The 64,909-nt window shown below is 54.2% G+C and overlaps 6 protein-coding genes across 9 annotated transcripts in view; 2 read left to right on the plus strand and 4 right to left on the minus strand.

Annotated features, from left to right (window-relative positions):
• JUP (junction plakoglobin) overlaps positions 1 to 1,068 on the minus strand; it is a 23,967-nt gene extending 22,899 nt beyond the window's left edge. For 2 of the 3 annotated variants that reach the window (XM_075561811.1, XM_075561809.1), the window contains exon 1: positions 916 to 1,068. The gene's annotated coding sequence lies outside the window, so the exon portion shown is untranslated. Of the gene's footprint in view, positions 1 to 367; positions 389 to 915 lie in introns of those variants that run through there. The other variant, XM_075561812.1, reaches the window with a different exon arrangement.
• A 12,273-nt stretch (positions 1,069 to 13,341) lies between these two features.
• Positions 13,342 to 19,778, minus strand: P3H4 (prolyl 3-hydroxylase family member 4 (inactive)). 2 transcript variants are annotated; one of them, XM_075561815.1, is made up of 8 exons: positions 18,990 to 19,778; positions 18,744 to 18,896; positions 18,456 to 18,627; positions 17,529 to 17,657; positions 15,454 to 15,626; positions 14,792 to 14,875; positions 13,988 to 14,132; positions 13,342 to 13,782 (listed from the first exon to the last, which is right to left on the minus strand). In XM_075561815.1, exons 1-8 carry the CDS (start codon positions 19,449 to 19,451, stop codon positions 13,760 to 13,762), a joined length of 1,341 nt encoding a protein of 446 aa, XP_075417930.1. In that variant the 5' UTR covers positions 19,452 to 19,778; the 3' UTR covers positions 13,342 to 13,759. The 2 variants fall into 2 exon arrangements, with proteins under 2 accessions (XP_075417930.1, XP_075417929.1); XM_075561814.1 differs by having other exon boundaries at positions 15,481 to 15,626; positions 18,990 to 19,776.
• A 724-nt stretch (positions 19,779 to 20,502) lies between these two features.
• On the plus strand, positions 20,503 to 29,232 carry FKBP10 (FKBP prolyl isomerase 10). The gene is made up of 10 exons (XM_075561813.1): positions 20,503 to 20,837; positions 23,635 to 23,780; positions 24,762 to 24,951; positions 25,046 to 25,191; positions 25,532 to 25,721; positions 26,072 to 26,217; positions 26,891 to 27,083; positions 27,481 to 27,623; positions 27,815 to 27,978; positions 28,257 to 29,232. Exons 1-10 carry the CDS (start codon positions 20,596 to 20,598, stop codon positions 28,440 to 28,442), a joined length of 1,746 nt encoding a protein of 581 aa, XP_075417928.1. The 5' UTR covers positions 20,503 to 20,595; the 3' UTR covers positions 28,443 to 29,232.
• Positions 29,233 to 32,050: 2,818 nt separating this feature from the next.
• Positions 32,051 to 38,915, minus strand: NT5C3B (5'-nucleotidase, cytosolic IIIB). The gene is made up of 9 exons (XM_075561817.1): positions 38,840 to 38,915; positions 38,487 to 38,585; positions 37,958 to 38,027; positions 37,818 to 37,864; positions 36,906 to 36,991; positions 36,075 to 36,164; positions 34,571 to 34,733; positions 33,550 to 33,750; positions 32,051 to 32,541 (listed from the first exon to the last, which is right to left on the minus strand). Exons 1-9 carry the CDS (start codon positions 38,849 to 38,851, stop codon positions 32,407 to 32,409), a joined length of 903 nt encoding a protein of 300 aa, XP_075417932.1. The 5' UTR covers positions 38,852 to 38,915; the 3' UTR covers positions 32,051 to 32,406.
• Positions 38,916 to 39,725: 810 nt separating this feature from the next.
• On the plus strand, positions 39,726 to 45,489 carry KLHL10 (kelch like family member 10). The gene is made up of 5 exons (XM_075561818.1): positions 39,726 to 39,919; positions 42,766 to 43,255; positions 43,813 to 44,430; positions 44,777 to 44,926; positions 45,115 to 45,489. Exons 1-5 carry the CDS (start codon positions 39,726 to 39,728, stop codon positions 45,487 to 45,489), a joined length of 1,827 nt encoding a protein of 608 aa, XP_075417933.1.
• A 197-nt stretch (positions 45,490 to 45,686) lies between these two features.
• Positions 45,687 to 55,872, minus strand: KLHL11 (kelch like family member 11). The gene is made up of 2 exons (XM_075561816.1): positions 55,279 to 55,872; positions 45,687 to 50,546 (listed from the first exon to the last, which is right to left on the minus strand). The coding sequence occupies exons 1-2, from the start codon at positions 55,821 to 55,823 to the stop codon at positions 48,965 to 48,967; spliced, it is 2,127 nt and encodes a 708-aa protein (XP_075417931.1). The 5' UTR covers positions 55,824 to 55,872; the 3' UTR covers positions 45,687 to 48,964.
• Between the last annotated feature and the right edge of the window lie 9,037 nt (positions 55,873 to 64,909).

Raw genomic sequence — 64,909 nt, forward strand, 5'->3', positions numbered from 1 at the left:
CCCAGACAACAGTTCCTTCTGGAATACTTCCTGCTAGAAAGTTTCGATTGGGGTGATTTCCTCCATACTAAGAGGGCAGAGAAGAGCAGTCCTGCTCTCCCGTGTCACAGCGACTGAAAACTGGGTCAGGAACTTCTGCTCATGCAGACCCCTCCGCCGCCCAGAGCCCCAGCAGAGCCCCCAGCCCGTGCAGTCGTCAGCTGGGCACGGAGCCTGGCTGGCCCTGCTTCAGCCTTTCCGTGCCCCATCCCACCTCCGTTGAGGAAAAGCCACAGTCCCAGGTATCCACGGAAGCACAGGGTGAGGACCCAGGTACAGTGCAACCAGGTGCCAGAAGCGGCGAGCAGGGCCTCCTCCGCAAGCTCACCTGCTCTGCAGGTGGGGGCAGCTTTGCTGGGAAAATGCGCACAGCCCCCACAGTCGGGCAAGCAGGGTGCAGACAATAGGGCCGCACCCAGGCCTGGGGGAGTAGGGAGGGAGGGAGGGAAATCAAGGATGACGCGTGGGGTGGGGTGAGAGTGGCCCCAAACAGACCAGCGGCGGCAAGTTTCCCAAACGGTAAATTCCTAACAGCAGAGTGAGCCCAGGGACAAGCCAAAGTCTCCCCCTGCCAGCTTGGGAAGAGAGTCTGGGACCGGGCGTCGCGTGGGGTCCGAGGTCCCCGAGGAAGGCGCGACCCCGGCGGCACCTGTCCTGAATCCTCCTACCCCTTTTGGGAGTCCCGGCTCCGGAAGCCCCCAACTCTGCCCGGCCGGAATCTCGGTCGCCGCGCCCAGGACCCCAGCGCGCCCTCTGCCGCCAGTGCAGGGTGCCTCCCTGCCGCCCGCCCTCACCTGCCCTGAGACGGCGGGGACCCTCCGGCTGTGGGCCTCCCCTTCCCTCGCCTCTGCCACCCCTGTCCCCGATCGTCCGCACCTGCTCGTGAGCCTGGCCGGGGGTTCGGGGTCAGGCCGGGGTCGGGTCCGGCGCGGCGCGGGCAGCGAACTAAGCTCGGCGCGCTCGGGCGGCGGCTGCTCCGGACGCTGGCCAAGGCAGCAACTCAGTAACCGAACAAAAGGCGAAGGGACCTGACAGCCAAGCCACGCCTCTCTGCCCCTCGAAGCTCCGCCCTCCAGGGAGACGCCCACCCGCTACTGCGAGCTCACTGGCTGCTTCGCGTGACAGTCCGATCCAGGGGCGGAGCCTCGCGCCCGGGCCTCCGCCACGGCCACCTCTGTTGATCGGCTCGCTATTGGCCCCAGGGACTGCCAGTCGCCTCTGGGGACGGACTCCAACTTGAGGTGCCATCCTAACTCTGTACCTATTGGCTGATAGAGGCTTACTTCTTCTTGATTGGACATCAGGCTGTCAGTAAGACTGGAGAACGAACCAATGGGAGCGATAGGGTGTGTCTTGCCCCACCCTAGCTCTGAGCAGGTAAGACTCTTGACTCTCCCTTCCCCCCTACCTGTCCAACAGGTGAGTCAGGGGGCACCAGGATTTTCAAGATGCCTTTACTGGCCAGCGAAGAGCGTCAGGCATGGAGTTTATTTGTGCTTATTCATCCTTGCCCCAGAGTAGTAAAAACATATTTTTATAGTATTCCGTAGGGCATTTTGCTATGTGGGATTTTTACCCCCCCTCCTACACATGGATTGCTCGTGGGTTTTAGAAATAGTAGAACTGGGACTGGGCTTTCACTCTGTCACTTGGTGGCATGGTCTTAGGCAAGCGACCTCACCTTTCAGCCTGCTCCTCCTCCCCTGTGAAACAGGTACATGAATTATATCTGTCTTCCTTGGGTATGGGGGATTAAAGGAAGTAAGGGTTGTGAAAGGGCCGGGGTAACTGCTAAATATTAGGATTTAAATGAGTGCAATGGGGTTTTGTTTTTGTTTTTCTTTTCACAATAATTTAGGAAATTTCTAGGACAGCAAAACTATCCTCATTGTAAAGGGAAAGAAGCTGAGATCCAGAAAGGTCACAGAATTAGAAAGTCTCACACCCTAAACTAGAACCTCTTCTAATGACCAAGCGTGCGGGAAGAGACGTGATCAATCCCACTGGAGAGATCCTCAGGAGCCATTGGGGTGGAGCAGAGATAGAAGAATTGGTGTCAGGAGGCTTTGGATGAAATTGGGCAGCAGATGGAGAAAAGACTAATCCCTGGTCCGGAAGAACTGGCCATGGGCTCCCGCTCCGGCAGGAAGTGCTGGTCATGTCAGATAGAATGTCCGTCCAGCAGGCAGGTTAAGAAGACCGCAACGTCTTTCTTTTTCTTTTTTTAATACAGTTTTAATGGCATAAAACTCACATATAATACAATCTAATAGTTCGATCCCATCTGGGGAGTTGTCCAATTGAGGTGTTTATTTTTTACTCTAATTTTTGAAATCGTGACTCGGGTGAAAGTTTACAGAGCAGATTCGTTTTCCCATTCAACGATTTACACATACTCTGTGACATTGATTGCAACCCGCCTCACTTGTTCCTGTCCTACTTCCTCTTTGAATTTCCTATTTCCCTTAGTCCTTTGTTCCTCTTCCTGCCTGCTTGCCTCCTGAGTGGGATCCCCGGGCAAAAATGCTGCCCTTCTGCTCCTGTAATGTCTGCTTGTTCTAATGAGCCAGTGCCTCCCTGATGGCACTGTCCCCCTGAGAGGGTTGTCCATCCTTTGGCTGAAAGTTAAGCCACAGGGATGAGGCCAGCTCTAGTTTAAGGGGCATCTAAGGGCCATATGGGATCCAGGGATTCCACCAGTCTCTTGCAGAGTGGTAACGCCAGGGTATTTCCTCTCCTGGGTGAGAGGCACCACATCATGGGCCTACAGTGAGCCTCAGGTGGCGTAAGAAATCAGCATGGCCCCTGCCTTCAGAGGTTTGCAGAGAGGTCATTTGAAACGACCATCTAATCCAGACTGTAGGTGTGTTGGGGGCAGTGGTTGCTCAGGAAAGGACCCCCAGAAAAACTTGGTAGCCCCAAAGTTAGCACACACTAACGATGAGGCCAAGCAGAGGCACCCCATCAACATCTCTGACCACTTTCCTCAACAGAGAAGAGAATTCTGGGTAAGCATCTTCCCTTCAGGAACTTGTTCCATCCAGGAAGTCTGCCTGGAGGGGGTCAGGGAGACATCCACTTTCCTGCGCACATGCCCTTTGCCTTCATGCCTGGACCCCTTTTTCCAGCCATTCTCCTTATCCCTACCTTGCCCCCCACCCCCATCCTACCCACCTGCTCACCACTCTATCACGCAGTACAGTGGCCAGTGCATAGCGCAGGGGAGTGGATATCATCTCCTCCTGTTCCTACCTCTACTCTCTCTCTCTCTCTCTCTCTCTCTCTCTCTCTCTCTCTCTCTCTCTCTCTCTCTCTCTCTCTCTCTCTCTCTCTCTCTCTCTCTCTCTCTCTCTCTTCCCTCCTACCCACCCCCACCCCAGACCTAAGCCTGGCTTAACTCCCTCCTCTTTTCCCTGACTTCAGCATATAAGCGGGGCAGGGCTGGCTGGCTACAGAGGGGTGGAGGGGCAGAAAGGCAGCTTTGGGATAAAGCTGTGTGTGTGTGTATGTGTGTGTGTTGTGTCTTCTCAGCATTGCTCCCTGCATGTCTCACCCTTAAACATGCTTCAACATGCCAGCCATAGGCTATGGCTGGGTGGAGCCCCCAGCAGCAGCAGCAGCAGCAGACAAAGGTGTGCCCCCTCTCGGGACAGCACTTTGATGAATGCCCCTTTTCTGCTCACAGAGTCGCTGTGAGCCAGGATCGGATCCACTGGACTGCCATGGGTAATGGGTTTGTACATGCCAGGCCCCTGGACAGAGAAAAGCACGCTTAGTCAATCATCTGTCTTTGCAGGGGGTTGCTCTCCTGGGGGGAGGGGGTGTACAGGTATAGAGAAGGGGACCACGGTGACCACAAGCTTCTCAGGACAATTGGGTGAAGTTATATCCAGAGTCCTGCCTCCAAGTCTGTAAAGGCAGGACTTTCTCTGACAAACTCGCTGAAAGAAAGTTCTCCCCCCTCCCCCCACCCGCTTAGTAAATGCCCTTGTCTCCTTATTCTAAGAGTGGGAAGTTCCTTTTACTGTCTAGCCTAATTTATATCCCTCCAGTTAAGAAGCATTGCTCTCGTCCAAAGTTCATCAGACCACCAAGAACACACCATGCAGCTTGCTGTGGGGTAAGAGGTCAAAAACAGCCAAGGTGGCCCAGGGACTGAAGTACCTGGCCAAGAGGGAGGGAGGGAGCTGGTGGGGGGAGGGGAGGCACGTCTCTCAGGAAAGGTGCACAACAGCCAACCTCCACCATCCCAGCTGCCAGGCAGTCCTTCCTGGCTTATCTCATTTCCCCTCATCCTCCTGGAGGCCTCTGGGCCATATAAGGAGGTAAGGAGGCCGCAGAGGCTCTGTTCTCTGTTCAAGCACAGCCCCCTCCCTGCGGGGCCCCTTGCCCAGACAGAAGCAGATTAGGGGTGTAGATCTGCACAGTTCTCTCTTTCTCTCTCCCCTTCTCTCTTCTGTATAAAGGGAGGCCTGGGGTGAACAGAGGGGTGTCAAGCTTCAGGCTGGCGGCTCTGACCCCGTTGGGGTGGCGTTGAGCTCCCCGTGACCGATTGGAGCTCTGCTGTACCGGATCTTTCTTGTCTGAAACCAGCTTGTCATAAAAGAGCGCAAGTCCGCTTCAGTTGGGTTTTTCCTCCTGCTGCAACACTCCAGTGTTTGGATCAAAGAGGGGGGGCGGGGAGGCCGGGGAGGGAACCGGGAGGGTTTCTGAGGCTGTGACCCTTCGCTCTTCCTTTTAAAATTGTAACTTTATCTCATTTTTGTTTTTATTTATTTATGGATATCTTATGTTTCCCCTTTTGTTGTGGAATAGACGACTTCCAAAGAAGGACATATTACATGTCGTTGCCCCGACCAGCCCATCAAATCGAATCAGTAACAGTGTCCCATTAACCACCAACCCCTCCCAGCCCCCCAGAGGTGGTTCTTTTCCTGCTACTTCTTTTCTCACCCCCCTTCCCTCCCTCCTTTCTTCTCCCTTCTCTGTCCGCGCCCCCCTCCCACCCCCGGCCTTTTCTTTGTCTTTAAAGTAAGACCAATTTTCTTCTTTCTTTTCGCGTATCCTAATGGCGTCATTCAATATTTGTCCTTACGAGGTTGGCTAACTGCGGAGCACAGGGTCCTTCCTCTAAGGTTGCCCCGGTCTTGAGGGGTCCCACGGGCTGCCGTGCTTGTTCAGGTAGCCTCAGAGGCATTGTGGGAATGGAGCCGCGTTTGTCTGTCTGAGCCTCTGCAGTCAGAGTCCTGACGGTTCTCACCTTTTCTGCTGTGACAGAGACTGCTGTGGGGCACATGGGTGGGCATCTGGCCCTCCCTCTCTTCTGTACTCCGTCCCTGTCCCTCTGGTGTGCGCCCCACCGAGAGATCTTAGGCTCATAAGGTCTTATTTGACTTTGTATTTGCTCCAGATTTCCACGGTGCCTGCACAATTCCACCATCCTGCCGGCCGCGGAGGAGTGTTCTGATCTCTCCACAGCCTTTCCGGCACTTGGGATTTTCTGTGAGCTTTTTAAGAAATGTTTGCCAAGAGTGTCAGTGGTGAGGTGGCACCTCATTGGTTTTTTTGTCTTTCTCGGATGGCTCGTGAACTTGATGTTGGCTGCCTGCATGTCATCTTTAGTCAATTGCCTGTTAGTGCCTTTTGTCTACCTTTCGACCGAGTTATTTGTATTTTTCTTATTAAGCTGTTGTAGTTTTCTATAGATTTTTGAAAGCAGTCCTTTTATGGTACATCACTGCAAGATTCTCCTCCTCCCCCCAAGCTGCCGGATCTCTTTGAACTCTGAAGATGAAATCTCATGATGTGCACAAGGGTTGTGTTCTCTGAAGGCCCAGCCCTGTATTTCTCTTCTTGAGTGTGACTGTTTCTCATTATGTTTGATAGTGCGTTTATGCCTTGTATGAGGGCCCTTATATTTGTCCCTATTTTTTCATTGATGGGTTTTCTGGTTGTGTGTTTTGTATTTAGGTCTCTGATCCATCTTGAGTTCGTTCTGGTGAATGGTGTGAGGGGTGGGTCTTATTTCATTCTTTTTCATGTGGAGATCCAATTTCCCAGCACCATTTATGGAAAAGGCTCTCTTCCTCACTTTGGGGATTTTAGTTCTTTATCGAAGATCAGATGTCTGTCGGTACTCACTTGTATTTCTGGGTTCTCAGTTCTAATCCATCAGTCTTCGTGTCTATGGTTGTACCTGTACCAGACTGCTTTAATTACGATGACTACCTAATAGGTTTTAAAGTCTGGAAGCGAATGGCCTTGCTTTGTAGTTATTTATTGTATTTATTATTTTTTGTATTTATTTTTTAATGGTGTTTGTTCATCCTGGGTCATAAGTTTTCCATGGCATCTTTCAATGGTTAAAATTTCTTCAACAGAAGATTGCCAGGCCTTTCTTCTGAAGTACGTCTCAATGAACTGGAACAGCCGGCCTTTCCGTTCACAGGGGCACACAGTCAGCCCCCAGGGACTCCTCGGGCTGGTAACGGCACCCCTTCATCACATGGAATTAACCTCCCCTGTCTTTCCCACAGAAGAAGAAGTGAGCAGGTCCCTGGGCCACAGATGTTGACTCAAAAGTAGTACAAAAAGCCAGAGCCAGGAGTAGACCCACCCTCAGTCCAGGAAGAGGGCGCCGCCTGTCCTGCTCCTGCTTTCACCGCAGGGCAAAGGGCCAGGCCCACCCAGCACTCACACCTCTCCCGCTGACCACAAGGTGTGTGTCCCAGACCTCTGGCATTCTTTCCCAGACTGACTCTCGGGACCTCAGGGTCTGTGGCCTCCTCACCTGGCCCTTCCTCTGAGAGCGACAGCAACATCATAGCAGGTTTGGCCACACTCAAGCCAGAGAGGTGATGAGGACAGTAGTCAGTCTGGAGGGGGAGTTGGACAGAGCAGGCATGTGTCAGCTGAACTGTTTACCTTCAGCATCTGCAGGAGGCCCCCCTGGGGAGGGGACAAAGGGAAGGAGAGGTGGGCTGGGGGGCAGGGGGAGCAGTTCTCCTGGGGGCTGCCACATTCTGAGAAAGGAGCATGAATATTCTCCACAGCCAATCTGACCTTTGCAGTCCTTGGGGGTGGGGGTGGGAGGAGGCCCAGCTGCGCAGACCCGGCCCATTTAGCACAGCTGCTTGCTTGACTCAGAGCAGGAATGTTTGGACGGATGGTATCTGCTTGTCCTCTAGCTCCTGCCCACTGGCTTCCTCATGGTCACCCTTTCAGGGCCAGCCGAGAGGACGCACCCCCGACACCCTAACTCTCCTCTCTGGAGTGGGTCAAGGCAGTTCCTGGAGCCAGAAACAGGAAAGGACAGTGTAAGACTGGCGGGGGGAAGCGGGATGCTGCCTTGCTGATGCCCTTTGTCCAGGGAAGGTGCTTGGAGGCCAGAGGCTGCCCACGCCTGGTTCTGTGGGCAGGTGCCCAGCCTGCCCAGGGAGGGCCCTTAATTGCAGAGAGAGTTCCAGCAACACTTCCCTGCAGAGAGTGTGGGTGGGGATGGAACGTCCAAGGGGAACAGGGAGACATGCAAACAGAGATAGATGGGCCAGAAATAGCACAGTGAGGGGCCAGTGTGTATGGTGGGGGGTGGGGTGACTGCAGGAGGTCTCAGCAGAGGTCTGTCCCCAGTTGCTCCCATCCCTACGGCCCACCTCGGGTGCCAAGTATAACCCCAGGACTTTAGGGGTCCAGCTGGGCTGACTGCAAGCTCTTGGTTGAGTTCTGATGGTAGGTGTCCCTGACTCTCTGGAGAAAGTGGGGGCTGGGTAAGACTTCACCACCTGAGTCATCTCCTTTCCTGCTCCTGGCCTGGGCGCCTCCACTTACTGGCTGATGCAGCTGGGGCCCCAGCCCTCTCTGGCAGCCTGCCTGCCTCTCCCTCTTCCAGCAAGCCAGGAGAGATGCCTGTGCTAACAGGTGTCCTCCGCATTCCCCTGTCACACATGCCACAGGGACACGGACAGGGGCTTCTCTCCACCTGCGGAGAACGCTTGGGAAAAAGAGATAGTCTACTCAGAGACCCCCTTCTCTGGCTAAGTGGGAAACGAAGGCCTGAGTCAGGGCCGGGCACACCCAGGCTTACTCATATTCCAGGCTGGGGAGCCTTGGGCCTGTGATCCAGGTCTACCAGTCCACCCCTCCCTTGCAACCCCAACCTGCTAGGGGGTGGTGGGCAAAGCGACGAGGTCCAGTTGTGCACAAAGTAGGCAGGAGATGGGAAGTCTAGACCCGCCCCCACCCCAAGGAAACCTCACCGCCATCACGCCGACTGGAACCCTAACTCACAGAGACCCTGTGCGATCTAACTGCCCCTCTGGATTTCCACGACTGTGACTCTTTACAGGAATAGAAAGCCCCATCAATCCTCCACTAAGTGGCTGGTGGCTTGGAGCGGCTGATCTTTGCGTTAGCAACCCACCTCGTAACCACCAGGCCTCAGGGACCCTCTCAGGAAACACTAATAACTCAGCCTCACTTCCTTTGTGCCAATGTGGGAATGGCACCACCAGAACCACAGTAATCAATTATGCAAAGAGACCTCCTCCCTGCCCACCTGCCTAGACTTAGAGGCTGGATCCCAACCGCCACCCCCCCCCCCTCCGACCCTCTCCAGGCCTGGTACAGGAGTCCCATCTTCCCCAGCCCCATCCCGCCATCGCCTGGGAATCGAGAGTTGAGGTCCTTGAATATTTCATCAGCACCTCCTGTTGAAGCAGCGGGCAACTTCCAGCCCATGGATAATTGATGGAGGAGTGCGGGCGAGGCGCAGGGTCCGGGCTGTCGGTAAGGGGTGTCGGAGAGGAGGCGGCCCCCTCCGAAGTGGGGATGAAGTGAGAGGATGCTTCAGCTCCGGAGGCCAGGGACGTTTCCCTGTTGGCAGTTACTAGTGCATTTTTTTAAATGGGTTATCACCATAATTATTCGAAAGGTCAAAGTCATTCGATAAGCATTTTCTGACTTCAGCCTACTCCAGTCTGTGTGTGTGTGCGTGTGTGTAAACCTCCTTTGGGAGAACATAAAAGCGTTTACATGGGACAGCTTTTAGCGCTGAGAAGCCCCAGAGTTCAAAGGGTGCTCTGCTCCCCACAGGCCCACTGGGCCAGGGAACAGAGCCTCCTCCTTCTGGGAGGCCACCAGGATTCAGCCAAATGGGCAGCAGGCTTGGCTATCCTGACTTTCCTTAAGAACAGAAAGTGGGGACTTTTCGCCTCAAAGGAAGCAGGAAAGGGTAGTCCAGAGCAGGACTGTCGTCCACCTGCTGCTTGGTGGGTGACCTTCCTTCGTGAGTCCAAACACTGAGTCAAAGGGTCGGGTCCCTGTGTGTGGGAAGGCAGGCTAACAAGTCGGTACACCTGCCCCCTTACCTCAGTTTCCCCCCCTGAGTCATGGTGCGAGAGGCACTCCTACCCTACAGGCTGTTGAGGGGACAGAAGAGCTGCTGTCCAGGGACCTGGCGCCACCTGGGACCCAGGCGGCTGGTGATTATGCGGTGATCTGGCCACAGGTCACATGGCATTCAGAGCCTGGGCCACCCCTGCCCCCAGCATGCTGTGACCTAATCCCTGTGCCATCTCACAGCTTGATGAGGGGAAGAGAGCAGGGCAGGGCTGTGCCAGTGAGTTTAGGGTGAGCCCTGGCCTTAGGGCAGGGGCCCAACCCCGCCTCAGTTTCCCCATCGGTGAAATTGGGGCCATCTGGCAGGGCTGCCCTTGGAGAAGTGACAAGGGCAGGCTGGGTGCAGGGCTAGCATGGCATGGGGAAGCAGTAGGGGCGCAGGCTCGGGGCTTGCTAGGATGTGGCCAGTCAGGCCAAGCTGCTGGCCACTCCAACATGAAGGCCCACTCAGTCCCCGGGGAAGACTCAATTCTCTCTGAGTCAAGGAGCCTACCCCACAGCAAAAACCTCAAGAACTCCTTCCCAGACCCAAGCGGAGAATGCCTGCCTTTGGGATTCAGTGGGACTTGGGGGAGTCTGTGGGACTTTCCCTTATCTTGGCTACCAGCTCTCAGGATCCAGGGAGGGACTGGATGAAGTGACCCCAGCCAGCCTGTCTCAGACTTCCTAACTTCCGGTCCAATCTCAGGGAATGAACAATGGCTGGGGGGGTCGGATTCTGGCATCCAGCCTGGCGGTGGGGGGGCACATGCCCCACCCACATCACCCCCTCTTCCTTCCTTCCTTCCAACTTCTGGCCTCCCAGGTGGGGGTGGCGCTGGGGGCTTTGTCTCTGTATAAGCCCTCCTCTTCCTCCCTGGGGCCTGGCTGACAGACAGTGTAGACAAGAGCCTGGAGGACAGGGCCTTCTGTCCCTGCAGAAGCAGCAGCAAAGAGGGAGGGCAGGACTCACACCCAGCTCGGCCACTAAGCACCTTGGGGCCCCTGGCCAAGTTGCTTCTCCTTGCTCAGACTCGCCTGTAATGAGGGAACAGACCAGACGGCTGGGCTACATGGCTATTAGGCCGGTATCAAGACCGGGTAGAGCACCTGGCCCGAGGATGGTACTCAATCCACTCTTTTTTTAAAATCATTTTATTGGGGGTTCGTACAGCTCTTACTATACCCCATCCATCCATTGTGTCAGGCACATTTGTACATATGTTGCCATCATCATTCTCAAAACATTTACTTTCTGCTTGAACCCTTGGTATCAGCTCCTCGTTTATTTTTTTTCCTCCCTTCCCCACCCTCCCTCATGAACCCTTGATAACTCTTTTTTTTTTTCATGTCTTACACTGACTAATGTCACCCTTCACTGATCCTTCACCCACTTTTCTGGCTTTTTAAGCCCAAATAGACTTATTTTGTATAATGGTTAGATAGTTAAAGTTTTTGTGCCAACCTGGCCGATAAACACATGTGGGGGTAATTGAAGGGTGGAGGGATAAATGGCTCGGTGAGCCTCGTCTTTCTAGTTCTCGGGTCTCTTGCTTTTGATGGTCGGACCAGGGTGCAGCTGCCTTAGCCAGTTCCCTGCTTCAGCTGACAAGGCTCACTTCCTGCAAGACATCCCCGAGGAGAAGTCAGATGAACTTACTCAGATGCAGCCCTGGGTGCTGGAGCAGCTGTGTGGAGACCCCTGCCAGCACTAAGATGCTTACACGCTAACTGATTTGGCTTTCCTTCCGCAGTCGGCGTCATTGCGTGTGTTTTGTGAGATGGAGGAGGACTTTGTGGATTGGTGTCGGACATATGGGTTAATGTTAGACTTATGGGTTTGGACAGCACTGGCTTTGGGTGCTTTCTGAATGCACTTGCCCTTTATATAAAACTCTCTCCTATATACATATGACTTTCTGTGGATTTGTTTCTCTAATGTATCCAGACTAACACACGGGGTATACTCACAGCTCTGTGGGGTCCACATGGCACTCGGCTTAGGTCTTGGGAGGGGGCGAGGGTCAGGCAAGTGAACAAGAGAAGGATTTGGGCTGATCATGTCAGATGGAGGAGGCAGAACATGCGGGGAGGCTCCACCCTGCTGTCTGTGAAGGAGCCAGTGTGGTGGTGGTGGGGTTGTGGCCTGCTGTGACCAGCTTAGTCCCCATGTGCTCCCAGGAGACAGAGGGGGGGGTGCTTTGGGGCCAGGACCCTGCTGTGGAGCCACTCTGAGAGGCTGCCCTTGCTGCCTCGGGCCCATCCCTAGTGCCCTCTGGCCACCTCTAACCTTCTGTCCGGCCTACAGAGGCTGGTGCTGAGGAGGTACTGGGTGGCTGAGGTGGAGGACCAGATCAGGAGGTGGAACCAGAGAGGCAGATGGGGAGCAGGGGCTGAGACTGGGCTGGGACAGGTTGCGAGAACTGGGCCTGAGGGCCCCACAGGGCCCACGCCGGGGCTCGGTCTCACCGGTTTCGGGGAGCCGGCTGGGCAGTGGAGAGACGCTGGCATCAGGGAGGGGCTGGCGGCTCCCTGGGAGGCACTGAGGAAGGCTCACCTGGTTGGGAGGGGCCGCTCAAAGGCGCCTGGAGAGGCGGCCCCTCCCTCTCCCCACACAGACTTCAGCTGAATGACAGAGTAACCCCTACAGAAACGCCGCCCCAAAGGGGCGCACACACTCTCACACAATACCCAGGCGTCTGCACTGAGGTACACATCCAGAGGGCCTGCTTCCCTGTGTGTTTGCATTGGCTACACACACACACACACACACACACACACACACACACACACACACTCAGACCCACACCTAGCCGTCCAGATTCCAAAGTTTGTGCTCACACCAGGCACACGCTCCAGCACATCCCTGCACCCCACCCTCTGCGGGGCCAACTTGGGCGGTGGCCCCTCCCAGAAACGGGGGAGGGCCTCCCAGAAGCTGACAACACAGCAGCTTGAAAGGGGCAGGGTGGGGCAGCGCCTCCCCAGCTGCTGGGAGACGCTCTGCTCCCAAACCTTGCTCTGTCCCTGGCCTACCAGCCTCTGGGAACCCAGAGAGTGTGAGGTCACCTGCACCCCCAGCCTTGACCCAGCCTGACTCAGGGACTCCTAGCCTTCAACCTGCCCAAAGGGCCAAGGCGGGCCTTAGGGTGGGGTTGGGAGTCCTGGACAGAGGTGGGCAGGGCTCAGGCCGACACAGCCAGCCTTCTGGTGGGAGGAGGGATGAGGCTGTAGCCAGTGAGAACTGCCACCTTTCAGGAAGAGGAAGTGCTCCAGGCTTCAGGGATAAATGGCAGGGGTGTACAGCAAGCTGTGGGAGGTGGCGGGTCTGCCAGTGTGACTGGGCCCAGAGGAGCCTCTGGGTCCCTCATCTGTCTCTCAAGTATAGTCAAGCCAAGGAGAAGGGGTGCTGGTCAGTCAGGACCCCACCCTCCTCTGGACTCTGGAAGAGAAGGATCCGACCACAGCCCATTGCTCTCCAAGAGGCCCTGAGTAATTAGACCCTCTCCCCAAGGTTCCTCTGGCCACTGGACTGTGGCAGGAGGGGGGTGGATCTTGGGAACCCAGTGTCAACGCCCTGGAAGGAGATGGCCTTGGCTCACCCCCCATGTCCCCTAGGGAAGCCTGCTGACCAGGGGAAAATACAGCCCAGCCCAGCCCAGCTTAAAATTCTGGATTCACCAGTTCCTTGAACCGGGTCCACACGCCCCCTAGCGGGGGCATCTGATATTATAAGCGGCCTGCTTCCCCTCACCATTCACCCCGAGTGCAGAGGGCCGCAGGAAATGGTGGCCCCCCCACCCGAGAGTCGGTCATCAAGGAAAACGCCGTGGCGAGGGGTTGGGGGTGTTGGGGGCACACACACACGTACGCGCATGCACACACACGTCCACAACTCTGCCTGGAGACTGGACCCACACAGTGCACTTCAGTCACAAACACCTATTTATTGAGCACCCCTGCCTAGTACGCCAGGAACCTCTGGATCCCTGGTCCGGTGCTCTTCCGAGACCCCCGAGGCCCAAGGATGTCTCTGCAATTTGGACTGAGATGCCAACCAGGTGTTAGAACCTTCTCCTCCAAGTGACTCCTGGGTGGGGAGAGGGGGGCCAGCCAGAGGCAGGTGGCCCTACTAGCCCCCCTGCCAGCCTGCAGCACCACCACCCTACTGGAAGCCGATGGGGCCTGGAGGCCGTCCACACGGGAGGAGAGGAGCAGTGGGCTCTGTCCAGTCTAAGGGTTTAATAAATAGTTCCCGCTGCGGCCCAGTCTTGGCAGGGGTTGGGTGGCACCGTTGGACTCAGGCATTCCCATCTCCGAGCAGTGTACTGGTGGCCTGGCCCGCTCAGGCCGGCTCGGGCTCCAGCTCTGGAAAGGAGAAAGAGCGTAGTTGGGATGCGTCTCTAACCACGCCCACAGGTGTTGGGGCGCTGCCTTTGGGAGACTCCCCAGGATGCAGGATCCAGCTCCAGGACCCAAGGAGGGTCCGAGCACTGACTACACAGCAGCCTGAAGAGGGGAGCCCCAGTCCTGGCCAACCCCTGCGCCCTCCACCAGGACCCAGGTCACTCACCAGCCTCAGCCTCGTCACCCTTGGCATCTGGCTCCTGCCACCAGTCAGCATAGATGCCCTCCTCGTAGTCCCCCTCCCCCTCAAACTCGAAGTCAGATGGGGGGGGCTCAGCTTCCATGGGAGTTTCTGCCTCCTCCAGCTCCATCTAGAGGAACCCCCATGGGGGGAGAAACACAAGGAAGATTAGGAGATTGGATAGTTTGCCCAAACCACACCACCCCGCATTGAGGCATGGGCTCCGCCAGCAGAGACCAGATGAGCATGAATAGTGCCCAGCCTTTCGGTATAAACGCCCTGGAGAGAGAATGCTGTTCCGTGTACCGCATACTGCTGCTGTGCTCCCGATTCCCCAGTCCATCTGTCCCCCCAGGATGATGTCCTCCTCCTGCTGTCCTTTCTGCCTGGCCCACCAGACCCAAGCCCGGTGTCCGTCACAGAACAGACAACAAATGACAGTAGTCCCCACGGCCCTCACTCCCTGAGCACCCCTAAGGACTCGGCTCTTCCTGATCCGGCAAAGCCCCACCTCCACAGCAGGGGGAGGGGCACGAAGGACCCACCAGATGAAGAGACGAAGTTCGGAGAGGTACCTGACCTGCCGGGAGGCGCCGAGCCTGGGCACTGCCCCTTGCAGGCTCTGACCCCACATTTGAGGAGACCCTGACTGGCTGACCACCGAGCCGTAGTCCTCCTTCAGCCAGCCCTTCATTCGTTCACCAGCGTTCAGATTTGGGGCTCAGCTTGGGCACAGGTCAGAGGTGTCCTCCCCCCATGGCCCAGTCCTGGAGGACAGCGGCCACGCACCTCGTCATCCGACTGCAGGTACATGTGCGCAAACTCCAGCAGCTCCTGCAGCTCCGCTGTCTGGTTGTGGTAGCGCACGGCTTCCTGGAAGAGCAGAGCATGAGGGTGAGGCCGACCAGCGCAGGATGGGAGGGCGGGAGGGGTGGCCAGGGCCCCTGGAATCTGGGTCCCGTTCCCTATTCCAGCTCAAGGAGCAGGCAACAGGGTTCAGGCCACATGTTAGTCAGATCACTGCAGCTGCTGGGAGTGCTGGGGTGAGGATTTTGAGGCTCAGGGAGCAAGAGTGCCTCACTGCCTGTCATGGACACAGAGTGGGAACGGCGCCACATGGCCAGCCTAGCCTACCACTCCAGGGGGTTGTCTCGGTTGGTCCAGCTAGGGAGCCCCTGGGGAAGAAGTTCAAAAGGCCCGAGGTGGGAGTGATGAGGCGGGGTAGGTAGTGAAGCCCTCCCATGCCCCAGACACCGAGCCAGCAATGCAGTGGATAGAAACCCTCCTTTTACAGATGAGGCCACAGATCGCAAGTGGGCCAGTGCACTAAGAGGGCCGCGCAGCCGGTGGAGCAGAGATCTGAGCCCAGGACTGGCTCCAGCTACAGCCCACGCTCTGTCCTCTTCCTATCCGGCCTTCCAAGGACCGACAGTCTCCCTTCGGCCACTTGCCCGCACTGTCTCGGACCGCGGGCCCACCTCGCGTGGCTCGAAGTCCTGCTCCTGCAGTGCCCAGCGCGCCCGGTGGAAGCGGTAGTACACCAGGTTCTGCTGCATGACACTGTCCTCAGGGTCGAAGAGCATATAGCTGGCGGCGCTGCGGGCAGCCTGACGCACGTCGTTTACTGCAGGCAGGGCGGGGTGGGAGAGGAGTGTCCTTCATATTCAGGGACAAGTCCGCCAACCCCTCCTAACCCACCTCCCAGTCCAGTCCAGAGCTCCTCACCCCACCCAAGCATAAGGCCAATGCACGGATACCGGGACCTGCCTCGTGCCAGGTCCTGTGTAACTTATCTCAAACTCACTATTAGAGGCACGGCAGGCCTCTTGGTGCTGCAGGTTGCGCATTGGGCTAGTCGCTGTTAAGGTTGGAGGTTCAAACCCAACAGCCACTCCCAGGGAGAAGCTGAGTTTGGCTGCTCCCATAAAGATCTACATTCTTGAGAATGACGAGGGCAACGAATGTAGAAGGGTGCTTTACTCAATTGATGTATGTATGGATTGTGATAAGAGTTGTATGAGCCCCAATAAAATGATTTATAAAAAAAGAAAAAGATCTACATTCTTTACAAGGGGCCGTTATGATTTGGAATCAATTCGATGGCCCTTGTTTTCTGGGGGGTAGGGGGCTTATTACAGGCAAGCGCTGGAAATACTGGGAGTACACTTCCAGACCACCACAATCTAGCAAATACTAAAATAAAACACGTCCCACACATTTCACTATTTTTTTTTCTAAAATAAACACAAACTCACTGCCATCGAGCTAATGCCAACGCACAGCGACCTTATGGGAGAAGATAATGCCCCCCTGGGGTTCCTGAGACTATCACTATGTTTTATTATTTATCATTTTGTTGCGGCCTCGTACAGCTCTTACCACAATCCATACACACACCCATTGTGTGAAGCACATTTGTACGTTTGTTGCCCTCATCATTCTCAAAACATTTTCTTTCTACTTGAGCCCTTGGTATCAGCTCCTCATTTTGTTCCCTCCTCCTTCCCCCCTCTCCCTCCCTCATGAACCTTGATCATTTATAAATTATTATTTTTTATGGGACTAACTCTTTACAGGAGTAGAAAGGCCCGTCTTTCTTCCTCGGAGCAGCTGGTGGTTTTGAACTGCTGACCTTGTGGCGAGCAGCCCAATAAGTAACCATTGTGCCACCAGGGCTCCTATGTTTGCTTATAAAAGTCATGCCACACTGGAGGTTGGTCAGTGTCCCATCACAACATTATGAAAAAGTCGGGACTATCGTGAGAATGACCAAAAAACGTGCCACAGAGCCAGGACATGGGCATGTGCTGTTGGGGAAATGGTGTCGACAGCCTTGCTCGAAGCAGGGTCGCCACAAACCTTGAATTTATGAAAATGCCGTGTCGCGATGTGCAATACAAGGTCTGCCTGTGTCATCATCACCCGCCTTGCGGAGAAGAAGCCCGAGGTCCAGAGAGGCTGGGCAGCCTATTCAAGCTCAGACAACTGGAAAGGATGGCCCCGGAAAGCCTGGTCCCTAGCCTCTCTGCCATCTGACCCTCGAAGGGTGTCCCTGGCCCCTTGGTCCTCAGCCCCTCTACTCCAAGTCCAGCCTCGGTCAGAACTGTGGCTTCTCAGACTCCCAGGAACCTTGGAGATGACCCAGCCCAGCCCTCAGTGGACACCAGGCTCTCCCTCCAGTAAGGAGGTCCCCCCCACCGAACACCAGTTTTGGCCTCAATCTGGCTGCTATTTTTTATTAGCCATGTGATTGGGGGCCAGCCCCTTGCCCTCATGAGCACTGATCGAGAGACAAACAGATATGGCCATACCTTCTCATCCTCCCCCAGGGGGCTCTCAGTCCCCACCCAGAAGCCTCTCACCTGCCCAAGGCCCCCAAGGTTCTTTTTTTTTTTTTTTTTGCCCCAAGGTTCTTATCCAGCACTCAGCCTCTCTCCATCCTGAGGGACCCTTCCTGGGAACTCTACAAGCCCCGCCCCCATCTGATCCTCCCCTCCCCCTGTGTAAGCCCACCCGGGAAGCTCACACTTATAGTAGGCGAATTGCAGGTAGTGATACATGGTGGCCACGAACTTTTCCACGAAAAAACCACCCACGTTGGGGGTCAAGTTGGCCTCACAGTCCGCCTTGCACTGCAGGGATTCTGCAAAGAGATCTGGGGGTGGGAGGCAGCAGTGAGGCGCCGGCTCGCTGAACAACTCAACCTGCTGGTGGGGGTGCCTGCAGATACCAGCCCTGTCGCCTGAGGCCCGCTGCCGTGGTCTTGTCCAGGAGAGGGGCTGTGCCCATAAGATGCTACGCTGTCCACAAAGGGCTTGGCACACAGTAAGTGATGCTGCTCCTAGTTCCCGACAGGGGGAACGGGGGAGTTTCAGGCTGGGCCAGAGAAGCCAAGGGTAGGCCTCTCTGAAGGATCCCAGGGCTAAGGAGTCTGCGTCTGGCTGCGTCTACATCTCCACTTAGGCTGGACACACTAAGTGAACAGCCTTCTGCACACCGGCTAGGCTGCTGTCCCCCCACATTGCCTTCTGCCTAAAAGGCCTGCCAGTGTCCCCTTTCCTAGGCCCTTCTGACGCCCCTTAGTGCTGATGTCACCCATTGGGTGCACCTACTATAGCCCTCTGCACCTAGTGACAGGAGGGCTACACCTGCCAGTAGTACACTCACCCCCCCACTAGTATCTGAAGGGGATCTCAGGCCCTCTAGGGCAGTGGTTCTCAACCTTCATAATGTTGCCACCCTTTAATACAGTTTCTCATGTGGTGGTGACGCCCCCCCACCATAAAATTATTTTCTTTGCTACTTTATAACTGTCATTTTTCTACTGTTATGAATCGGTGCCCCCTTTGAAAGGATCGTTCGACCCCCCCAAAGAGGTTGCGACCCACAACCCGCTGCTCTAGGGAATTGCCACCTCCGGAGGGTCCTAAGTCAGGGAGGGGAACAGGGATACCTGCGATGGCTGGGTAGAAATCTTTGAAGTCCACCTGCTCGTGGGCCCCCTCGCAGCCGGCCAGACACCGGGCATAGACCATCAGGTACTCCGCCAAGGCCCGCTCCATGTCTTCGGTGCTGCTGCGGAAGTCCCCGCTGTTGTAGAGTTTCACAGCCCGGAGGAACACGGCCTACGGAGGGGGTAGCAGGGCGGGTCAGGGGGTCCTCCACCCGCCGCCCGCCTCTTCTATAAGAAGGGAGGTGGGAGGGGGGCAGGAAGGGCATGTGGGCCGGCCCCTCTCCCCACCTCGTAGGGCTGGGCCTCCAGGTCGGTGAGCGGCTCCTCTGTGGCGTCCAGCAGCCCCCGGTAATAGTTGAGATATTTGGTGGTCAGCTCGTGCTTCGGATTCCGCTGGAGGAAGGTGTAGGCCGCCGACATCGCCTTCTCCAGCTGGTTAGCCTGGGGGTGGGGGGCGGTGAGGCCAGGCGGCCGCAGGGCGGGGAGCACAGGGGGCGCGCCCAGGGCCCCCCCGCGCCCGCCCGGGGCGCCCACCTTGAAGAGCGCGTAGTGCAGGTACTGGTAGGGCAGGCGGCTCTGGAAGTCGCGCAGCAGCTGTCGCGGCGGGTAGGGCACCTGGAAGGCGGGCAGCGTCCGCTTGCAGCGCCGCAGGCAGGCCGCGCGCTCCAGGACGAGGCCGAAGAGCCGCAGCTCGCGGGCCCACGGCGGGCCGGGCGCGGGGCCGGCGGGCGCGGGGTCGGCGGGCGCGGGGCCGCTGCAGTCGGCGTGGCAGAAGGCCTCGCTGTCCCGCAGCAGCCGGTGCAGTCGCAGCGCCGCCTCCAGGTAGCGCGCGCTCTCGCGCCAGCCCTCGCCCTCGTACTGCTCCAGCGCGTGCCCGTAGGCGGCGGCCAGCGGCATCAGGTCCTCGGGCGGGAAGCCTCGGAAGCTGTACTTCTCGTACTGCGCCCCGGCGCTGCCCAGCAGCAGCCACAGCAGCCCGCACGCCGCCCACCCCATGCCCGCGCCGCGCGCCGCGGGCTCCCGAGCCCAGCACGGCCGGCCGCACGGTGCGCGCAGGCCCGGCGCCCGCTGGGTCTTAGCGCCGCCGCCGGGGGCCGGGCTGCGGGGTGGGGTGGGGTGGGGTGGGGGGTGACGCGTCGTCGCCTCGGTCACGTCCTCCGAGGGGCGCAGAGCTGCCTGCCCCTTCTTCTCCAGAGGGCCCACTGGTGTCCTGGGACCCCTACGTTGGCCCGTTCCTCTCCTGATTCTGGGCGTCTTGCGCCCCCCAGGAGAGAGGGCCAGTGGGTGGGTGGCCCGGGAGAACGTTTCACGCCAGGGATGGTGAGCCCTGAAAACCCCTCCCAGAACGCTACCACGTCCTCTTGCGCAGCCACCGCAAGCTGCGGGTCCAGAAACCGGGTCACCGCTCCCCGCGCGCTCCCCATCTGCAGCCCTCCCGCCTAAGATCACCCCTCAGTGTGCCCAAGGCCCAGGTCAGGGAACAGCGCACCCTCGGTTACCCCTGCCCCCCAATATCACTGTGTCCCCAGCCCCCAGAAGCCTGGCCTGGAGGAAAACAGGGCGGGCGGGGGAAGCGTTGAGACAACCCCCCCAACACACACAGCACACACGCACAACCTCCTGGGCTCAGTCGCTTTGATTCCGACCATCTGTCGAGGTCTAGATTTGGGGGTGCCAGCAAACGAAGCAAGGGATACTTCAGTCCGGCTCTAGGACCCGGGGGATTCCGCGGAGAGACACTGAAAGTTTTGTATTGGGGTTTTTGTTTGTTTGGGGTTTTGTTTGTTTGTTTGGTTTGCTTCTTAACTTTTTTAGGAGTTAGCTCCAACTTCTCATCTTTCCTGAACCTCTCTCCTGCGCCGGCCCCGGGTCTCTAAGCCGCGGGTTGGGGTGGAGAAAAGAGACCAGAATCCTTTGTGGAGCACTTCGACTCTCGGCCTTGCCCACTCTGGCCACCCCCCCTTCCCCACCGCCAGCTCAGTGTTCCCAGCCCCCATTCCACGTGGACCGGCTAGGGTGGGGTGGGAGGGAGGACTGGCAGGAAGGGGGGGAGCTAGCTCTGGAAGGAGAGGGGAAGGAGGCTGGCCGCGGCTCCCTCGCTCCCCCGTCCCTACTGTCAGCGGTCCCAGTTCCAGGCACCATGTTCCTGGAGGGCCCGCGCAGCCACCCGCCCCGCCGGCTCCCCCTGCTGCAGTTACTGTTGCTGCTGCACAACGTGGGGAGGGGGCTGGGCCGCGCCAGCCCTGCCGGGGGTCCCCTGGAAGATGTGGTCATTGAGAGGTACCACATCCCCAGGGCCTGTCCCCGGGAGGTGCAGATGGGGGACTTCGTGCGGTACCACTACAATGGCACTTTCCAGGATGGCAAGAAATTCGATTCCAGGTAATGGCTGGGCCTCGAAGACTCCCCCTTCCCTTCCCTGAGCCCCTGGCCACTCTCTCTTGGGTCCCAGCACCAGCCCCCTGCCTCTTTCAACTCTGCATGCTTACATTGAAGTGCTTTGTATTCAATCCTTGACCCCCCTGACACCAAACACAGCACCCTGGGGTGTGGTGGGGGCTCCTGATCTCCCCAGAGACAAACCCTGACCCCAAGACAAACCTTCACCTCTCAAAGGACCCCACTTTTTTCACACATTCCAGAATACTTGATAATCTCCCATGAAGTGGCTTTGTTTAAAGGCATGGCTGGGGTGGGGGCTCTGCTGCAGGATTGTGGGGAACGCCTTGGTGCCTGTTGCATGAGAACCCTCAGGTGGCCTCATCTTGGGACCCTCCCTCCGAGCTCTCCACTCCTCCCGCTCCTTTCTGCTTCCTGTCCAGTTTTCCACACCTTGGGAAAGGGAGGACTTTGGGAGGGGTGGTGGTGGTGGTGGTGGTGGTGGAGGTTTTCGGCAGTCTGAGCCGGCAAAGGGAGAGTGTTATGATGGTAAGGTGGATCTGGAAGGCAGGGCAGAGCTGGGTGCAGGGGCCATCTGTCTACGTGTCACAAGATTGGACATGCCACCCTGGGGCCTCTGGAGGGTTTCATTGCTTCCTCTGGTCCTGCAGACAGCCTGCCCGGCCCCCCCTCCCTCCATCTTAGCTTGGCCAGGCCAGTGCCGCCCATCTTGCTAACCTTGGGTTTGATGGACAGACCGCTGGGCTACTCAGGCTTCTGGTCCCCTCCAGCAAGTCCACTTGGGTTGGTGTGGGCTAGACAGAACTGTGCGCCAGCCTCAGGGGTACACCCTGGTTCCCCTCACACAAATCAACCCCATAGGACACACAAAGGCAGTCGGCACCTCTTAGACCCGTCCCCAAACCACGGCTTAGCTCATAGGAACTAGGCCAGTGGACTTGACTTTAGAGGCAAGCAGGCTATCGGGAATGAGATCACAAAGGGCAGGACCCGGGGTTCAGACCCTCACTGAAGGATTGTGGACAAGTATTCTGCCCCTTTCAGCCTCACTCTCCTCATCCGAAGGATGAAGATGATGAATGCCATCTTCCCCATAGAAAACTACCCAACCTCATCCACACGTGGGTTCTGGTAGATTCTGTACAGCAAAGGGGATGGATCACCAAGTATCACATGTGACAACTTAAATGAACCCCACAAACCTAACCTTGAGGGAAAGGAACGGGGATCCTGCAAGGATTACTGTAGGTCCCATCTGACAGAGGCAAAAGGAAGCTCCAGCTGTCGGGGTGGACTTTCCTGTATGTACATAGGGAGAAGTGTGAGTATTAATAACGCCAGACAGTGAATGAGCGGGAGCTCGACGCAGCACCGGCAGCAGTCGACTCTGGGTGGAACGTTATGCCCGGACGCTTGCTAACTCTTAAAACCCCGTGTAGTGCTCCGGGCAGCAGCCAGCTCAGCAGCCAAGTGAGGTCTAGGCAGGAGCCAAGAACAGTACCAGCTGCTCTGCAGGATAGCGGGACAGCACAGGCGGCTTCAGCCAAGGTTACAGGCGTGGAGGCCCTCCCTGATGGCATTATAGTTATGCATTGGGCTGCTCACCGCAAAGTCAGCGGTTCGAACCCATCAGCAGCTCCATGGAAGAAAGATAAAGCTTTCTGCTCCTGTTAAGTTGCTGTTTTGGAAACCCACAGGGGGAATTCTCCTCTGTCCTATAGGGGCACTATGAGTCAGAACTGACTCAGGGAGCCTCTCTAGGAGTTGGAATGGGCTCAGTAGCCAGGAGCCGTGGGTACAGAGGAGCCCTGATGGTGTGGTGGTTATGAATTGCACTACTAACTGAAAGGTCAGCAGTTCAAAGCCACCAGCCACTCCATGGGAGAAAGACGAGGCTTTCTATAGTCTTTCTTATAAACTTTATATGACATATTATAGAGTTACAGTCTCAGAAACCCACAGGGGCAGTTCTGCCCTGTCCTGTGGGGTCACTGTGAGTTGGGTTGGAGTCGACTTGATGGCAGTGAGAGCCACAAGTACACACAGCCAGAGCAGAGCCCCTGATCTCTGGAATCAGACGTAGGGATGAATTGGGGGATGATCCTGGTGGAACGCTGAGTGCCTAGCTGGGTCTAGGTTTGTGCAGTGTGACATTTGGAAAAACGTGTGTGACCCACGATTCCCCTGGATAAAAATAAACACCTCCCACACTGCCTCAATGTCAGAAAATTCAGAACAATTAAAGAGGTAACGATGGCAATTTTAGAATGGGCCGTTACATTTTTTAAAAGCTGTCCCACCCTTGCATCTAGCCCTCCCTGCTTCTTGCTTTCCTGGAGCATCAACCAGAGCCTGGAAAAACCTGGGCTCTGCTGTGCAGTAGACCACAGTGCAGCCCTGGGCAAGGCACTTATGTCTGTCTTCGGTGTTTCTTGCACGCTGCCCACAGCATACAGAGAGGACTAAATAAAATGGAGAGGGCCAAAGGCATTTAATCTGGCAGAGTCAGTGCTCACTAAATGTCCCCTTCCCCCTGCAAGGCTCCCCTGCTCTGCTGAGCCAAGTAGCAGCAGGCAGGCCATGCCTCCCGGGCTTCATCTTTCTAGCAGCGGGTCCTCTTAGGAGGTGAGGGGTGGTCTTGGGCTGACCTAGGAGGGAAATGCAAAGAGAGGAAGCACACCTGGGAGGAGGAGGAGGAGGAGGGCGTGTGTATGTGTGTGTGTGTGTGTGTGTGTGTGTGACTTGCCGTGACTGTAGCCCATCTCTCCCCTCCCGTCAGCTATGACAGAAGCACGTTGGTGGCCATTGTGGTGGGCGTGGGGCGCCTCATCACCGGCATGGACCGAGGCCTCATGGGCATGTGTGTCAACGAGCGGAGGCGGCTCATCGTGCCCCCCCACCTAGGCTACGGCAGCATCGGCGTGGGTGAGCAGGGCTGGGGGCTCGCAGGGCATGGGTGGAGGAGACCTGTCAGCAAACTGGAACTCACAGAAGGGGAGTGGCTTGCCCAAGGAAATGGGGCACCTGATGAATAGTGGCAGGTCTGGGACTAGAGTCTAAGTCTCTTGCCTGGTTGGCAGTTCAAAACCACTGGCTGCCCCGTGGGAGAAAGATGAAGAGGTCTGCTCCAGGAAGGACTGACGACCTCTGACCCCGAGGCCGCTCTGCTCTATTATGGAGTCAGAATGGACTGGATGTCTAGGGGAAGGGCCTGGTGACGTGTAGCGGTTATGCATCGGTCTGTTAATGGCAAGGTCAGCAGTTCAAAACCACCAGCTGCTCTGTGGGAGAAAGACGAGGCGCTGTACTCCCATAAAGAGTCACAGTCGTGGAACCCCACGGGGGCAGTTCTGTCCTGCCCTGTAGGGTCGCCATGAGTCAGAATGCACTGGAGGGCAGTGAGGTGCTTTGCTCATGTTTGGTGGCTCAGGAGTGTAGATAGCACAGTGGGTGATGTACTAAACTGTTACCCACACGCCTGGTCCTCTGAGCCCCGGGAGCAAGGTGAGGCCGCCAGAAACCCTGCTTGTTCTACTCCGCCTGACAGGGGACGCTCTGGGTCGGAATCGACTTGACAGCGGCCAGTGTGGCTTGTTTTTCTTGGCAGGGTGGCACAAGTGGTTTGTGATTGGCTGCTAACTTGACCGTTGGCAGTTCAACACACACACACACACACACACACACACACACACACACACACACACACTACGGTGTGGCGGGAGAAAGGTTTGGTGATCTACTTGCCCTACGATGCTAAGGAAACCCTGTGTAGTCATTCTCTGTGACCCCTGGGTTGCCGTGAGTCTGAACTGACTCACAGGCAGCAGGTTGGGTTTGGGGGGCGTTGTTGGGTGGGCGGGGAGGCAAAGCGTGGCTCTGCGGTGTGACCCCCGCCTGCCCCCACAGCGGGCCTAATCCCCCCGGACGCCACCCTCTACTTCGACGTGGTCCTGCTGGATGTGTGGAACAAGGCAGACACGGTGCAGGTGAGCACCTTGCTGCGCCCGCCCCACTGCCCCCGTATGGTCCAAGACAGCGACTTTGTCCGCTACCACTACAATGGCACCCTGCTGGATGGCACCGCCTTCGACTCCAGGTGAGGGCTGGGGGCCGGGGGTGTTCAGCGCCTGGGTGCCCATCCTGCCCGTCCCGACCCATCCCCGGCAGCAGCACCCCTGCCTCCTCCACAGCTACAGCAGGGGCGGCACCTACGACACCTACGTGGGCTCCGGCTGGCTGATCAAGGGCATGGATCAGGGACTGCTGAGCATGTGTCCTGGAGAGAGAAGGAAGATTACCATTCCCCCATTCCTGGCCTATGGCGAGAAAGGCTATGGTGAGGGCGGGCGGGGCCTGAGGAGGGAACCACAGGGCTGCCCCATGCTGTAGTCCAGGTTGTGTACTGCACAAGGGCACCCAGACAAAAGGCAGGTGGGAGGGAAATGTAGCCCCCAGTGATTCACAAGCACTCCCTGTGGACTGGCAGCGGCCTGAGGAAAGCCCTCATCCTCATCTCAGGCCTCACCTGGAGAGTAAGAACGGGGCCGCTGAGGCCTGGGAGGGAAAGGGCTCCGGGGAGCAGGAGCCCGGGGCCTGCGGGGACCTCCCTGAGTGGAGAAGGAGCCCGCTTTGCCTTGCTCCCTGGTGGCACAGCATAAGCCCCGTCCCTCCCCTAGGAACGGTGATCCCACCACAGGCCTCACTGGTTTTCCACGTCCTGCTGGTGGATCTCCACAACCCCAAGGACACAGTCCAGCTGGAGACGCTGGAGCAGCCCCCTGGCTGTGTCCGGAGAGCCGCGGCTGGGGACTTCATGCGTTATCACTACAATGGCTCACTGATGGACGGCACCCTCTTTGATTCCAGGTCAGGAGGGGCCTGAGGAGGAGCAGGAGAGGCAGACAGAAGCCAAGGCCGGGAGGGAGGGCACTGCCAGGAGCTGGCACCAACAGTCAACCTCTTTACTAACTGAAGGGTTGGCTGTTTGTAACCTACCCCGAGGTGCCTCAGAAGAAAGGCCTGGTGATCCCTAGCCAGCGGGCCATGGCTTTGGAGAGCTCTGTGGAGCCCAGTTCTCCTGTACACACCTGGAGTTGCCGGGAGTTGAACTTGACCCCATAGTCCCTGGTTAGGTTTGGGCAGTTGGGGTCACCACAGGCAGCCCTTCTGGGGGGCCCTGCTGACCCCTTCTGGACCGTCACACCCATGTCTTGCAGCTACTCCCGTAACCACACCTACAATACCTATGTGGGGCAGGGCTACATCATCTCCGGGATGGACCAGGGGCTGCAGGGGTCCTGCATGGGGGAGCGCCGCAGGATCACCATACCCCCGCACCTCGCCTACGGGGAGAACGGCACTGGTAGGGTGCTCCCCTGGGCTCCGCCACTGCTCACTGCCCGGGCCCCCCACCAGTGGGATCCCGGTTGTGCCACCCCTCCCTCCCAAGAGCAGATATGTTCTCCATCGGGCTGCTGACCCCGTGTTCTCCAGGGAAGCCCTTCCTGTGCCCCAGTCCTCCCCCTTCTACAGGAGGGCTGGTCACGGCAAAGTCAGCGGTTCAAACCCGCCAGCTTCTCCTCAGGGGACAGGAGGCCAACGGTTCCCATGCACTTAGGCTCGGAAACCTAAGGGAGCAGTGCTGTGCGGTCTGATTGGGTTGCTGAGAGTCAAAATCAACTGAGAACAGGGTTTTGTTCCGATCCCGGGGAGGGCGGCTGACGCCTGGGTCAGGTCCGGGATGGTTCTGGACAGAGGAGCAGATGGGGCCGCGCAGCACAGGCAGCAGCCGGACCTGGATCGGGGAGCCAGCTGGGCTTGGTGCCTCCTTTCCTGTCCTGACCTGCAGTTCCGGGGTTGGGGGGGTTGGGTTGGCAAGAAGAGTGTCGAAGGACTCTAAATGGGAATACCCTGTCCCCTACCAAATAGATTAGAATGGACCCTGGACAGACATCTCACCTCGGGCGGGGGAGCATTCCCAGCCTGGGCAGCTCTTCCTAGAGGCCCAAGCTGACCCGCCCCTCGTCCTGGTCCAGGAGACAAGATCCCTGGCTCTGCTGTGCTGATCTTCGACGTCCACGTCATCGACTTCCACAACCCTGCGGATCCAGTGGAGATCCAGACCCTGTCCCCGGCCCCCGAGGCCTGCAATGAGACATCCAAACTGGGGGACTTTGTCCGATACCACTACAACTGCTCTCTGCTGGACGGAACCAAGCTCTTCTCCTCGTGGGTCTGGGGCAGGGCCGGGGCCAGTGGGGGGTCCCGGGGGGGCACCTTTCTGGGAGCACCTTCAGCTTCTGCCAGCCCCAACTCTGGTGGAGCATCCAGACTCTTGCTTCCCCATCTAAGTGAGGGAGCCAGGAGCCAGGGAGGCACCCAGGAGGCCAAGTTCTTTACTCTGTGGGGAGAGGGAGGTCTTGGGCCCTGTTTTGCAGAGCAGGCATGAGACCACAGGCCACACGGCAGGGCAGGAACAAAAGGCAACTGGCATTCCTGTGCGTGAGTGTGTGGCACACTCACAGGGAGGGGGACTTGCTCCTGGGGGAGGGGCGGCAAGGGAGGGAGGGAGGAGTGTGAGCTGACGGGCCAGGCTGGCACCAACCTGGTACTGCTTTCTCCGCAGCCACGACTACGGAGCCCCCCAGGAGGCGACGCTGGGGGCCAACAAGGTGATCACAGGCCTGGACACGGGCCTGCAAGGCATGTGTGTGGGCGAGAGGCGGCGGCTGGTGGTGCCCCCACACCTGGCTCACGGGGAGAATGGAGGTGAGTGCGGAGACAGGTCCGATGGGCGCAGGTCTTGGGCTTTGGGGCTGACAGGAGGGTGCCCTGCAGGATGGTCTGTGAACACCAGCACCCCATGCTCCAGCCCCCAGGTGGGGAATTGGGGCAAGGGTCACGGGGAGAACCAGACTGCAGGCAGGGACCGCTCTTCCTCGGTTTTCTAACTCCCGCAGCCCGGGGAGTCCCTGGCAGTGCTGTGCTCCTGTTTGAGGTGGAGCTGGTATCCCGGGAGGAGGGCATCCCGGAAGGCTACCTGTTCGTGTGGCATGCAGACCCGCCGGCCAACCTGTTTGAAGACATGGACCTCAACAAGGATGGAGAGGTGCCCCCTGAGGAGGTGGGTAAGGTGTTGTGTCACACATTCCCCTGCCAGGAGGCCCATTGGCACTGGGCCCTGGAGTAGTCACATGTCCCCCATCCCTGCCCTCTGCTGAGCCTAGTGCCTTCGTGTCTTGTCCTTGGGCATCTGTGCAGCCCTGGTCCCACCCCTCTCCACCCAGGACCCCAGCCCCAGCTCCTCTTACAAGTCCTCACCCAGTCAGGGACGAAACTGTGTCTGCCTCCAGCTGGGGGCCCTCCTTACACCCAGCCTCCCTTTCCTCTACCCTCCCCCAGTTTGCCACCTTCATCAAGGCTCAAGTGAAAGAGGGCAAGGGGCGCCTCATGCCCGGGCAGGACCCTGAGAAAACCATAGGGGACATGTTCCAGAACCAGGACCGTAACCTGGACGGCAAGATCACGGCCGAGGAGCTGAAGCTGAAGTCAGACGAGGACCAGGAGCGGGTTCATGAGGAGCTCTGAAGGACGGGTGGGCAGCTGGGGCCTGTCTCAGAGGAAGCCCCGCCGGTCACCCCACCCCTGCCGGCCCAGCTCACGGAGCAGCCAACACTGGTTTCCCTAGAGCCCTGGGTGACACTCCACAGTACAGACCTCGAGTCCTCATGCCTCCTCCAACCCCAAACTCCCTGTGGAGTCTTGGAGTTAGAAGGTCAGCCTGGGCACTGGCTGGGGCATCGCTAGCCCCTCTCTCCCTCCCACATCACCAGACACTGCAGGGACTCCTCTCTCTCTCTCTCATCACACCTTGTTGTCATTGCCTTTGCCCCCATCCATCTGTTCTGGCAGCTCCCCCGCCCCCGGGTGACAGGGGGCCACCCTCCCCCAGCACTCACTGGTTCCTAGGGAAGGTTCCCCTGCCCACCCCTTGTGCAGCAAGGCTGACAGCCCAAAGTGCTGGGGGCCAGGCCTGGGTTTGGGGTGGCCTTCCCTCAAAGGACGGTGCCTTTCTCAAAAGGTCCTCCAAGGGAAGGCTCTCGGGACCCCACCCAAATGGGTCTTCCTTCCCCTCCATTCACTGAGGGCTCCCAGGCTGTAAGTATTCCCTCTTTTTCTAGCGGCTGGCAGCTTTGAACCGCCAACCTTCTGGTGCTGTGCTGTGCTTAACCCTTGCACCACCAGGCGTCTTTGATGGGTCTTAGGGCTGCCGCACCCTTAGGTTTTGTGCTGGGATTAGTTGGAAAGAGGGCCTTGTTTGGGGCCGAGGGTGGGAGTCCAATCCTTCCCCTTGGTGTCAAATAAAAGATGAAACCGAGGGCCTTGGACTGCGGTGGTGTGTGCGCCCTGTGGACCGTAGCGGCTGGAGGCAGGGTGCCTCAGGCCCGGGCCTCTTTCCTCTAGCTTTCCTGCCCCCAGCCTCCTGGGGGAGGGAGCCCAGGTGTGGGGAAGGGGGGTGGAGGGTGGGATGGGGAGATTCAACGGAGACTGGGGGGCAGCACAGAGATGATCCTTGTCCCCTGAGGGCCCAGCTGAATGGGAAAGGCAAGGTCCCTGACCACAAACTCAACCTGCCCAGGCTGAAGGACGCTCTCCACCGTGGTTTCTGATGCAACGGCCCCACCTCTGCCTGCCACTGGCCACCAGCCACTGGTCACTGCCACATGCCACCCCCCTTCCTGCCAGTCACTGAGCTCAAACTTCCAGGGTCATTGGATTGGGGGAGCAGTCAGTCAGCTGCAGCCTCGCCGTCCACCTTGGTGTGCCCATCTGGATTCTGGCCAATGCCAAGGAGATCACCCTACCCTCCCATGATGAGACTGGCCGTGGACAGCGGGCAGGGGCTGGTGCATGGTGGCGCTAGATTCACACTGACCATGGGTTTCTCCCGGGGGCCACTGACAGGACTGCTGCGCTTGGCCACACTCCCCAAAGCGTCCGAGAGCTCCTCAGGGCCTAGGTGACGGGACAGGGCAGCTGGCCCCCGAGGAAGTAATGTGAGGCACAAGGAAAGACTCGGGCCAGGGCTTTGGTCACAACCGCTCCATGTGTACACTGGTGTAAGCTCCTAGCTGCGGTGTGTGGGCAAGTTACTCATCTTCTCTGAGCGATCTGCAAACTGTGAGCTAACTCCTGAGGTCCTCGGCGCGGCCAGAGCATGCCGGCACACCACAGGCCCTGGGGAACACTCCCTTCCGACCGACGGGAGCGCCTCCACAGGTGGGGGAGGGGATGGACTTCTCTGCCACAAGGCAGGGGAAGGAAACAGCAGGGGAACGGGACCTCTGCACTGTTCTCCTGAACAGCAGGACAAGCCATGGCCTCTCCGACCCGAAGCCCCGGTGCCCAGCTACCGCAGCTGCTGCCCACTCTAACGAGGCCTGCAGTCCAAGGACCCGAGAGCATGGGAGGAAAACATGGACCAGAACCTCAAAGTCCTAGAAACAAGCAGAATATGATGCATCCAATGGTGGATTATAGCAAACAAAAACATGAAGAAAAGCAGACTTCCCAGAGCCTTGAGACTGGAGGATACCCTGCCCCCTCTAACATCCTTAACTACCCCTTATCTCCGGACTACGCCCTGAACCTGAGATACTTTCTGGACCCAACGCTGATACTAAATAACACATTTGTGCAAGCAAAAGCAAGTCTCTCTCCCGGAAGTCTATGCTTCTAAAAAATCACTGCTAGGAAGGCCACGAGGAGAGGAAACAGGCTGTGAGTGGATTCAGACCCACGAGGAGTTCAGCACCGTGAAGTCACGGAGGACAAAGCCCACTTGCATGGGAAACACGATCAAAGCCCAAACCCACGGCCCGCCCTAAAGAGAAGTCAGCTCATACGGGGCCATGGGTCCACAGGGGGCCTTCTCCTTCCCATACCGGCCCAATCCCCCTTTAGGGTGTTTCCATTTGGGGGGCCTTGGGCCCCAGGAAGTCACAGCCGTATGACGTTCTTGGGAATACCTAACTGGGGGGAGGGTGTTTGTGAGCGGGGGTCTGCAGATAAGGCTGCCCCAAGGAAACTGATTTCAGGTTGAATGTCAAGCTCATCAGCTACCCCAGAACAGGAAGCCAAGTCCAAGAGGCCTGCTCCCAGGGCGCTATTCTACCTGAACGCATTTGTCACAGTGTTTTGGGGCGTCTGTGACCACTGGCAGTCGCAGACAAGCTGCCTCAGTAATCTATTTGTCTTAGTCTTGCCAGGGACGGTTCTGACCGCTGTCCCTCTATCGCGTTTCCGAGGTGGGACACACTTCATGGGAGCAGACAACCTTATCTTTCCCCACAGAGCGGCTATGGGTTTGAACCACTGACCTTGTGGCGAGCCGTCTGTCGGAAGCCACCAGGCCTCATGTTAGTGTCGTTCTCAAAACACTGTCAATGAACCCATGCTGACTCACAGCCACCCTATCAGACAGAACAGGAACAGGCCTGCCCCTTTGGGGTTCTGACAGCACATGGGAACAGACAGCTCGGGCTGTTGCCGGCGACTGTTTTGGGGGATTCTAAAGGGGTGATATCTTGATAAGATGTTCTCAAAGAATACAGGATGACCATGGGGCTTATCAGGAAGACCTTTTTAAGCCAATGGAAAACCGCACGGGTAAGTCAAAGGCTACGACCCTTGTGTCCCAAGGGGAGTTTTCCATCGCAACAATGCACCTGCTCATTCTTCCAGGTGGCCAGGGCTGTCCTACAAGAACTTCTTTGGAAAACTGCCCTGTCTACCCTACGGCCTCGATCGTGCCCCGTTAGGCGGTTTTCGCTTTCCAAACTCAGAACACCAAGAAGGAACAGGCTCTGATGTCCTGTGAATCACAGGGTACAGACTCTTTGGGGGACGGGCTAGCGGGCTGGAAAGGCCCCCTTCCGAAGCGTCCTGACCAAGCTGGGGCCAGGATGTGTCCAGCGCCAGCAGTCACATTTGGAGAGGTTTGGGTGACGCGTGGCTGTGGTTTGGCCTGGGCCCCACCCCTGCCCCTCCATCCCCACAGGCCCCGCCTGGCTGTGCTCAGGTGGTCCCCTGGGAGACTGGGGTGGTTCTCACTGTCCTCTGGGAGTCCAGAGGCTTCAGCGATCAAGAGAGACAGGCTCTGCCCGGGTCCCAATACACCTCTTGATCAAAACAAGTGTTCTCTCCTCTTTTTAATTTCGATCCATTTCACATGTCAGAGTTGTATGAAGAAAAAGTTCCAACAATTAAAACTTCTGGGAATAAAGAATGCCTGGACTGGGTGATCCTGGGGGCACAGACAGCTTCAGGTTGGCAGTTCCTCTGAGGCCGCTCTGGCTACCCTTCCGGCCTGGCAGGTCCTCCTCCAGGTCTGGGGAGCATTGTGGAGGGAGAAGGCGCTGTGGGGAAGCGGGGGAGGAAAGAGGGCCACAGGCTCAGGTGGCCCCTTCGCCCTGGATTTCTCTGTAGACACACAGGCAGGAGCTGCCTCAGGGGAGTGTGGAAGCAGGGGTGGCAGCCCCAAGCCTGGCACTCAGCAGCCTGGCACCTCCATCTGGTCCCCCTGGCGCAGGATGTCCTGCAGCAGCCCATTGACCACGTCCAGCGTCTCGTCCTTCTCCAGCACGATGTCATAGGCGTCCATGTAGCGCTCCCGCAGCTCCTCCACCTGCCGGGGGGGTAGGGGGGGAGTCGTCTGAGAGGGTCCCCAGTGGCCTGCTCCCTCAGGCTTCAGGGCAGGGGGCGGGGCGGGGCACAGCTGATGCAGCAAGCCCCAGCTCCCTTCTGCGAGACGGAAGGAAGGACCGGGCTGGGAGAAGTACTCAAGGCCACAGGGACCTGTCCTTTGAAGGCAAGGATGGGCCACGGCAGGGACTGTGCTAATGTCTCTTGGAGTCGGTATCAAAGGACAGGAACGAAGAGTAAAACCCCAAAAGCAGATGCCGCCTCCAATCTACCCGGGCTGAACTTTAACCGGTACAAGCACCGGGAGAATCGGGACACCGACGTGCCGTTCTCTGGGCAGCTTTGGGGCCTTCTCCCTACCGGTCTCCGGTGTGTCCTTGTATATTCCTTCCCTAAATTAGAACCCCCTGGCCCAGACACCACCGTCTCCCATCGCTACTGGCCCAAAGGTAGGATGGTTTAAGAGCCGTGGGATGGAGCCCGGGAGAAAGACAGAACTCGCTACTCCCTAACCAGTCGGGAACCCACGGGCAGTTCTGCTCTGCCCCACGGGGGCACCAGGGGCCGGTATCAACTCGATGGCAGAGAGTTCGGTTATTTTATCATTATTTTGGGGGGTATGCAGTCCTGCCCTACGATCTTGGGAAACTTCCTTAACCTCATTGTCTTGGTTTCCCCGTTGGTATAATGGGGATGACAAGAGTCCCTGCCTGAAGGGCGGCAGGAAGGGTGAAATGGGTTAATGTCTGTGCCGGGTTTAGAGCAGGACCTGATACCCAGCATGGGCCTTTCTCTGACATGCTCGGTCCTGGCACACGGTGAGCCCCCAGCTGGGTCTCCCTTATCTCCCGATGTGATGAACATGAGCTCCTGCAGAATGAGGCTCCTGTCTCTGCATGTCCCGCTACTGTCAGTGGCGTACTGCGCACACAGAAGGTGTTCGTTCTGGAGGAGGAAGCAGCAGAGGGGGGCCTCCCCGTCCCCTGCCCACCTTGTCATTTAGGAAGCCAATCTTGAGAATGTTCTCCACACCAGGAACCCCGTCGGCCATCGTGAGGTCCCCGAGGGAGTCCCCCAGAAGGAGAATGTTGGTTTTGTCCTGAAACTGCCGGAAGTAATTGGAGTTCTCGTGCAGGGAGAGGTTCTTGTTGTATGTGTGAATGAGCTGGTCCTTGAATCCCCGAAGGAAACCCTGAACGACCGGGAGGAGAGGCACACAGGAGAACTGCAGGCACCCACCGAGGGCCAGTTGGCCAATGTCTTCCGTCACAGACAACGGGAAATCCCGAAAGCGCTTGCGAAAGCCCAAATTTCACTACAGCCTAAATTAGAGGCTGGCCAACATGGCCTGCAGGTCCCGCCTGGCCTGCTCATTGGTTGCCTCATTGCCTGTGGCTTCCTTTCCGTGCTGCCCAGGCCGTGCTGAGCAGCCAGCCAGGATAGCAACGAGCGGTTCCCACATTCCTGTCACCATGGCCACCAACGACTCGACGCTAAAATATTTACTATCTGACCCTTTAAAGGAAACTAAACCCTGGTCTACATGAACACGGTCCACGAGGCATCGCTGCCCCTCTACTCTGGATACGCGTGCTGCTGGGGGCAAGCACGCCAACGCTCAGCTGCAGGCCACGTTGTAACCCCCGGTCAAAGCGATGAAAGCTGGGGCCGCTGGCTTCCGGGCAAGAAGTCAGAAGCTGCCCACTACTGGCCCCCCAATGACAAGCTGAACTCAAGGCCATTTCAGCGCCTGGGATGGTAGGCAGCCCATGACCGTGACCAGGGGTTGGGATGCTCCACCAACCAGAGTTGGCCATTGTCATCCTAACACCAAAGATGTGATCTTTCAGAAGGAGCCTGGCTTTTGCTGGCGGGAAAATAAGTAAGTAAATGAAAGAAGACGTGCCTGAAGGCAAAGAAACCAGCACGCCTTCTTTGTGCGGGTTCGGGTGGACAGGTTGGGTGCCGCCTCCCTGCTCACGGTCCCCACCCCTCTTCCATTCCCGGCTCACATTTTCATCGAAATCCATGTAGTTCGACACAATGTGGATGTTGGGATGGTAAACTTTCATCTGTCGGATGATTTCTTCCAGGATGTCCCCGATGCCCGCGGAGAAGATGAAGAGTGGAATGCTGTGACGGTAGAGCGTGTTGAAGAACATCTTGTAGCCGTCCCTGGAAAGAGAGCGACGGGTCCGCACGGGCACAGGGACAACCAGACGCACGGTCTCGGCTGCGATCCCTGATTTCCGACTTGGACTGGGGTCTAAAATGCACACACTCGCTAACAGAGCAAATAGGGAATACAACTCCTGAGTGCACTCATCTGCCGGGTTCCGGTCAGTTAACATGTACCTCTGTTTACACCCGTGTACCCCCCAGGTCAAGGTTTCCCATGCTCCTTCCCAGTGAGTACCACCGCCGCTCTCACTTCCCGTCACCACTGACTAGCTCTGTCTTTCCTTGCGCTTCCCACAAAAACGGGATCCTGACTCTCCTCGTCACCCTGGTCTTTTCGCTCAACGTGAGTGAGTCTGTGAGATTTCGCCAGGGTCCGAATGTGCATGCTTTGTTATGGCGCCGTAGGATTCCACGACAGAAACATGTCATTCCTAGTCTGTCCGTTTTTCCTACCCATTGCCCGAGGAGGGGGCTCCAGATTTCAGCTCTTATAAACAAAGGTGCTGCCACCCCCCCACCCCCGCCCATGCCTTATCTAATGAGCCATGTCCCTTGTACTTATACAACGGCTCTGTGTGTTCTCGGGCCTTGGGCAGACACCCATCTGCCTGCAACCTTTCACATAACCAGGTCTCTATTCTGGGATACCTGCACCGAGGGAAACCCCACTAGCCTCTGTCCCCAATAGGGATACACAATCCTTGGGGACAACCCATTTCAACAGTTTCCTCCAAGGGCCCCATCTTCCTCTGGTAGAAGGCCCTGCTGAGAGCACTGCTCTGTGAGGGCTGCCAGCCAGTATCGGTCAGGGTCCCAGCCTAGCCCACCCGCTGGCCCGGAGCGAGTGCACCAGTCACTGTGTGGTGCTGCTGAGTTGATTCCAAGTCACGGCGACCCCCCGCGAGCAGAGCAGAGCTTTCAAGGAGGCTGTGGCCTTCCAGAAACAAATGGCCGGGCCTGTCCCCCAAAGAGGTCCCTGCGTGGCTTCACATAGCCAACCTTTTGGCCAGTAGTTCAGCACTTAACCAGCTGCACTCTGGGAATCCCCCCAAGTCTTGCCCCTGTGTGGAAAATGAGTCAGACCCCACATCAAATTTACCTGGCACCCGCTTCTAGCAGACAGCTCCCTTGAAGGGCCCCCGCCCTCCCCGGGGAGAAGCTCTTTGGGTTCTTTTGGGAGAACAAAGGCGAGAGCTTGTCTCGGGAGCAGCTTGTGCTGCCAAGGCTCCCGTGCCTCTCCCAGCACCTCAGCCCCCCTCCTCCCCAGGCTCCAGATGTGGAAGCAGAACCGTCTCCAACCGTCCACCAGGAGAGGGTCCCGAAGCCACAGCTCACCTAAGCATTGCATTGGACTCCCTCACCACCTCGGCGATTTGAAAACTCTGGATGTTCTGCTGACACAGGAGGTCGTGAGCTTTAGTCCACCTAGAAGCCGACACCCCCCAAAGGTCCAGAATGCAGATCACTGGAGCAACCCAAGGGGCCTTTCCACACACAGAGCCAAGATCTCCGGCAATGGAGGACCCCACGCTTCACGAAGCGCTGTGTCCCGCAGGCCTGGGCCGTTCCAGAAAGGAAGAGGCCGGGAGGCGGGACCACGGGGGGGCTGCAGTGGGGACGTCAATGCTGAAGTCAAAACTCTCAGCTGCACTCCTTCCTGTGAGCCACGTGCTCTGAAGCAGCGAGGCGCAGTTCCTTCACACTGGTTTCCCCAGGAGGGTTCTTTCCCCAAAGCACTTAGTCTCCCGAACCCCAGGGGCCCCGAACGTATCCCAAGGATTCTCTGAGGACCTCCACGCCTCTGGCAGCAGCCATAATCAGCTCTGCGAGCATCTGGGTGGTTTGTTCTAATAGCTGCAATCAATAACGCAGGAAGCCCTCACTCACTCAATGCGGCAAGGCAGTGGATCTCCACCTTCCTCACGTCGAGACCCTTTCATGCAGTTCCTCATGTGGTGGGGACCCCCAACCATAACATTATTGTCGTTGCTACTTCATCACTGTCATTTTGCTACTGCTATGAATTGGACGACCCCTGTGAAAGGATCGCTTGGCCCCCCAAAGGGTCATGACCCACAGGTTGAGAACCGCTTTGGTAAAGGAAGCCTTTTCTTATATCAAAGCTCAAGAAACAGAACACCCCCGCATCCCACCACCATCACTTACCACTCCACCATGTGAGGTAGCTTCTCTGTGGTGGTCTGGTTTGGGTCGATCTCGATTGGATAATAGTGGTGAAGAAGTGCCTTTAGCTGGGAACACCCAGATGGAGAGAAAGGTTATTGGTCCACATCCATTATCTGGAAACTTTTACTTGGGGACAACGGACCTACAGGAGTCAAGTTTCCCTCTCCCATCATCTTCCCTTATGACAGGCCACCAGGTTCACACAGACCCACTTGGGCAAGTCCCCAGGATGGCTGGGGCTCACACGCTGGTCCTCGCCCTGGGGAGTGGAGGCTAAGGGCCAACGACAGGAGGGGCTTCTTCCCCCAGCGACGCACTAGCACTGGTTGTTGCTCTTGTGCATGAGCTGTCACCAGGGCTCAACCAGGGCGCATCAGTAAGCATGAATTAAGGACCCCCCCCCAAAAAAAATGGCTTATTGTCTTGGGTGGTAAGCAAGGCGATTTCAAACGGTACACGGACCAACGCTTTTTCTTTAATCATTTAGGATTCATGCTCATCCAAGTACAACAGAAAGAGAAAAACTGCACCAAGCTTCTGGTTTCATGGGGGACCCTTCTTTTGTGTGTTAATTGCATCCCAAATTTTGGAAGCAGGCCAATTTAAAGAAGAAGGGGAAAAGGGGACATCCTCTTGGAATTACAGCAAGGCAAGGGGTAAATAACACATTCTCTAGTTTCTGGCCACCTGCCTAGCTAACTGGAAGGATCATGTCCACACTTAATCAGGCTACGTCTTGGCCGAAAGGGAAAAGTGGGCGTGATCGATAACGATGATCCTAAGGGCAACGTTCTAATGTTTCTGCCCCGGGAGCTTTGGTCCCAACCAAGAGCCTTCCGAGGCCCGTCGGCAAGGATGTCTGGGCCGAGACCGGAGACGGCAGCAGCCCACCTCTTTGCGGCACTCTTCACTGATGATTTTGCTGTTATCCAGGATGTCTGGAAAACACGGGCATCCCTGTGAGTGAGTGGCTTTGAGAAGCCATCGTTCTGTCACGACCAGCAGGGCAAGGGAGTATGTATGTGACTCACTGTGTGACGAAGGGCACCGCTGTCCATTATAGGAAAACTTGCTCAAGGTCATGTCAAAATCAGAAATCACCTGAAATGCACAAGAGAGATGATACCTGGGTACCCCCCACCCCCCCCACCCCCCCCACCCCCGTCAGGGCACACACCCTGGGGGACGGCTGTGGGAACCCCTAAGAAAAGGCCTTGGGGACCAGGAGAGTGAAGTCTTAGAGGGGAGGCAAGAACAACTGAGCCCTGAGAAGGGGCTGGGGGCCCTTGGAACCCCTCCACGAACCCCAAGTCCACCTTCATGGCCAGCTGCACATGTGCTGGGCCAGATGCTGGTAGGAAGAGCTTTGTGTCCGGTTAGGGACTGGAGGGCTCTTCCCACAAGGCAAAACAGAGGGAACGGTCCTGCTTGCCCCCCAGGCCGCCCCTGGGCCATTTCTAGGGGGTGAGCGCTTGCAGCGGCCAGCAGCAGAGCTGGAAGATAGAGAGCCCCCCACCCGCACCCCCTTTCCCAACGCCCTTCCCCCTGCTGGGGCGGTACCTGCAGCCGGTCTCCCCCAGCCCTGCGGAGGGCGCCCACGATCTCTTGCACCCGCCTGGGCTGCCGCATCAGGACCGTGGCCTTCATCAGGGTGTTCACCTGTCCCCCCGAGACCCGAGAGAACCGCTAACCCCGACACCCGGCTCGGCCCGGAGGGGAGCCCGGGGCTCGCTCCAGCACCCCAGCGCAGCTGAGCGGGGGAAGGGCGCGAGGGGGGGCAGAGGGCTCCGGCCGGAGCGGGGCGGCTACAAGCGGGGTTGGCGCGACCGGGCCGCGGCGGCCCGCTGCAAGGTTCGGGGCGCCCCGGGGGTCGGCGCCGGCCCCGCGCCGCCAGACGCGTCTTTCCGCCTCACCTCTTCCGCCATGGCGCTCGCGGCCGGCTTGGCTGCAGCGGGACAAGGACCGCCCCGCGGCCGGGCTGCGCAGGCGTCGGAGGTGGGGGGGGCGGGCGCCCCTGGGGCCGGTTGGGACGCTGGGGGTACTTATGTGGGTTGTCTCGGTGCCTTGCCTCCTGCCAGTCCTGGTGGGGCAGAAACCCTGGCGCAGGGGGGATCATTTCCAGGCTCAGACGGTGCACGTGCCTCTGCAGAGGGAAGCTCGGCTGGGAAGGCAGCCGGTGGGTTCGGTGAAACCTGCCCAAGGTGGCTCTGGAACTGGCCCCAGCCCTGGTCAGAGGGGAAAACGAGCAGCTGCCGTACAGCCTAGCCTGGCCTGGCCCGGCCGGCCGGGGACCCTGGCCCGCTGGGAGGGAAGTCGGAGCAACTTTACTTTTGTGTTCTGCCTCCTGACTTGAAGTCCCTCGAGCTCAGCATCTGGGGAGGCCAACGGAGAGGGTCCAAGGCAGATGGATGCTACCGGATCCTGGGCACGGTGGGACATGGGCAACCGGAACCAGAATGGAAAACAAAACAAAGCAGAAAGCAGGAGCTCTTGTGTGATGTTGGTGGTCAGGTTTCTGCTGTGGGCTCCCACATGTGCAGGAAGTGTTAGGTGGTGTGGGGTCGGGGGGAGGGGAGAAGGAAGAGGGTAGGGGCAGTGGGGGGGGGTGTTCCAGAACCTGAGGGCACAATCCTGGGCGTGATCTCACTGCGGGCCCAGGATTCTGGAACTTGGACTGCCCGATGGGTCCTATTTGAAAGATGTAGTAGGGAAAAGGAGCGACAACTGGCTAAAGAGGCCCCCCACATCCCTCCCCGACACCCTTAGAGAGCAGCCTCTCTCCGCTGATCCCCGGGTGCCATGGAGATGGGGAGCAGTGCGGTCTCTACACGTTTCCACCAGCCCCACATGGAGAGGAAGATGAGTGCGATGACCTGTGAGATCTTCAACGAGCTCAGGCTAGAGGGCAAGCTCTGCGACGTGGTCATCAAGGTCAATGGCTTTGAGTTCAATGCCCACAAGAACATCCTCTGTAGCTGCAGTTCCTACTTTAGGTACAACAGGGTTGCTGGATGAAGCCGAAGGGGCCCCTGGGGCTTAGATGGAGACGGACACTCTGGTTCCTTGCGGTTTTCCCGATGCCACCGTCTCTGGGTCAGGGACGCGCTCAAAGCTCTGGGCTCCTGTGAGGCTGAGTCCCCGGGCTCCTGAAGAGGCTCTTGGGGCTCAAGCCTCCTCTCTCTGGTTCTCAGTGGGACGGACCCCGGTCACCGATTGATTGGTGGACCTGGTCTCCTCTTTGGGATTGCCATCCAAACATTTTCTGTTTGGGGCAAAGTTGGACATCTCTTGTAGGTTTCCCATGGAAACACAGATGAATCTGCTACTTGGGCCACTTCTGAATCCCAATCCCAGGAGAGGCTGTTTCAGATGGGGTGATAAATAAATCAAGGGTTGGTTGGGAGAAGATGGGAGGCAAGGGGACAAAGTCATACAAATACTTACCAGAAAGGTCATTTTGACCAAAATCATTTTAACTCAGGAAGTAGCAGGGCTATTTTACTCAGGAGCGGAAGGTATTAGAGTTATCAGTTGAAGTGAGGGCAGGATCTATCTCATTCCTGCTATGCAGTCAGTACTCTCATGGCGACTCCTGTGGGTTCCCGAGACTGTCACTGTTGACGGGAGTAGAAAGCCCAGGCTTTCTCCCACTGAGCTGCTGGTGGTTTTGAACTGCCAACCACTCATATTGCAGCCCAACAGGTAACTGCTACACCACCAGAGCTCCATGAAGGTGGGATCAACATGTCATACGCCGAGACTCCAGAGCAGGATCTGGAAAAGGAACTATGTTCCGTTTTGCAGGTCCTAAGGTGCCTGCCACTTGTCACTTCTACCTTTGTAGTACAATAGCAACGTTCATTAGGAAGTGTTGATTCCAACTCAGAGTGACCCCATGTGACAGCGACCAGCTGTCACCAGGCTGTCATCATTACAGGAGTGGACTAGTAGGTCTTCCTCCCTGGGAGCTGCTGGGTGGGTTTGAAGCACCAACCTTTCGGTCAGCATCTGCACATTGAACCACTATGCCACCTGGGTTCCTTAAGGTAGCTCTCCATCCTCACATCTACTGGTGCCCGATGCCTGGTGACCCTACAGGATGGAGTACAAGCACGCTGCAGGGTTTCCAGGCCTTACATCTTCAGCATTGCCCTGTCTCCTGTGGAGCAGCTGGCTCTGAACAGCAACCAGTGTGATGCTTAACTCACCGTGCCACTAAGGCTCCTTGAAGCCACCCTCATTCCCTGACACCGAGTGGGTGCTCATAGCGACCCTACAGGACAGGGTAGAACTGTCCCTGTGTTTCTGAGTCTGTAACTCTTTGCAGGAGTAGAAAGCCCCTTCTTTGTCCCACGGTGTGGCTGATGGTTTTGAACTTCAGACCTTGCGGATTGCAGCCCAATCATAAAGATTACACCACCAGCGGTCCTTTAAACCCCCCCTAGCAGCACTGAATAAATGCACATAGCTGTGTCCCAATAAGATGCTTTAAAGGCCCTAGAATGTGCATTTAAGATTATTTTTACACATCTAAGTATGTTTATTTAAAATGTAGTAAGAATCATTTTTAGCTCATGGATGGTGGAAAAACAAAACATGGGCCCGATTTGTAGAGTCCCTGCTATAGAAGAAAAATGCCTCCAAATCCATAAGCTCTTAGAAAAATGAAGCAAAACATACTAGATAGGAGAGACTTCTGTCTCACTCAGCACCCAGAGAAGTGCCCACAGACACAGGGGCCCAATAAAAGTAACTAGAGGTAACTAGAGTGGGCCTTGTTTATTGGGTGTCTATTTTGGAGCACATGCTCTCTTAATAAAGAGATTAAAAAGCCCTGTCCTAGTGACGTCCCAGTTCTGGTAGCGGAAACAGACATTGCAGAGTAAGTGAAAAGATATGCTAGCCCATCATCCTAAGTGCTGGGAGTGGGGGAGTGGGCAACAAGAAGGCATGCTAAGTAGGGGAGTCATCCCCTTGTTAACAAAGTGCCATCTAAGCAAACAACTTAAGGGAACGAGGGAGGGGAATGGAGATCAGCACGAGCCGTCCAGGCTGGGGGACGGAGAGTCCTAAAGGAGGAGTACGTGTGGTGTGTTCGGGAGAAAGGAAGTGGGTCAATAGGACGGATGTCAGGTGGAGACAAGTATGGCCTAGAGATCAGGCCTCGTGGCCCAGGTCTCAGAAGGCTTGTACAGCCCCTGGTAAGGACATTGTCCTTTATTCTGAGTAGGAAGAAAAGTCAGGGGAAGGTTTTAAGCGGAAGAGCAACATAACCTTTCCTAAGAATCAAACTGGCTGCCGGGATCTGATGACAAATGCTAGAGGTGCCAAGGGCGGAAGCCTGATCAATTAAGAGGTTACTCCAGAGTTAAGGCGTGGGGGCGGGGGAGGCGTGGGGGCGGGCTGGACCGTGGAGGTCGCAATGGCAATGAGAAGTGATCAGACTCCAGATGTGATGCACGACACTTATTAAACACATGTATCACTCAAGTTTCATTTCTACCAGCAAGGTAGAATTTGGTGGTCACTGGGTCGGGACAGCAACGTGTTGGCCCCAGCTCTAGACCTCAATTTCTCCACTCACAAAATGGGGGTGGAGTTATTGTAAGGAAAAGGCAAGAATGACGGGCGGCAACTCGCCTTGAAGAATCCTCTGCTTATCTACTGTATAAAGTCCAGAGGCTTCTCCCTTCTCCAGGTCATCTGATTTCCAACACGCTCCCAATGTCCTGTGTGAAAACTGCCTACCTGCTGCTTAGGGATGAAAGGGGCAGAATGTGGCAAACTGGGAAGACTGCTTCTGTAGTTGCTAGTTTGTCTTGTTTTTCTTCCCCCCTAGAGCTTTGTTTACAAGTGGCTGGAACAACACTGAGAAGAAGGTCTACAACATCCCTGGCATTTCCCCCGACATGATGAAGCTGATTATTGAATACGCATACACCAGGACCGTCCCCATCACACCGGACAACGTGGAGAAGCTGCTGGCTGCTGCAGATCAATTTAACATCATGGGCATCGTCCGGGGCTGCTGTGAGTTCCTCAAGTCGGAGCTGTGCTTGGACAACTGCATCGGCATCTGCAAGTTCACCGACTATTACTACTGCCCGGAGCTGCGGCAGAAGGCCTACATGTTCATACTGCACAACTTCGAGGAGATGGTGAAAGTGTCCGCGGAGTTCCTGGAGCTCTCAGTCACTGAGCTCAAGGACATCATTGAGAAGGACGAGCTCAACGTCAAACAGGAAGACGCAGTGTTTGAGGCCATTTTAAAGTGGATTTCTCATGACCCCCAAAATCGAAAGCAGCATATTTCAGTTTTACTTCCCAAGGTCAAGTTTAGTTGTGTTTGTTTGACTCCTGGAGGGGTTGGCCTAAGGGGCACATTGAGATGGACCCGATTCCTGTCCCATCCATCTGTCCCGCACTCCTCCTGTTCTCTGGAGTTCTGCGATTCATGGTTGCCTTGGCTCTGCCAGCTCCTCCTCCCCTAGCTGTCAGTCTGTGACCATCTTCCTGCCAGCGGGGGAGGAAGAGAGAGGGCAAGGCCTTCACAAAGGGGTATTGATCCTTCCTTCTCCCACCCCAGGGTGGAAACCCAGGGTGTGGCCTGCGGTTGTAGCCAGTTGGCGTTAAATTGTTACATGACCGATGGCGATAGTGGCAAGTAGCCAGGGGACAAGGGCCACAGCGTTGCTTGGTTTCAGTCCAGTGGCAGACGATCGCGCCTTCCAAGTTCACTCTTGGCATGTAAGTGTCGGCCACCTCCCCCAAAGCTTTCAAGTGAGTTACACATTTCAAGGCCAAACAAAATCTCAGCCTCTTTCCCAGGCAGACGGATGCAGGCGGCCTCATCTCCTCTGAACGACTCGCTGTGTTTCCTCCTCAGGTCCGCCTGGCTCTGATGCATGCCGAGTACTTCATGAACAACGTGAAGATGAACGACTATGTGAAAGACAGCGAGGAGTGCAAGCCAGTCATCATTAATGCCCTAAAGGCCATGTATGACCTCAACATGAACGGACCCTCGAATTCTGACTTCACCAACCCGCTCACCAGGCCCCGCCTGCCCTATGCCATTCTGTTTGCAATTGGCGGCTGGAGTGGTGGGAGCCCCACCAATGCCATTGAGGCATACGATGCTCGGGCAGACAGATGGGTGAATGTCACGTGTGAGGAAGAGAGTCCCCGTGCCTACCACGGGGCAGCCTACTTGAAAGGTTACGTTTATATCATTGGGGGGTTCGACAGTGTGGACTACTTCAACAGTGTGAAGCGCTTTGACCCGGTTAGGAAAACTTGGCACCAGGTGGCCCCGATGCATTCCAGACGCTGCTACGTCAGCGTGACGGTCCTGAGCAATTTTATCTACGCCATGGGAGGGTTTGATGGCTATGTGCGCCTCAATACTGCCGAGCGCTACGAGCCGGAGACCAACCAGTGGACGCTCATCGCCCCCATGCACGAGCAGAGGAGCGACGCAAGTGCCACAACACTTTATGGAAAGGTGGGGCCGGTGCGCGGAAGGGGCGCACAGCGCAGAGACCACACCTGGAAATGGCCCATGCTCTGTGCTTCGGGGTGGGGGGGGAGGCAGATTTGGATGGAGAACACAAAGTGGCAGTCCCCGCTCAGCTGTACTGACCTGCTCCTTCAATGCCTCCCGGGGTCGATTCTCTTTGTCCTTGTTTTCCTTGATTAAAAAACAATGCAGGCGAACTTGGGGACGGGGGGGGGGGGTGGGGGTGTGGGCGGACAGGAATCAGGGGTTTATGGAAGGGCATTTGAAGATGTGTTCCTCTTCCCCCCCCACAGAAGGGGTTTTCAATACTCTTGGGGCTCTCTTCACACAGGTCTACATCTGTGGTGGCTTTAATGGGAACGAATGCCTGTTCACAGCAGAAGTGTACAACACTGAGAGTAATCAGTGGACAGTCATTGCACCCATGAGAAGCAGGAGGAGTGGAATAGGTGTCATTGCCTATGGAGAACACGTCTATGCCGTAAGTCCCTCTTGGACCAGTGCCCCAACCACGACCCCCTTGATTCAGTCACCAACAGTGAGCACTGGCCCGGCTTTAAGATCCAGGGTAGACTTGGGAAGGGGGCAGTCTGGTCACCGACCCTCCCCGCTTTATCAGTAAGCAGCAGTAGAGGCTAACGGCCAGCCTTGTTTCTTTCGCAACTGCAGGTAGGCGGCTTTGATGGAGCTAACCGCCTCAGAAGCGCAGAGGCCTACAGCCCAGTGGCTAACACTTGGCGCACGATTCCCACTATGTTTAACCCTCGGAGCAACTTTGGCATCGAGGTGGTAGACGACCTCTTGTTCGTGGTGGGGGGCTTTAACGGCTTCACAACCACCTTCAATGTCGAGTGCTACGACGAGAAGACTGACGAGTGGTACGATGCCCACGACATGAGCATCTACCGCAGTGCTCTGAGCTGCTGCGTGGTGCCCGGGCTGGCCAATGTGGGGGAGTATGCGGCTAGACGGGACAACTTCACAGGACTGGCGCTGCGAGATGAGGTCAAGTATTCCGCTTCGACAAGTACCCTGCCTGTATGAGCCTCTCCATTTAGCTAATAAAAAGTCTAAGCAGTAAGAATTAATTCTTTTTTTAAATAAATGCAGTGTTTAAATGTGTAAGAGTACTGGAAAGTGTTCACCTTAAGGGGGCCAGGGCTGGATGGCCGGAAAGAGAGGAGGCAACTGCCCAGAGCTGCGTGAATCACCAACAGCAACAGCAGACACACACACCCAGCTCTAAAGAAATACGTTTATTGAAAACTGACGTGGAAACAATGAGTCACTTTGCCATAGAAGAGAAGAGCACGTTAGGAGGGTGCAACAGGCGACTGAACAATGTAGTGTCTCAAAGGGTCCTCTGACTCCAGGAGCTAGCCACGAGAACACTCCCAGCAGGGTAGGCGCCTTCGAGGGCTGGCCCACGGAACGCCGTGCATCGCTCAAGCAGCACATTTCTGACACGGGCTCGGGGCGGGCTTTTCACGAGGGCACTGTAGAGCAGGGCTCTAGCGTGTGCGCTTCCGCATAGGACGTCTGTAGTCCTGCACAGGACAGACGCCCACAGAGGTCATCGACGAAGGAAGCGGGGATTTGGCCAATGCCTTGAATCGAGATGACTACCCTAGGTCTCAGTTACTGTGTTACAGCACTCGACTGTGCGCTGCCATGTTCCCAACGACCAACACATAAAACGTGAGCATTGTAACAAAACTGAACTTGTTCACAAGTAAACTGGAGTGGTGAAATGGGACACAACGTCTGACGGCCAACGATAACAAAGACTGAACGTTTTCTCAGTCTACAGTTAAAGGAGCCCTGGGAGCACTCTACTTTTGTAGTGTCCACAGAGCGCTCAGGGCACAATCCTGTCCATTTTGAAAGACATATATGGTCATAGACCTTTTGATGCCAGCTTAATTTGAGGAAAGCAAGGAATGCAAATGTACAACCCAGCTGACCCTGCCCAGAGTAGAGAGTGTTGATACTAGAATTACGATGCAGAGAACGAAGTATTTCAAACCGCCCCCGTGCTGCCCTATTTAGTCAGGAGAGACACAAAAGGGAACAACGCGGCTCCCAGAAACTGCCCGACAAGCAGCCTGCAGGGCTGACACAAACCATCCCCACATCTGTGATCTTTCCGGTTTCAGACCACTCCGTTCCATATGAAGAATATGACCTTTGAAATGTGTGGTCCCAGAAATGCTATACAAAATCAGACGATCCAAAAACAAAAACAACTGTAAGTGACCTTTAAGGTTATTTTACAAAAACAGGAGAACGAAAAAGCATTCTTTCTGATTGGCACAGCAAGAGCAGAGTTGACTGTCAAGACGCACAAGCCAGGCATGCCGACAGCTGCAGCTCCCGGCTGACATTCTCAACACCGCTGACTGGTTAAACGTGGGAAGGGGCCCCCGCTTCTGAGATGCAAGCGGTCCCACTCAAAGTTAGACACGAGGGGGCTTCCTATCAAAGCATTCGTCATGGGAACAAAGGAAATCGAGAGGTAATGGAATTGCCCCACTAACTCTGAGCCCCTTCATGGAGCTCTGACTTTTTTGGTACAACTGATTCCTCCCTCCTCTTCCACAAAACACAACAGGCTTACTTGAACAGGCCTTAAGCTGTCCTTTGTAAGCCATGCTTCTGAATACTCAGATTTCCACGATCACAAAGGAAATCTCTTGCCCAGAGAGCCACCTTAGGCCTGGGTCAAAATTGGAACTTTTCTGCCCAATCTCATTTATAGTTTCAGAATGTCAGCCTTTAACAGATGTAAGCAAATCTGGTTTCCTTCCGTATTAATAAGTCAAGTTAGTCTTTCAGAGACACAAGTTATTGCTGTGAAATCACACGTGTGAACTTGGCTATGACAATCAGGAACTCCAGAGCCAGGAAAACCCACACACATCATCATGCAATGAAGGACTTACCCCTTTCAGCCCCAGCCTAGGCCGCCTGCTGAATTAGAAAACAAGTTACAATCAAGGTCTCAAAATAGGCGTTGCCTACATCCCATCAATGCCCATTTCTGCCCTATCACGTGGGTAAAAAGACAATGCTACAAATCCTTGGTCATGACTGTCCCAGAAGGCAACATTGAGCCCCAAACACAAGCCTGCATACACCACCCTTCTGGAGAGAAGCTGGCACCCAGGGGAGAAGCTAAGTTTGCTGTGCCTTGGAGCGAATGGAGTGTCAACTTCTATGATGGTATCCTAGAATGCCTAAGAAGATAAAGACATTGTAATTTAAAAAAAAACAACCTTAAAATCAGGAAAAAAAATCAACTAGACTCATACTGCCAACCATTAGAGCAAGATCTTTACTGGTGCAGGCCGTTCTGCTTCCCCGAGAGCTGGTAACCACAGAGCTTGCTCAGTGTGTGTGAGAGTCACAATGCGCAAGCATCCATGAATCACCACTGCCAGGCTACACCGCTAAGAGCCCGAATGGTACTCTGGCCTCCACGTTCCTCTAGGCCTCCGGGTTACTAGGCAAACTTAGCACGATCAGGGAAAAGATACAGTGAAACTTGTCTGTAGCAATAATCCTCCAAATGGTTACTTCCTTTCCTTTTTTGAACCAGAATGAGGATTCTGTACCCTATGCACTGAAGCAAAGATGAAAAAGGCATCAAATATCGATTGTCATAGCATTATTTACACGCATTAACTTCTCCTCAAATAAGCCTGCAACTTCTGAAAGAGTTAAGGAAAATTGAAATGGGTTTGAGCTCCCGGTTTGCAGGAAGACGATTTCTCGTCCTGCTGAAACAAACGTCACATATGTAACTTCCTCCGTGTTTGAGCAAATCAGCGAAACAGATAAATACTTCTGCCAACTACCATAACCTCAGCTTGATGGCTTTGAGGCTATCCATAGTTGTTAAAGAGGTTAAAAAAATTTTTTTTAATTAAAAAAAAAAAACAGGAGCCAAGCACAAGATTTTTAACAGTCGCCTCTTCTAGGTGGCATTTCTGGAGAAACACATACAATGGAACATCGATGCAAACTTTCTGAGATCTTGCTGAAAAATTGTGCTTTCCCCTTCCATAGGGTCTCACTATTGCACATGCCTCTGCTGGCGAGGGCTCGATGCAGAAACGCCCTCTGGTCACAACCAACCCTTCAGGATCAAAGAGGAAAATCAAGGTTAAGTGTGCAAGTGAAAGTGGTGCTTACAGCAGGTTCAAGATAGGAGTCCCGTGGACAAAGGAGTTATAACTTGTTGGCAGAAAAAGAGCCACCTGGTTTCCCCACTTGTCTTTAATAAGATCCTATTTAGCGAGTGCACCTGCGCCACTCAAGGAGCGAGAAAGATGGCGAGCTAAGAGAGGTGCCGCCTCCAGAACTGAGCTGCCGCCTCCTCAGTGTGTAAACGACTTCTCCTTGACACGTGGTCGCCATCGGTTCAGGGAGTAAATAAGTTACTGGCATCTTTTCCTCAGGAACAGCCTGGATTGTGTCAGTCTCAGGGGTGACTGTTCTGAGCGCCCTGCCGGGGAACCTAGCATTCGATTTGAGAGCTCGGCACCCGACGCATGTTCAGGGCGTGCCGGTGTATCTCCTGCATCTGTCTGATCCGGTCCTTCTGCCACATTAAGTTTTGCGGCATTGGGTACCTCTGCGTGCCATGCAAATACCGGTACGGGATTCTCACGTGGCAGGCGGTGGCCCGACAGCGGGGCTGTGGCATGGGAGGGAGCAGCATCCACCTCTTGCGCTCAGCACAGTACCGGTAGGCTTCTTTCCGATACTGTTTGTCAATGTCATCGCTGTTCTTCCACCCGCCAATGATGAAGACGTCGTCTCGGTAGTAGCAAATGGCCGCCCCTTCAATGCTGAGCACTTCGGGAGGCAAGCTTTCGAGGATCTCATCGGAGACTTGGCTGGCGATTTTCCGCACGGCTTCCTCATTTTCTAAAGAGTAACTCTTAGGACAGCATGACGCTGTCTGGTAAAAATTTGAATTGACCACAGACATTTGGAAAAAACAGTAATTGTCAATAAGTGGCAACGATTCCACATCTTGCCACTGCCGAGTCTCTGTGTCGTAGCACGTGATGACAGCCTTTAGTCCGTCTTCAGTGTCCCGGTCCACCGGTGTGCGGGCAGCAATGTACATAAACCGGTCTTCAATGGCGAGCGCTTTGACGTCTCGAAGAATCTTGGGTGCCGATTCCAAGTTGTGCCATTTATCGAGCTCGGGATTATAAACAGTCACATCTTTAAAGCCAGGGCTAAAGTTGCCATGGCCGCCAATGCTATAGAGCTTCCCTTTGACCTCTGCTAGGCCGAACGAGTGTTTCCTGGTCATCAGACTGCAAACGTGCTCCCAGGTATTCAAATTCGGATTGTACCTTTCCACAGTTTTAGCAAACCCTGGCTCCATGGACCCAGCGACGTAGACGTAGGATTCGGTCACTGCCACCGCGTGCCCGTCGAGGTGGTTGTGAATGTGAGGCAGGCTCACCCACCGGTCCTCATCCACAAAGTACCCCACGCATTCACTCAAGTAGTCCCCCCCTTCTGACACACCTCCAATCACCATGATCACATCCATGTTTTGCCCATAGCGAGGCAAGAGAGAGACATGAGCAGCAGGGTGCTGGAGCGTCCCCGACTGTATGTTCTCCGCTCGCAGAGCGTGCCTCTCCACCGCATCCGCCACCAGCTTAACGCAAGCTTCACTATTGGCCACCAGCCGCTCTGGTTTGACGTGCCGGGTCAGGTACGTGGGCTTCATCTGGGACAACCGGAGCAATTTGAAAAGGTCCTCAAAGTACCTCTCTCTCTCCTCCGCGTTTCTCTGAACCCACTTTAACACTGTCTCGAAGAGGACCTCTTCAGAGTCAACCGTTATCTCCAGGTCCGAAAGCCAGTCTCGAATGAGGTGGAAAGGCAAAGTGTAAAATTCCTCGTCCTGGATGACTTTGTGGAAATTCCTTCGGATCATGTCGGCAGCTTTCAGAGCAAGCTGGCTCAGGGTGTACATGTGGGCTAAGCTATGGATGGCCACACAGTTCGAAAGATGAAGCTTTTTCTTGAGAAATTCTCCACAAAATTCTTTTAAACGAATTAATAAAAACCTAGAATCAACAGAAAGAGAAACGGTTAATTTCCAAACATGCCTATTTCCCAATGTTGCATTTTTGGAAGCATCTGAATCACACAAGTTGAGATGGTTGGTTAAAGTCACTTTCTGACATTTGAGAAAAGGAAATCCTCCCAATGAGAGATCATTGTGTTTGAAGCACGAATACAGATAACCTTCATATGCTTATTTACATGAAACAGCACGGAGTTTGGAACGCCAAGGGCCACCCTGTCCACTTCCACCTGCCCTCCACAAATACAAATCCAGACCGGCCCCTGCAACCATGTCCTAATTTCTTGCCATCACCAGCTTCTTCTGACATGAGGGGATGTCAAGGGAAGACTTTATGAAGCATCGACTATAAGGAGCCAGAGGAAGGAGCCAGAGGAGCCCTCGTGGCTGTTAGGAGTTGAACTGCTACCCTCAAAGCTGGGAAGTTCAAACCCCGCCAGTCACTCTCCAGGAGAAAGTTGAGGCTATCTGCTCCCATAAGGATTTATAGCCTCAGAAACCTAAATAGGAGAGGTATGAGTCAGAATCGACTCAGGGAAGGAATGGGTTATAAGGCGCGCCGGTGGCCTACTAACTACACGGTCAGCAGTTAGGAATTATTGGCCTCTCCTTGGAGGAAGATGAAGACTTTTACTCCCAAAGAGGGCCAATTCTACCCGCACTACAAGGTTGCTGTGAGTCAGAAAGGACTTGGTGGCATACTGGTTTCCAGGGTGGGCAGTTAACTGCACAGTCAGGTTTGAACCCAGCAGTTGCTCTACGGGAGAAAGATGATGCTGTCACATGCCATAAAGATATACTGAGTTGGCACTGACTTGATGGCAGTGGGTTTGTTTTATTTAAATATGGTTTAACTACAACCCACCTGTCGGTCTGTCATGCTGCAGTGGTTTTGGGGGGGTCACCAGTGGGGGTCACCCACGGTAGACAGGTTTCTGCTTCAAGACTCGGGCAGACCAGGTAAAGTGATCTATTTCTGAAAATTAGCCAGTGAAAACCACCCTGTGGATCACAACAGAACACCACCCACCTCACGTGCTCTGGGCAGGTTTCAGGAGGCAGGAGAAAATGTGTGGTGGGGTAGAGGCCACTGATGGCAAGGGAGGGCCTCAGTGAAACAGACCAGACTGCCCCGAGCAGCCTCAAACAAGCTCCTGAGGATGGTGCGAGGCAGGCTTACAGTCGTACCCAGTCAACTGGCAGGCAGCTGTCGGCTCAACTTTGTGGCATAAGGTAGGAGCAAGCAGGAACTGTCACTCTTGGTCTAGTAGGTCGGATTATCACCCCGCTTTCTGAGAATGATCCTGCCTCAGGCTTTGAGGAAGACTTCAGGCAGAAAACTTCATCATTCCACCACCCAACCTGCCAGGGTACCTGCCTTCCCAGTCCAGCCTTTCCATTATAGCATCTCCCCTCTTGGCTTCAAGGACTCAGCACCGACAATGAGCCCTCAGTCCTGGAGAATCCCGGTCTCCTGCACTGGATCTTTCCACCAGCACACAAACTTGCTCTAGGAGCTCGCTCCTCTCCTAGGCAGGGCGGCATCGGGAGAGCCCAGGAGCGTTCAACCCTGTTGCCCCCTCCCCAGCTTCTTCTCTTCCTTATCCATAATCTCTTCCTAAGTAATTTCACGCAGACCTATGACTTTAACACATTAAAGACGGGATATTTTTCTTACCAACTTACCCAAGTGGCCGGGTATTTTTTCGGCTGTTAGGTTTTTTTTTGGCATTAAACCATAAATGGGTTTACATCATTAACTTTTTTATCATATTTATTTATAACTTTCAGTTTTTGAATATAAAATGTCTCACATTATGAAACAACATTTTGCAATGTATGCGGAACATTATTTTATGAACTATAATCTTCGTGAAATTATATACTTCTTGTAAAAATAATCGACATAATCCATATTACTTTGAAAAATTAGAAGAATTAGGGCTAAGGGTTTCTTCATGTCTTTCTGTGTAACGGGAGACAGCTTGAGTGACTTAGGGGATGTTCTACATCTCACTGAGGTTTGATCGTGGTAAGTGCACAACTCCTTGCAAAACAATTCAAACAAATAGTAACTATGTGATTTAACCAAAATGCACTAAAATGCTACATAAACAAAAAGAACATGAAGACAATCTAGTTTGATTCACTACTGATGTAAACATCTAAATAGACGAAGTAGTTAAAATATATCCAAGCAGATGGCATCTAAAGACAGCATGTAGAAATCACGAGTTATCTCGTGACCTGTCCGTAACAGAATGGCGTGTGAAACAGGCGTAAACTCGGGATCCGTCTGCAATGTTTAAGTACCAGTATATGCTAATCTCCCCCCACCGGTATCTCGAGCATCCAATGTCTCACTCAGACATCTTAAGTCAAACTCCTGACCCTCCCCTCATAGCTTCCTCTCTGTCAGTCTCACACACCTTCATTAAGGACACCCCTTCAAACGGTTGGGTCAAAATCCTAGCAGTCTCCCCCAAACCCCCAGCAAGTCCACAATGACTCCATCAGTGACTAAGCATTCAGCTGCTTTCAACAGGTTGGCAGCAATGACCGCACACCTCCTCCTACTATGACTGGACTAGTGAATTGTACATCATGTGAATTATTTGTCAATGAAACTGTTTTTAAAAAGGTTGGCGGTTACACCCACCCAAAAGCTTCAAGGTAGAAAAGATGTGGAAGTTCGCTCTTGCCCAGGGATGAAAGGTCAGAAGGCAGGCAGGAAAAGGAAATAAAGACTAATAGCAGGGAGAAGTGGAAGAGCACCATTACAATCAATGTCATGGCACAAATGTGCAGAAACTGATGAATGGAAAACTAGTTTTCCCTGGGAACTCCCCCCGCCCCAGAATCACAACGGAAACACCCAAAAAAAAAAACAACAACACACAACCAAAGGGGAAAAAACAAACAACAAAAAGGCAACACAGAAGTCCCTGGGGGCCGGGGATGGCTAAGAGCTGTTAAGTGCTCCACTACTGGGGAGGGTTAGCGCTGTGAACCCGCCCAGAGGGGCTTCCGAGGGTGGCCCTGGGCCTCTGCTGCCAGAAGGTCACAGCATCGACTAGCCTGTGGAGCATCACATGGAGGAGTTAGCATGAATTGGGACGGACTTTAACAGCAACTACCAACAAACCAGACTCCCTGCCATCAAGTCTGTTCTGGCTCACCGTGATCTCACAGGGACTGCTCTCCTGTGGGTTTCAGACACTTTACATCTCTATGGGATCAGGCAGCCTCATCCCTCCCCTCTCCCTTGTGTTCCAACCCACGACCTTACAGTTAGCTCTATGCTTGTCCACGATGCCACCATGGCTCCGCTCACAGTAACGCCTTCAAACCACACCTAGAACTGGATGCTGCCCATCACCCTTAGCCTCCCTCAATCCAAGCCACCACCCCCTTCTGACCCTGTTAGCTCCCTGCCTCTGTTTGTGGCACACAGCAGGCTTCAAACTAGGCCCCATCATTCCCGCCGCCGCCCCCCCCTCCCACCACACACATACACAAAAGCTTCCCATCTCATTCAGAGTGGAGGAAGGCTCATGTCCTTTCAGGATCTGGATCCATCCCAGTCACAACCTCAGGGCCTTTGCACCTGGGCTTTCTAACAAAAAACACCCCTGCTTCCTTCAGTTTTTTGTAAAAGGTCTGCAGGAGAGGCATTCTGCTGGTTCAGAAAAGATCCTGTCCACCCAGCACTTTCTGTATGCCTGATCTTGCTTTAGCCCTCAACATGTAACAATCATCCCACACACTCCAGTTCTCGAGATAAAATTAAACAGAGCAAGAGTGCCACAACACTCAGAAGATGTGATCTGATGCCTAAGCGTCGGAGTATGTAATGCGATATGGTAAACTTTTTAGACAGAGAATAAAGTACGGGACCCGCATAGGTGTTCACTGTGGCTACCAAGGCATATATGTATTGTAGGCGATATGCGTCCGCCAACTCTAGCAGCCCAATCTGTGTGTGTACAAGAGGTGAGAGGTGCGTGTGTTGTGCGCGGGGAAGCTGTTTTTGCCAGCTGTCCCGTCCTGGGATCCCCATTTCTGAACTCTATAACCTTACAGGCACGAGGGGCAAGAAATGCAGCGGGGACGTGGCCCTCACACAAGTGATGTGGCCCACAAGTGTATTTGTTCACCTAACACAGCTGTCACGGAATACTGCCACCTTTGTACGTGGCCCACCAGCTTCCTAACAGAGTCCAGCATCCACTCTCCATCCGGTCCAACCATTCATTGTCGTTTAGAAGCCGCTCGTTCCCTTCAATTTCCTCCCCTCCCGCCTTCCTGTCACACTCCCTGTAAAACGCACTGGGCTTCCATACCCTGGTCCCCATCACCTACTTGAGCAGTGTCCCCGCCCGCCCCCTTCTCTAACCCAAGCTGGTTCCCTGCACCCAGCCTGGCAGCGTCTGCCGGCGGGGAGAGCCTTTGGCACGGCCAGTTCGTTCCTGCCATTCGGAGGTGGGTCTCAGTGTGCCCTCCTCCGCCAAGTGCTCGCTCTGCGCCATCGTTAGCCTCTTACCCGAGTCTAAGGCGATCCCCGACGGGCTTCCTTTGCCGCCCCCACCCCCCGCAACCCACCCACTCGCCCTAGAATCGGAACCCCGCCAGGGAAGGGCACCGGGCACCGGGCCGCTCCATCCCGGCTGGCGCTCATCCCTGGACCGCGGGATGCCGCCCGGGCCGCCTACCTGTCGGCCAACTCGAGCACCTCGTGCACGCTGCCCGTGCTGACGCGGATGCGGCCGGTGTACATGTACTCGATAACGGCTTCCACCGTGTCGGGCTCCGGCCCCGGCTCGGAGCTCCACTTGCGCATCTCCACCCGGCCCGAGCGGGATTCGGAGAACTGGCCCGAGAGCAGGGGCGTGAAGTACTCGGTGGCGGCGGCCAGCACCGAGCGGTGCGCCCGGAACTCGCGGCCCCCGGCGCCGCCGAAGCACAAGGTGATGTCGCAGAAGAGGCCCTGGCGCCGCTGCTCGTTCTGCCTCCAGGACAGCTCCGAGCAGTGCGAGCTGCACTCGAAGTCCTCGGCCTCCGGGCCGGGGTCTCCCCCGCTCGCCTCCATCGCCGAGATGCCCGGGCCGGGCCCGAAGTCCACCGCGCCGCTGCCGCGGACCTCGGCGGCCAGCCCCGCGGAGCCGGCGGCCGCCGTCTCCATGCTCTCCATCTCCAGCACCTGAAGGGACGCGGCCGCGGCGGCCGCCGCCGCCGCCGCCACCGCCGCCGCAGCCATCTTGACGCCGCCGAGCCGCGACTCCGCAGCCGGCGAGCGGAGCGGCCGTTCTGGGGCGACGCGGAGGATTCTGGGAAGGTGGTGGGCGGGGGGCGGGGCCCGGCCGCGGCCGGCGCTGCGCACGCGCGCCGCCTCCCACCGCCGCTCGCGCGCGGGAACCTGCCGCCTCGCCGACGCCGTTGCGAACCCGTCGCCCGCAGAGCGCGCTGGAGGGAGACACGCGGGCATTGGGAGCAACAATGGGAGTCGCCTCGCGAAGGTCAACAGGACAGCGATTGCATGCTTCCCCGGGCTCCCTAGGTGCCGAGGGGGCGGTTCCGACTCGAAGCAACCTCACACCTTGGTGTTCGGTTCGACTCCGTGCGACCGACCGTATGCAAAACAGAGCGAAACACTGCCCGGCCCGACGTCATCCTCACAATTAGTCATTTTTATGAGCCTTCGATGCGGCAGTCACTGTGTGACTGTCCAGGGACGTCCTCTTTTTCGCTGCGCCTCCACCAAGAAGTGCAGCCTTCTCCACGGACTGGTCTCTCCCGACAACCTGTGCGAAGTACCAAGTCGCGCATCCTGGCCTCCAAGGAGCACTCGGGCCAAGACAAATATTTGTTTGTTTGTGTTGGCAGGCCATAGTACTTTCGGTATTCTTCACCAGCACCATAATTCAACCACACTGCTCTTTCTTCCGTCTTCCTTATTCCATTTCCAATGTTCACATGCATCTGAGGCAATTGAAATGATTATGGCTTGGGTCAGGTGCACCTTACGCCTCAAAGTAATCTTGCTTTTCAACACTTTCAAGAGCCCTGTCCATGTATAGCAGATCTTCCCAATAGAATGTGTCCTTTGAACTCTGGACTGCTGCTTCCATGAGCGCAGGTTGTGGTTCCCAGCAAGACACAATCCCTGACAGCTTCCATCTTTTCTCCATTCGCCATGATGCCACCACTGTTTGGTTGTAAGAGTTTTGGTTTTCTTGATTTTTGAGTTGTAATCCATACTGAAAATCCTTGATGTTCACCAGCAAGTGCTTCGAGTCCTCCTCATTTTTCAACAAACGAGGTTGTGGCATTAGTTTGTTTTCAGGACTGTCTCTTGACCCGGTTACAGGCTCCACCTGAGAACCATGTAGTGTTCTGGAATTTCCATTCTTCTCAATGCTATTCATATGTCTGGGCATAGTAAATAAAACACAAGCAAGCATATTTCTGGTGTTCTCTGCTTTGAGATAAGATCCATCTGACGTCGGCAGTGATATCCCTCATGCCGTGTCCTCTTCTGGATCTGTTCCGAACCCATCAGTGTACTGCCCCAACCATTGCTGGATGATCTTCGGCAACATTTTACTTGCATGTGATATTAATGATATTGTTCTGTAAGTTGAACATTCTGTTGGGTCACCTTTTTGTTTAATGAGTACAAATATGGGTCTCTTCCAGTCAGTTGGTCAAGTAACTGTCTTTGAAATTTCCTAGCATAGACAAGAGAGTGCTTCTAGTACTTCACCTTGTTGAAATATTTCCATTGGTATTCCATCAATGGCTAGTTTGGGGCTAATTGCTTTCAGTGCAACTTGAACTTTTTCCTTCAGTATAATTGGTTCTTGATCATATGCTACCTCCTGAAATGGTTGAATGTCAACTAGTTCTTTTTGGTACCGTGACTCTGTGTATTCTTTCCATCTTCTGTTGATGCTTCCTGCATCGTTCAATATTTGCCCATAGGATCTTTCAATATTGCAACTGGAGGCTTGAATTTTTTCTTGCGTTCTTTCAGTTTCAGATATGCCGAGAGTGTTCTTCCTTTTTGGCTTTTTAACTCTAGGTCTTTAGACATTTCATTATAATATTTTACTTTGTCTTCTTGAGCTTCCCTTTGAAATTTTCTGTTCAGCTCTTTGACATCATCATTTCTTCCATGTGCCTTATAGCCTTATACACTATGATCAAGAACTAATTATAATGGAGTCTTTTCTGACACCCATTTTGATCATTTCTTTTCGTTTTTCCTGTGTTTTTAATGACCCTTTGTGTTCTTCACTTATGATGTTCTTGCTGACTCCCACAGCTCTTGTGGTCTTCCTTCATTAATATTCAATGCATCAAATCTTTTCCTGAGATGTCCTAGACCAGTGGTGCTCAACTTCCCTAATTCCGCGACCCTTTCATACAGTGCCTCATGTGGTGGTGACCCGCCCCCAACCATAAAATTATTTTTGTTGCTACTTCATCACTGTCATTTTGCTACTGTTATGAATCAGGAGACCCCTGTGAAAGGGTCATTTGACTCCCAAAGGGTCATGACCCACAGGTTGAGAACCGCTGATCTCATTTTAGCTGCTGACATTGAGCCTCTGCATTGTCTCTTCCCACAGAGGTAGCCAATATGATTTCTGTGTATTCCATCTGGAGCAGTCCAGGAGTATAGTCACCTTTTGTGTTGTTGACAAAAAAGGTATTTGCGATGAAGAAGTCATTGGTCTTGCAAAGTTCCATCACGTGATCTGCTTTGTTTCTCTGTCCAAGGCCATATTTTCCAACTACCGTCCCTTCCTGTTTGTTTCCAACTTTTGGATTCCAATTGCCAAAAATTATCAATGCATCTTGATCGCATGTTTGATCAATTTCAGACTGAAAATGTTGGTAGAACTTTTCATCACTGGCTTTTGTGGTTGGTGCGTAAATTTGAATGATAGTTATATTGATTGGTTTTCCTTGGAAATCCGTTAACTATAACCCTATCACAGGCAGGATTGTACTTCAAGACAGATCCTACAAACAACAGAACAAAACTCTGTCAACCTTACATGCAACAGAACAAAACTCTGTCTGGTCTTGTGACCTCCTCACAATGGTTGCTGTTTGAACCCAGAGTTGCAGCCACTGTGTCCATCCATCCCCGTTTCCTACGATCTTCTACTTTACCCAGCATGGTATTGTTTGTCGGGGACTGGTGTCTCCTGATAACTTGTCCAAAGTATAGGACACAAACTTGCAGTGGCAATGGATTATTTACAATGACTCTTCTAGCCAAAGTATCTAATTCCCACCAAATGAATTTTTCCTATATGGGTCGGGAAAGAAGGTGAGGGAAGATACTGGTAGAATTCACCTGTGAGTAATTATGAACAGGGTTCCCTGGCATGCCATCCAGCTGTGTGTATAAAATGAACCTGAGAAGCAGGAGGAGGGATCTCATCAGCAAGAGCCAGGAGTGGAGCGTGTCCTCTGGACCTGAGGTCCCTGTGCAGTGAACCTCCCGGATGCAGAAGATCGATATCACATCAGAGGAGCAGCAGTTGAACCAGAAGCCAAAGCGTGGAACAGAGGGATGGACTTGCTAAACCATGGAACAAGTAAAGCCGAGTCCTTTTCTGCAGGAGGCTGGCGTGAGGAGTGGCATGTGTCTGGACTCTTGGAGAAGCTGGACTTGCTGACCCACCGAAGTGGAAATGAGTGCCTTTGAGCTGAGGCTTCGGGGAGTGGCGTGCCTCTGGGCATTTAATTCAGGGAGCTGGGTTTGCTGACCCACGGAGCTTGAGTTGAATGCTTTTGGTTGAGGTTTACAGCAGAATGGTATGCCCTTTGGGGTGTTTATTAGCAGACCTGAAAGAACTTTATAACATGTCTTGCTTAACAATTCAACCCTGAGCATTCCTTTCGGACATTATGACTGGTTAGCTTCCTTAATAAATCGTTTAATCATGAATTTTGTGGGTGGGTTTTGTTTAGCCATTGCAGTGGATATTAGAACCATGAGAAGTAAAATAGAGAACACCAATCAAGACAACACAAAAGTCTCAACATCCTCATTTCGAAGGAGCACTCTGATTGTACTTCTTCCAAGACAGATTTGTTTGCTCTTCGGCCATTCATGGTGCTTCCAACATTCTTTGCCAGCACCGTGATTCAGATGCACCACTCCTTCAGTCTCTCCAGTTCATTGTTCGACTTTCACATGCATAGGAGGTGATTGAAAACACATGGCCTGGCTCTGGGTCAGGGGCACATTAGTCCTTAAAGGGACACCCCAATAACAAGCACGTAACGTTATTGTCATTCATCTCATTTATCTATGTACCATAATCACTAAATACATCACCGTGATCATTGGATTAAATAAGGTGACTTATGAGACTTTATAAATTTATAAAAATAAAATATTCTGTGACTTTACAATTTTGTAAAAGTGACATCCTTGCTCTTCCATACTTTAAAGAGCTCTTGTGCAGCACATTGGCCCCAAATCAAAATCCTTTGTATTTTTTGTCTGCTGCCTCCATGACCATTGACGATGGATCTGAGCGAAATGAGATCCTTGACAACCTCCATATTTTCTTCGTTTATCGTGATGTCTATTGGGACAATGATGAGCGTTTTGGTTTTCCTTACATGAAGTTGCAATCCATATTCAAGACTGTTGTCCTTCATCTTCATCAGCAAGTCCTGTCATTTGCATATCACAGAGGATTAATAAACCTGCCTCCAATCCTGATGCCACATTCGTCTGCATTAAATCCTTCCTTGGATTTGCTCAGCATCTGGATTGAATGATAGGGTCAAAGTATACCCCCCTGACACACGCCTTCCTGATTTTGAACCAGGGAGTAGACTCTCGTTCGGTTTATAACACTGCCTTTTGGTCCAGGTTCTGCATGAGCACAATGAAGTATTCTGGAATTCCCATTCTTCTCAAGGCTGTTCTTGTGCTCCACACAGTCGAATGCTTTTGCAGTGTCTGAGCCACGAGTCACCTGCAGTCAGCCATGGTATCCCTCAGGCCACACCTCTTCTACATCCAGCTTGGATTTCTGGCAGCTCCCTGTCCATGCACTGCTGCAACTTTTTGAATGAGCTTCAGCAAAATTTTGCTTGCATGTGATAGTCATGATTGTGATGGTTGGATTTTTGTGTCAGTGTGGTCGCATCTGTGAAATATGAGTGGAGTCCCATCTATCAATCAGGTAACAACCTAATTAGGCTTCCTTGGTGAGGGGGGTTGCCTTTATATAATGGACAGGTGGGAAATTATTCTCGATTTCTCCACTTGTCTGTCAGTTGGTTGTACTGTGGTGGCATGTGCGTTGCTGTGATGCTGGAAGCTGTGTCCCTGGTATTTCAAACACCAGCAGGGTTACTCAAAGTGAACAGATTTCAGCAGAGCTTCCAGACTGAAAACAGACCATGATAGCTCCCCATTTTGGAGGAAGAAGCCAGTGAAAACCGTATGCAGAGCTTCAAAGCATTTTCAAATACAGAAAGTCTCAGAAAAAGAGACAGAACATTGTTGGAGAGACTGCCGGCAAACGTTTATTTCCGGTCCAAGGGCACTTGACCTGGGACGGAAGAGGAGCTGATTTCTTAGCTGGCAACCAACTCTGGTGACATGAGTCCAGTAAAGCCTGTGGGAGCAGGGCCTTTGGGGTCATCATTTGTTGGGAGATGACTCAAATGAGGAACAACTGCAAGAATATTCTAGTAATTGGAACTTGGAGCGTGCAAAGTATGTATTTATGAAAATTAGAAGTGGTCAAAAATTAAATGGAACACAGAATGGTCAACCTCCTGGCGTTAGCGGGCTGACAGGGGCTGGTATTGGCCATTTTGGATCATAAAATCATGATTGATAATGCCAGAAATAACACAATCAAGAAGAATGGGGTAGCATTATCAGGAAAGATCTTAAATTCATCATGAAATACAATGCTATCTGAGATCTTCCTTCATGGAAATCCAATCAATACAATTATTTTTCAGCTTCATGCACCAGCCACAAAAGCTAATGATGAAGAAAGGGAATTCTACCAACAACTTCTGTCAGAAATTGACCAAATATGCGCTCAAGATGCATTGTTAATTATTGGTGATTGTAACTGTAATTGTAAACATGTAATTGGTGAATGTAAAAGTTGGAAACAAACAGGAAGGAATAATAGTTGGAAAACAAGTACTTGGTGATAGAAATGAAGTTGGAGAGCACATGGTAGAATTTTGCAAGACTAATGACTTGCAAAACAACCCAAAAGACTACAATACACATGGACTTCCCCAGATGAAATACACAGAAATCAAACCAACTACATATGTGGGAAGAGACAATGGAGAGGCTCGCTATCAGCAGCTAAAATGAGAAACGGGCTGATGGTGGAATAGACTGTCAATTGCTCATATGTAAATTCAGGACAAAGCTGAAGAAAATTAAAACAGGACCACAAGAGTCAAAAGGACCTTGAGTCTATCCCACCTGAATTTTGCGAACATCCCAAGAACAGACTTGACACACTGAATACTAATGACCGAAGACCTGATGAGCTTGGCAGGACATCAAGACCATCAAGATCACAGAAAAGAAAGGTCAAAGTGGATGTCAGAAGATATTCTGAAACTTGCTCTAAATGGAGGAGTGGCTAAAGGAAATGGAAGAAAGGATGAAGCTGAACAGAAAATTTCAAAGGGCAGCTTGAGAAGACAAAGCCAAACATTATGATGAAATGTGCAAGGCTTAGAATTAGAAAACCAAAAGGGAAGACAAACTCAGCATAGTTGAAATCAAAAGAACTCGCGCATTGAATTAAAACTTAGATTCTATAGGCAAAATATTGGATGATGCAGGGAGTATCGAGAGAAGAAAGGGTACACGCAGTCACTGTTCCAAAAAAGAACGAGTCAACGGTCCACCATTTCAGGAGGGAGCATTTGAGCAAGAATCAATGAGGCTGAAGGAAGAAGTTCAAACTACACTGAACGCATTAGCCAAAACAAGGCTCCAGGAATGGACATAGTAGTGCCCATCGAAATGTTTCAGAAAACTGAAGAAACACTGAAAGCATTTACTCGTCTATGCCAAGAGATATAGTAGATGGCTACTTGGCCAACTGATCCATATTTGTGCCTATTCAAAAAAAAAAGGTGACCCACAGAATGTTCAAAATATAGAACAATCTCACTGGTATCACACACAAGTAAAATTTTGCATAAGATCATCCAATATTGTGGCAGCTGTATCAGTTGTCAAGTTATCAGTTATTGACAGTTGTAGCCAGTGCTACAAGTCCAAAAAAGACGTGGATACCGTGGCTGATGTCAGATGGATCTTGGCTCAAACCCAAGACCACCAGCAAGTTTACTTGTGTTGTATTTCCAAGACATTCGACTGTGGATAACCTTGAGAACGGAAACCCCAGAGCACCTGTGCCCAAGCGGAATGTACACAGAGACAGTTGTGCAAACAGAACAAGGAAATACTGCATGTTTTAAAAGCAGGAAGGGTGTGTATCAGAGTTGTGTTTTCTCATAAAACTTATTCAATCTGTATGCCGAGCAAATCATCAGAGAAGCTGGGTTTTACGAAGAATGTGGCCTCAGGATTGGAGGAAGACTTGGGAACAACTTGGCAGTGTGCTGACGATACAAGCTTACTTGTTGAAAGTGAGGACTGGTAGCACTTGCTGATGAAGGTCAAGGATGGCAGCTACAGTTCAATGTAAGACCCAAATCCTCACAACTGGACCCATAGGTAACATCATGGTAAGTAGTGAAAAGGTTGAAGCGGTCAAGGGTTTCGTCTTGCTTGGATCCATAATCAATGCCAATGGAAGCAGCAGTCAACAAAAGAAGTATTGCATTAGGTAAATCTGCTGCACAAGACCTCTTTATAGAGTATTGAAGAGCAAGGTTGCTACTTTTAGGATTTTGTAACTGAACCCAAGCCACGGGGTTCTCCATTGCATCACAGGCAAAATCAACACATTTGAACTGCGGTGCTGGGGGAAACTCTTGGAAGTCCCATGAACCTCTATGAGGACAAACCAATCTATATTGGAAGAAGTAAGTCCAGAGTGCTCCTTGGAGGCAAGGATGCAAAGACTTCGTCTTACATACTTTGGACATCTTGTCAGGAGAGACCAGTCCCTGAAGGAGATGATGTTGGTAAAGTGGAAGGACAATGAGAAAGAGGAAGGTCTTTGATGAGACGGATTGACACACTGGCTGCAGCAGTGGGCTCAGACATAGGAACGGTTGTAAGAATCCTGCAGGAGAATCCAGTTGCATTCCGTTTCGCCTGGGGCCATTGTGGGGCTGAGTTGACTCAAGAGCACCTAACAACTTTCTCTTGCCACTCACCTGTTTGACTGGATCAGACCTCAGGCTTCTGGGCCCAGTGGCCTGCCAACCTTGGTATTTCACTATGTTCCTAGGTCCACAGGACTCGGCACCCATCAGTCTGTGATCTCCCCTGCACCGTGCCCCCTCCTCCCCTGCTTCATTGGTGTGCAGCTGTGAGAGTCTGGAGTGACTTCCAGCTAGTATGACCCATGGGCTTGAGTTGGCTGCTTCCCGGATAGGATATAAATTTCTATTTCTTGATATAAAGTGCTTTCTTATGTATATGAATGCCACTAGTTTTGCTCCTCTTGAAAACCCAGCTTAGTGCAATCTTGATCATTTCTGCATTCTGTTGGGTCATCTTCCTCTGGAGTACAATGAAGGATCTCGTCTTGTGAATTCCCAAGGTAAGTCTGCTAAATTTCTTGGCATAGATGAGCGAATGCTTCCAGTGCTTCATCAGCTTGTTGAAACATTCCCATTGGTATCCCACTATCGATTTCTGGAGCCTTGAGTCTTTTTGCCAATGTCTTTGGTGCAGCGTAGACTTCCTCGTCCAGGGTCATTGGTTGTTGACCACATGCTAGCTCTTGAAATGTTTGGGTGTTGACCAGTTGTCTTCAGTATGGCTGGGCATTCCATTGTCTTCTGACGGTTCCATTAGTCAATATTTTGCCCATATATCCTTTAATGTTGCATCTTGAGGCTTGAATCTTTACAGTACGTTCACATTTCTGACTTCATGTCTTTGAACAATTTTTTCTTCTTCACAATTTTCTACTCAGCTTTTGCTCCATCAGGTCTTCCATTTGACTTGCAGCACTTTCCTAAGGACTCCCATCCATCTCACTCGAGGTTGGATTATTTTTATTCTCAGAAAGTTGCTCTCTTCATTTTGGATGGTAAAAGCCTTCTTAGACCCTCATCCATTGTTCATATTGTGAGTGATGGGGATTTTTAATTTTAAAAATGGCTTTGGAG

Source organism: Tenrec ecaudatus, chromosome 10 (assembly GCF_050624435.1).
Source record: "Tenrec ecaudatus isolate mTenEca1 chromosome 10, mTenEca1.hap1, whole genome shotgun sequence".
Lineage (NCBI taxonomy): Eukaryota > Metazoa > Chordata > Mammalia > Afrosoricida > Tenrecidae > Tenrec > Tenrec ecaudatus.

What these genes read in the sequence shown, in the direction of transcription:
- NT5C3B (XM_075561817.1), bottom strand. An exon ending in GTGAAGAGTGCCGCAAAGAG is followed by an intron (nt 36,992 to 37,817) that starts GTGGGCTGCTGC and finishes GGGTGTTCCCAG; the next exon opens with CTAAAGGCACTTCTTCACCA. An exon ending in GAGTCCAATGCAATGCTTAG is followed by an intron (nt 34,734 to 36,074) that starts GTGAGCTGTGGC and finishes CTCTCTTTCCAG; the next exon opens with GGACGGCTACAAGATGTTCT.
- FKBP10 (XM_075561813.1), top strand. Translation starts at nt 20,596, where the DNA reads ATGTTCCTGGAGGGCCCGCGCAGCCACCCGCCCCGCCGGCTCCCCCTG. An exon ending in GGCAAGAAATTCGATTCCAG is followed by an intron (nt 20,838 to 23,634) that starts GTAATGGCTGGG and finishes CCCTCCCGTCAG; the next exon opens with CTATGACAGAAGCACGTTGG. An exon ending in CTATGGCGAGAAAGGCTATG is followed by an intron (nt 25,192 to 25,531) that starts GTGAGGGCGGGC and finishes TCCCTCCCCTAG; the next exon opens with GAACGGTGATCCCACCACAG.
- P3H4 (XM_075561815.1), bottom strand. Translation starts at nt 19,451, where the DNA reads ATGGGGTGGGCGGCGTGCGGGCTGCTGTGGCTGCTGCTGGGCAGCGCC. An exon ending in GCAATTCGCCTACTATAAGT is followed by an intron (nt 15,627 to 17,528) that starts GTGAGCTTCCCG and finishes CCCTGCCTGCAG; the next exon opens with TAAACGACGTGCGTCAGGCT. An exon ending in ACCTGCAGTCGGATGACGAG is followed by an intron (nt 14,133 to 14,791) that starts GTGCGTGGCCGC and finishes GGGTTCCTCTAG; the next exon opens with ATGGAGCTGGAGGAGGCAGA.
- KLHL11 (XM_075561816.1), bottom strand. Translation starts at nt 55,823, where the DNA reads ATGGCTGCGGCGGCGGTGGCGGCGGCGGCGGCGGCCGCCGCGGCCGCG. An exon ending in GTGCTCGAGTTGGCCGACAG is followed by an intron (nt 50,547 to 55,278) that starts GTAGGCGGCCCG and finishes TGTTGATTCTAG; the next exon opens with GTTTTTATTAATTCGTTTAA.
- KLHL10 (XM_075561818.1), top strand. Translation starts at nt 39,726, where the DNA reads ATGGAGATGGGGAGCAGTGCGGTCTCTACACGTTTCCACCAGCCCCAC. An exon ending in TTTCAGTTTTACTTCCCAAG is followed by an intron (nt 43,256 to 43,812) that starts GTCAAGTTTAGT and finishes TTTCCTCCTCAG; the next exon opens with GTCCGCCTGGCTCTGATGCA. An exon ending in ATGGAGAACACGTCTATGCC is followed by an intron (nt 44,927 to 45,114) that starts GTAAGTCCCTCT and finishes TCGCAACTGCAG; the next exon opens with GTAGGCGGCTTTGATGGAGC.